This window comes from Phaseolus vulgaris, chromosome 11, assembly GCF_051622355.1.
Source record: "Phaseolus vulgaris cultivar YP4 chromosome 11, ASM5162235v1, whole genome shotgun sequence".
NCBI lineage: Eukaryota > Viridiplantae > Streptophyta > Magnoliopsida > Fabales > Fabaceae > Phaseolus > Phaseolus vulgaris.
In genome coordinates, this window is record NC_143508.1 from 4,945,045 (window position 1) to 5,003,457 (window position 58,413).

Here is a 58,413-nt window from a genome sequence, read left to right on the forward strand (position 1 = left end):
GATTACCTTAAAGTAATAAGATAATTCTGATGCCGGACGAGGCATAAATAATTCTGAATAATTCTGATGCCGAACGAGGCATAAATAATTTCGATTTCTGACCAAGGTTGGTGAATAACGTTTAAGTTATAATTCGGATAACTTTCGTTATGTATTCCGACCGAATGAACGGTGAATTAATTGAATTTCTGACCAAGATTGGTGAATAACGTTTAAGTTATAATTCGGATAACTTTCGTTATGTATTCCGACCGAATGAACGGTGAATTAACTAAATTTCTGACCAAGATTGGTGATTTAAAGTGCCTCGTTAAAACCTTCTCGGTAGAAAACCCTCCTTAGGGATAAAACTACCGAGCGAGGAAAGAGTGCACTAAGTTTATTCATCAACTGTAATAGAATTTGAGATGCGTGGCATTCCACGTTCTCGGTGCAGATTTTCCTGACAAATATTCTAAGTAATAAGCTCCTCCTGTTGCTGTGTCGGAGATGCGGAACGGACCTTCCCAATTGCTTGAAAACTTTCCTCCGTCCTTCCGGGCGTCGCTGCGCATGCGCCAAACTAGATCTCCTTTCTGATAGCTTCGTGGCTTCACTTTGGAGTTGTACCTTCGTGCTGCTCGTATCTTGCATGCTTCTTCCCTTATCTTGCATTTGTCCCTTAATTCATTGATGAGGTCGAGGCCGACTAGTAGACTTTCCTTGTTTAAGTCTAGGTCTAACGTCTGTCGGCGTAGTGAAGGCTCGCCGATTTCGACCGGAATCATGGCTTCTGTGTCGTACGTCAGGCTATAAGGTGTTTCTTGAGTTGTTGACTGGGGAGTACAACGATAAGCCCACAGAACCTCTAACAATTCTTCAGTCCAATTTCCCTTGGACGGGCCAAGTCTCTTCTTTAACTTATTGAGAATAACTTTGTTGGCGGCTTCCGCCTGACCGTTGGTTTGAGGGTGTTCGACCGAACTCGTTATATGTTTGATGTGAAGTTTCTCATAGAATTCAGCTAGCCCACGGTCGGTGAACTGTCGACCGTTGTCTGTGATAATGATCTGAGGTAGGCCGAACCTGCAGACAATGTTTTTCCACACAAAGCTTTGTACGTTCCGGGCGGTGATGGCTGTTAGTGGTTCAGCCTCAATCCATTTGGTGAAGTAATCTATACCCACCAGTAGGAACTTGCATTGCCCTTTTCCGGGTGTGAAAGGTCTGATAATATCCATTCCCCATTTCACGAACGGCCAAGGGGATAGGATGTAGTGCAAATGCTCTGGTTTTTGGTGCAATAGGGTGCCGAACTCTTGACATTTCACGCACTTTTGAACGTATTCAGTGCAGTCTCCTTGTAAGGTCGGCCAGTAGTATCCTGCTCTCAGAATTTTGGCGGACATAGTCCGCGCTCCTGAATGGGTTCCGCATATCCCTTCGTGTAACTCGGTCATTACATAAGTGACTTGTTCTGGACCAAGGCATTTTAGGAGGGGGCGGGAATACCCTCTCCTGTAAAGATCTTCGCCAATCAGTATGTATCGGGCGGCTTGTAACTTCATCGTTTTCTCCAAATGTGGATCGCATACACCATCGGTAAGATATTGTTTTATGGGAGTCATCCAGTTAGGTTGGGTGTCAGTCGCCATGCATTCTTCGGTACCAACACTTGGTTTAGCCAGGGTCACGTGTATGGCCGACCGGTGGGCGCCTTTCTTTTTTAGGGTAGCCAATCTCGATAGAGCGTCCGCCCTAGTATTATTTTCCCTCCGTACGTGTTGGAAGGAGATTTCTTTGAACCTGTTTAGAAGATTTTTTACGAAATGAAAATACTGTTGGAGTAATGTTTCTCTTACCTCATACTCCCCTGTAAGCTGTCCGACGACTAGACGGGAGTCGCTTTTACAAGTTATATTTGTTACCTCCAATTCAATCGCCAGATGCAAACCTGCGATTATAGCTTCGTATTCGGCTTGATTATTGGAAGTTTTAAATTCAAATTTCATGGCTTGTTCGACAACAATCTCCCCTGGTCCTTCAAGTACAACTCCTGCTCCGGACGAACGACTGTTAGATGACCCATCTACGTATAGTGTCCATCGGGGAGTCCGTTCGGTCAGATAGGGAGTGAGTTCTGCTGTGAAGTCGGCGAGGGCTTGGGACTTGATGGCTCCCCTGGGTTGGTATTCGATGTGGAATTCTGACAGTTCGACTGCCCAACCTATCATTCGTCCGGCGAGGTCAGGTTTGGTGAGAATCTTCATAATGGGATAGTTAGTCCTAACAATGACCTTGTGATTTTGGAAATACATCCGCATCCGTCGTGCGGTGATGACCAAAGCGAAGGCAACTTTTTCGACCATTTGGTACCGGGTTTCTGCGTCATGTAAGACTCGACTTACAAAATATACCGGTCGTTCTTCCGCTTTAATTTCTTGTACCAGAGCGGAACTCACCGCTTCATTGGAGACGGCGAGGTAGACCACAATGGGTTCCCGTGCGTTCGGTTTCTGGATGACCGGTGGAGATGCCAGAAATGCTTTTAACTGTTGGAAATTTTGTTCACATTCATCTGTCCATTCAAATTTACTTGTCTTCTTCAGAAGTTTTATGATGGGTCTCGTTCGTTCGGCAAGCTTAGGTACGAATCGAGACAACGAAGTGAGACGGCCGACTAGTCTCTGGATCTCTTTGAGTCCGTTGGGACTTCGCATTTCGGTGATTGCCTTGCATTTTTCTGGATTAGCCTCTATACCCCGATGTGTGAGCATGAAGCCTAAGAACTTCCCCCCTTCTACGCCGAACGCGCACTTCTCCGGGTTTAAACGCATGCGGTATTGACGCAAGGCTTGAAAAACCTCTTTTAAGTCAGAAACATGTTGTTCGCAAGAGTCTGATTTGACGACAATGTCGTCAACGTATACTTCTACATTCCGACCGATCATGTCGTGGAATACGTGATCCATGAGTCGTTGGTATGTGGCTCCTGCATTCTTGAGGCCGAACGGCATGACTTCATAGAAGAAATTATCAGAATCTGTTCTAAACGCGGTTTTTTCTCGATCACGGTGGTACATTTGTATTTGATTGTAACCTGAATAAGCATCAAGGAAACTTAGGATTTGATGACCGGCTGCACCGTCGACCAGCCGGTCGATAGTAGGTAGAGGATACGAGTCCTTTGGGCACGCTTTGTTAAGGTCTGTGTAGTCTACGCACATTCTCCATTTTCCATTCGTCTTTTTTACCATCACTACATTGGCTAGCCATGTCGTATAGTGGGCCTTTTGAATAAAACCAGCTTGAATTAGCTTGTCGGTTTCTTCTCGTGCGGCTTTCCGCCGTTCTTCACCTAGTTTCCTTTTCTTTTGAGCGATCGGCCTGGCCTCTGTATAAACAGACAATCGATGGGTAATCACATCTGATTTTACCCCTGGCATGTCTGCAGCCGTCCAGGCGAAAAGATCAGCGTTCTTTGTTAATGTTTTACCGATCGTCTCTCGGTCGTCTGGTTTGAGGGATGTTCTCATGTATGTTTTCCGGTCTTTGTCCCGAAGGAATATGGGTTGAAGATCTTCTCCTGCTTCCATTCGGGGATCATCCAGTCGAGGATCTAGATCGACTAAAGCGACCAAGTGTCTTCTAGATTCTCTTCCTCTGGAGCGTCTTTCTGTTGACCGACCTCTTCGCTCTGTGGTCCGTTCGGCTGACGTGGTATAAAGCCTTCGGGTCGGCTCCACCTTCAGGCTAGCTACATAACACTCTCGTGCTGTCTTCTGGTCTATATGTACGGTTGCTATGTCTCCATTGACCGAGGGGAACTTCATAGCTAAATGAGGAGTTGAGACAATGGCTTTCAATCTGTTGATAGATGGTCGACCGAGCAAAATATTGTACGATGTATTGGCATTAACGAGTAGATATCGTATGTTGATGGTCTTGCTGAGGTAATCATCCCCGAACGTGGTGTATAGATCGATAAATCCTTTCGTATCCACTCTTTCCCCTGAGAAACCAACTATCTGCTCGTTGTAGGGTTGTATCTCTGCTTCTGGAATCTTCATCTTCTTAAACGTTTCCCAATATAGGATGTCGACCGAGCTACCCTGATCTACCAAAACTTTTGCAATTGCAAATTTATCTATCTCCACAGTTATTACCATGGGGTCATCTTGAGATGGATCGATTGCTGTGAAGTCTTCGTCAGTGAAAGTGATTGGTGGTATATGCGGTCGGCGTTGTGTGGGAGTCGAATGAACGGATTGAATTGCTCTCAAATGTTTTTTCCTTGCCGAATTAGAGCATCCTCCACCCGCAAAGCCGCCTGCAATGTAATTAATTTCTTGAGGGGGCTGACCGAGCGATACCGGTCCAGCGATTGTATTGATGACTGTGCGAACTTTTTGTTTAGTTCGACTTCTACGTTCAGGGCTTTCGCTTTTAGGCCTCGTTCGTCTGATCGGACTTTCGCTTCTTTTTCTTCTGCTTGAACGATAGTGGTTGTCACGGGTCCGGTCGTCTCTTCGTCCCGAACGTTCGCGGGGATCATGATCACGCTGGGGTGACCTGGGTGCAGTGATGGTGGTTTTCACGAACTTGCGCAGATGACCGGCCTGGACGAGCTCTTCAATTTTATCTTTCAGTGCTTGGCATCCTTCGGTCGTGTGGCCATAGTTACGATGGTATTGGCAACGTTTACTGGTGTCGGCATTGGGAGGGGTTTGTGATGGCCTCAATGTCGGAATCAATTCAATCTGCAGTGCTTCGTCGAGAACCTTACCCCTTGGTACAATCAAGGGAGTGTAGTTGTGGAAACGGGGTCCCCTATTGGGGCGATGTCGTTCTCGGTCGGTCGGTATTGTGGGGGGACGAATTCCTTTGCTATTGTCCGTGTTCTCAGCATAAGTTTTTCGATGGTAGTCAATATGTTCTTCTATCTGCATGAACTTTGTTGCTCTTGTTCTTAATTCATCCATATTGCACGGAGGTCGTTTGATAAGGCTTTCAGTGAACCTTCCTGGTAGTATGGCCGAGACCAAATGATGCATGGCTATTTCTGGATTAAGATTACGAATGTTCATACACACTTTGCTAAATCTGTTCATGAATGTTCTCAATGATTCTCCCCTTTCTTGTTTGACATTTAGAAGAGACATGGAGGATGTCCGATGAGGTCTACTTGTGGCGTATTGCGTGGTGAACTTCAATTCCAAAGCGTCGAAGCTTGCAATGGAATTGGGTGGAAGGTCCGAAAACCATCCAAGGGGGCCTTCCCTGAGAGAGGTGGGGAAGACTTTACACCATACCGTTCGGTCGGTTGTGTAAAGGGTCATTTGAGTTCTAAATATATTCAGATGTTCGTCTGGATCTGTGGAACCGTCATAAAGGTTTATCGTTAGGCCCCTCCACTTGTCAGGGAGAGGAGTGGCTATGATGTCATCAGTGAACGGATGGCCTTTCGGGTTTGCTACCTCGTTTGGGGTTACTGGCTTTGCACTCTGACGGGTGTGTTGAACGAGTGACGTGTGAGGTATAGCCTGGGCTATTGTTCTTGTTCCTGATTGGAACGGTGATGGAGAAGGTGCACGTGAATGCCCTTCGCGTTCAGATTGCTCAAGTCTATCCAACAATCTCTTGTTCTGTTCTTTCAATTGTGCTATCTCCTCTGCGTGTTGTTGACGCTCTTCTTCTCGTCTTTTCCTTTCTTCATCCTGGCGAAGTTGATCGATGACTCCTTTTTGGAGTAACTCCTGCATCTGAATCTGGAGGGTTTGGAGTATGGTCCTATGCTCTTCGGAGATATCATTGTTGTTGTTTGCCGTTGAGTCCATCTTCAACTGTTGGGATCCTTGGGTCTGGGAATAATGATTACTCGGGCCCCACGGTGGGCGCCAATTGTACCTGTATGGATATTGGGGACTGAGTAATGTTGATCCACGTCGATACAAGGTGTCTTCTTCACTCTTGGTTGTCCTATTCTTCAAGTCTTCTTTCTCTTCGCGTGCTTCGGTCGGCCGGCGGGGGTACCTGCGATTGCACTCCGACGCTCAAGTCAGCGATGGTGCTCAAGTGAGAATTCTCTGATAGTATGGAAAACGTACCTTTCCCCCCTTTTCAGAAGTCCCTTTAGTAGGTTGACCTGGGCCTTGGCCATGTGGGCCAATCAGTTGATGGTTAGAGACATGCTTAGTGGTCTTTGGGTCGTGCCTGGTGGTTTCCTGAAAACCAGGGGAGTGGTCTAGAGGACGTGTTTTTACTTCGTCAATGGTTGTTATAACTGCTCTTTTCTACACGTGTAACCACGTTCTGGATTAAATTCGATTTATTCGACATAAACCACTCGTTCGTCCGGCTAGAGGTCATGGAAGGACGAAGAGTCGTATAAGACGCAGGGTTTTGTGATGATTTTACCATGAGTATCCTGCGGTCGTCCGATGCGGACCGGTACACATTACTTATCCGTTATGAATTGCAATTTATAAGTATAATCTTAACCCCACAACCGTCCCCCTTAATCTGGATTCAAAAACTTGTTTTAGTTCGTTGATAAACTCTCAAATTATTTATTACTTTGAACAAGTACATATTTATAGTCTTTGATTCATTTTAACATTATTTTTCAATTACTTAGATATATGTCACAAGTTGATAACTATAGCAATACTAGATCATGTAATGTTTTTCTTTTCAATCTCACTGCTGACTCAGGATTAGGATAACATATACACTGTGCAGATATGCAATTTTATTTAACACCATTAATTTTAATTTAAGATATTAATAAATTTATAATAAAAAAACTTGATAATTATTAATGAGAATATTATATCTTACCGTTATATTTTAACTAAAAATGACAAATAAACTTGTTTCGTAGACATTATTTCAAGTTGTCTCAATTTTAATAATTTTTTTTTATTGATTGTATATGGATAGAGAATATGTATATACATTTATGTCACATCTCCATCTTTATTAACTTCCCTATATCGTTTGTCCCTATATAGATTCATATTAGTTATTAAAACATTTATAATTTAATTTTTTTTTTATATTGTTCTCTTTGGAATCATTTAAAAAAGTACAAATTATTATCTCTCAATTATTTGACTAGTTTAATATCAACAAACTTAGAAATCCAAGACACTTTTCTCTTTACAAGTTTTTTTTTCATTCAAATGATATTATAAGAAACACAAATATTAATTTTATTAAATCAAACAAATATTAATTTTATTAAATCAAATAGTTTATAAGACACACATTTAATTATTTGTATTTATTTTTAATATTTTTTATCTTTTCACATGAAGATATCTTATTCTCAATTTCCAGTATTTAATATTGTAAACTCTTACTTTCTTAATATAAAAGAAATTATGTTTTCTAATTTTTTTACCAACGTAAATTTAAGTTAAAAATGATGAAAGATGCATTTATAAATTCTAATTATTATTATTATTTTAAATTTTCTCTTCATATATGATTTCGTTTAGATGATATATTATAAACAAAAAATCTCATTTAGAGAAAGGAAACAAGGAAACATTTGAAATATTTTTAAACTTAACTTTGTTTCATTTGTATTTTTTTTTCTCATGTGTTACTAATGTTAATTGGAGAGAAGATGAGTACGAAAATCAATATATACAAGTACTAACCCTACCATCTTCACAATAACCAACTCCCTTTCTAGGTTCCAGTAATGCAGGTCAAGCTCCATTGAATCAATTTGTGAAACCATCTTTAGAAGTAACTGGTGAAATAGATTCAACAACACAAACAGAATTTTTGAAAAAGAAAGGTTGAAAAGTGTTATGGGATAACACTTTGAAAAGATAACAGTTGGTGAAATGTACAAAACTAAATGTATCTATTGCAAGAAATTGGAGGATAAACAAGGAATGAAATAAAACAATTGCACCACCATTTGAACATATGTTAATAATGTTTTGTTTTCTAAGATTGCAAGTGGAAAAAACACTACAAGAAAATTATGAAATATAAACTAATTTTTAGTAAAAAAAATAATTAGTTGTTATAGTGATTAAATTAGAGATCATTTTATAGATTAAAAAAAATTTGATTTTTAAATTAATTTCTATTATTGTTAAATGATTTTTAAATTGGTATCTAATTAACAACCAATGTTTTTGCTACCAAATTTAAAAACTAGATAATTGGTAGTTAAAACCTTTGTTGCTAATTAGATACCAATTTAAAAACCATTTAAAAATAATATAAACTAATTTATAAACATTTTTTTAGTTTCTGATATGACCTCTAATTTAGTTACTATAACAACTTTTTTTTTTGTCTCTAAAATTGATTTTTATTTCATGTTTTTATTTTAGTGAAAAGAGTTGGCTTGTGGAAGTTATAATGAAGAAAATGTTTAAACCCAAGAAATTTCACAAGGAGCACAAGAAAGTATAAAAAGTTAGCAATGACAAAGTGCCATGAGGAAAACCTTGAATATTTGAAGAATAATCACATGTGAACACTTGTGGAGCTACCTAAAAATCAAAATATGGTTGGATGCAATTGTGTATTGAAGAAAACAAGAAGGAATACTAAGTGCGGAGAAGGAAAGATTCAAGGCATGAATAATGTCAAAAGATTTTCTACAAATGAAGATGATTGATTATAATGAGTTTTTCTCACTTGTGGTAAAATATTAATTTGTGTATAGTATTTATCTAGTGTGATGCATACATGATTATACATGAAATATAAATAGGAAAAAGTTTCTTTCTAAGTATGTGTTTACATTATTTGGAACCATTATTTCTTGAAATGCAAAATTACATTATGTGGTTATAAAGAAAATTGTATGTAAGAAGAAAGAATATATTTTTATTTTCTTATGTGTGTTTACTTTACTTCATGTATAGTAAATATATGAAGACTTCATGTATAGTAATTATTATTTCCTTAATAGTGGTGACTTTATCTACTCCTAAGCAAAGTATATTGTACCTATGGGTTTTGAATTTGAGGAAGAGAAAATTGAGTATTGCACAAAATGATTGAAAGAATAATTCTTCATATGTTTATGAAGTTTTTATCAAAATTTAAGTTGAAATGTAGCTTGGAATTTATTTATTTTTCATTTGAGAGCGAATAATAATAATGAAGTAGAACTCTTTCATGCTCGAAATGAAGAAATAAAATTATAAAAATAATTCTAAATCTAAAGGAATAAAGGTTTGATAAAACTATAAAGAACAATTTGGAAATACAATTTACTATACTACTATTGATATGTTCTGAGCTAAATCATCTATTTATACATAAAGAATATATGTGAGACGTCTCAACGATTTTTTATTAAACTTAAAATTTATATATAAAAATCTTATTTAGTTTTTTTATCATAAAAAATAAATTGAATAAAATGGTATCCTTGGGATGCACCATTTCATTACAAAAGAAAATAATATCATAAGGTTAAGACTTGTCCAAAAAAAACCATAGTCATGTATAAGTTAAGAATACACCTAAAAATAGAGATGACAAAACGGGTTAGTTTGCTAGTTCACCATCATTTAAGTTGAGAGTTAACTTTTTTTTGAACTCATCAAACCTTCTTAGTCTGACCTGTCTAATTCTGTCAACCCGACAGGTCAAAGGCAGGGCGAGTTTGACACTTTTAAAGAAGAATTTCATGTTTTTGGAATTAAAATTGGCGGTGGTCAATTTTATATAAAACTTCATTTACATTAATTTCTTTATAATCATTTGATTAATTGAAGTATTGTTTATATTTATTTTATTTTATTAGGTATTAAACCTTCTTTTATTAAAACATTAAAGTTTGATTCAATTTTATTGTTATTCATTGCATTTCTATTGTCCAAAAAGTGATATCAATTACTACAACCAAGTAAATAGATCCAAAATAAAAAATAAAAAAAAATAAAAATTTATTTTTGAAAAATTAATGGACCTGTCGTACCATCAACCCATCTTCTAACATGATGAATTACAAACTTCAGCCCACATCACCTTAACCAACCAATAATCCGTCCTAATTCCATTTTTGATGGACCAGTGATGAATTAGGTCAAAATAAACTTGCTACCAATACCAATACCAAGAAGCTTACACCTTAAAAGCAACAACAAAATAAAGAGAAACACACAAAAAAAATCCTACACATGAAAGTTATAAACCCTGACCTCTGCTGCGAAGTCCGTCTTAAGGGAAGGAAAAGGTTTCACAAGCTGTTTTTTTTTTATCGGTAAGAAAAAATAAATAAATATCAACCACTTTAGGGTTAACTCAATCCTTTTACAAACCATAACACAATATATTCCTACACCCCTTTCAAACAACCTAACTCTCACAAACTTAGAACAACAAACAACTCAACTAAAAGAATAAATCTTACAAAAGCTCACTTAATTGAGAACATACAAGCCACATAAAACCCTTTCACAAGCTCCCTTATAATTTTTTTTTTTACTACGGTATGAATTTGTTTGACTTATTTAATATAACAATATTTTATTCTATTCTCTTTTTTCTTTGATTTCTTTTGGAAACCCAACAAGTAATATTGTGTGAATGTCCATTTTTATTGTTGTTTGTTACGAAACATTCAAATACAATACGTATTGAATTATCTTAACTTTATTTATTAAATATAAAAGGCCAAGATTTTTTCAAATCTATTTTAATTAGAAGGCAAGTTTTAGGGTGAGTATGCAATATGCATGCACAAACTTAGGTTACGGGTTTCTTCCCACCTTCATAATGCTGTATTAATCATATCATATGGCCTGCACTCGACAATGCCTTTTGAAAAACTTATTCAGCGTTGACTAGTCCAACAAAGAAAATACTACAAAATTAGTTTTAATAACAAAAGAATAATGATAAATATAAATCTTTTCATTATTAATATATTATTTTTGACTATTTTTTTTCACTAATATTTATTTATAATAGTAACAAAACTAAAAAAATATCATAATAAATATATTAAAAAAATTCAGAACACATAAACATCACAATAAATATATTAAAAGAGAAACATATATAATACATGTATGCATCCAAAAGCATATACATGCATTATATTGATGGTATATGTATTGAAAATAATGCGATTTCACAATAATTTTATTTCCTTTTATTTTGTTATTTTTCTATTCCATTTTTTTTTACATGTAGAGTCGTCTTGTTCGTGTAATGTAAGTGCTACGAGTGGATGGAGTTGGCAGCGACGGATCAAATGGAGTCAAAAAAACATTTTGAAAGCTTTAGGATGTGTGGTGTCAAGGAAAATGTTAATAAGATCTGGGAAAGTGTGTGAATAGTAGTTATAGGAGAGTTGTGGTTCCATAGGAACAAGAGAATTTTCAGATGTGGCAAGATAGATCACATTGAACTCTTCACTCTGGTACAGATGAAGGCTTGGTCATGGGTACTGTCTAAAGCGCGTGACGTAAATATTTCATATTGAACTTGGTGTCTTGAGCCTTTGATTTGCATGATGTCAGCCAATGTTTCTAGGAAATAGTTAACTCGAGTATAAGGTGTCTGCATTAAGTTTTTCGGTTGTTGTAAAGAGGTTGGAAGATAAGAGTTTTAGGCATATTTTTTGTATAAAGGTTGAGATATCTCTTAAATACCTTTTATTTATGCATTTGTTTTTTACTCATAAAAAAAAGTTAAATACTAATTTAGAAACTATTTTATAAATTTTTATTAATAATAAAAACTACATCAGGTACAAATAATTTATTTAATATATAAAATGTCTCTAATTTAGTTAAATAGTAACTAATTTTTTTAATTTCTAAAATTAGTTTTTATTTAATAATTTTCTTATAATAAAGAGATTAAAAAAGAAACAATACTTTTTATTTTTATTTTTAGTTTATCATATATCTCTGAGATATCATAATACACAGTGAATGGTTGCTATTAACAATTTTTTTTATCATTCAAAAATATACCACATCACTTAACTTATAATCCAAAAAGAATTACAAAGTAACAAAAAAACTTATATAGGCTTTGGCTTCTTTGGCACACCCTCTACTACTTTTTTATGACTGATTTATGCAACAAATTCTGCATAATTTTCCAGCACTAACAATTTTATAACACATGCCTTTACAGCACCAATTACCTTTACATTTCCTTACACTTGCAATCATAATTCCCTTCCCAAAGAGACTCTAGTAATGCTAAGAGATCCAATCAGTGCTGCCGAATCATATCTGCATAGCCTTCAACAGACAATAGATTCGTTCTCTTCCTCTGCATAAATTGCTGCATCAAACCTTTATGGTCTATATACTTAAAAGAATCATCAATGAAGCTGCAAAATCTAAAACAATCAGTAAATAAGATCTTGATAATTGATACTATGTCCAACTTTGCTCATTTATGGATGAGTCAGTATTCAGACTCGATTAACATTGTGTGGAGTACAATTTGGGTGAGGGTGGTAAGTGAAATCTGGAATCAAAGGAACTTTATCATTTTCAAAAGGGATGTGACTGATGTGACCCTAAACCCTAAACCCTAAAAGTTTAGTTTTGGATTTTCGCAAAATCTCGTTCTGCTTCGTTTTCTTATTCTGATTGGTGTTTGGAACCATCAGCGTGCATGAGGATGGTTCCTTGAAGTTTTTACGTGTTAGTTTGGTTAGTGCTTTCGTCAGTTAGGTATACGGTTCTAGTTAGAAGTTGGTTACTGTGAGATATTGTGAAACTTTGTATAAAGGTTCAACCATTCTTGAAGTGGTTCTCATTTATTTATTGTTTATTACTGATAAAAAAAATCTTGATAATTAATCAGTAAAGTTGCAAAATCTAAAACAATTGTTCAAGTAATATTATATCTTTTGAAATTTCTTTAAACTCTTTGAAACCACAGAAGTAGGTAAGATTCAGGGGAATTTGATGAAAATATACTTTGAAGAAATTCAAAGTCAGTGCTCTAAACATGGCTTTTCATAATACTTGTTTAAACACATAATACTGCTTGAATAAGAAAGGTCAAATATAGATAATTGCATGTGGATCAAAGTTTAGTCAAATTTTGGATTAACATTCCATTTAAACCAAAGTTGAATATTGTTAATTGGAGACAAAGTGTAACTAAGCCCTTTGTTTATAAAGTCCTAAGAGTATATATAATATTTGTTGGAACCACAGTGAAAAGTCATGCAGATTTCAAAGGATCACTCAAATATACAACACGTGATAAACATAATTTGTAATATGTGTCAATCACCTTGTTTCTTCTCTATAATAATATTTATATAAGGTTTGTTCAAAGTTCATAATATGCCAAAAGGTTTACGAAAACTAAAATCAAATTCCTTGGCTGACGAATTTCTCAGAAATTACAGAAAGAGATAAACGTGGTAAACAATTTTCTCAGACGAATAATTTTGAAAGTCCATTTGGATTAACATCATTATTATTTTGATTTGGATAAGATTGTCTTCAACATCCATGACATTAGATTAGCCCAGTCAACAAGTTACAGTGGACCTCATCCACAGATAACTTTTGTCGGCATGACGTTTATTTCAAAATTAGCATAGCATCAAGGAGATTACGTACCTTTTTTTATTTATTAAAAAAATATTTTTATATAAAAATAAAAAAATTATTTAACACGCGTAAATATTTGACAAAATATAGTCAACATTCTTAAATACCATCTCTAAAAACTATGCAATTGAGATTATTAAATTTAGTTTAAAATTTTAAGTATTTAAATATTACTTTGAATTCAATTAATTCTTACATCCACCACAATAAGATTATCAAATAAAAAATAATTTTTAAAAAATAATTAAGTACAATTTTAACTAAATTAAATATTATTTTATAAGAAAATTATTGACAGTTTATTTAGAAACTACTTTATATACTAATAATTTTTATAATTTTTTTAATTTGTAAAATAATATCTAATTTAATCATAAATAATTATTTTTCTTGAATAATTTTGTTTTAGTGATATTTCAAATACAAAATCAGGTTTAAAAAAATTCAAAACTAGAAGCTCTGTTAAAGTTTATTTTCTGTGTAAACAAAATTTGATATCACATCTTATTCGAAATCGTGATTTTAATTACATGATTAAATCATTGTAGATTTTATTAATGTATTAAGAGATTATTAGATGATCCACTAGACAGATTTAAATCATGGCTTCGTCAATAACTATTTTTAATTTTATTTTGTCTAATAGTTGCACCAGTAATTAAAATACTAGTCAACTTAAAAATTAAACGCGTATGTCCAATTCATAACCAACCTTACCACCACCTAACCAACATATACCTACCGTAGCTTGTAGGCTTAACGTATTGCTAGGATCGTCAATTATACTAATGACACATGTTAAAAACAAATGATGAAAGAGATTTGGGTGATTTGTCTTTTGATTATAAACACTAAACTATGCATTCTTGGTAATTAGTGATTAATTAGTAGTTCATAAAGACAAAAATAAACAAAGCTGATGAATACTTCCGTTAAGAAAATGTGCTTTCTGCATAACATAAAAAAATGCCGCCATATTTGTTATTCAACTTTGAATTTGTCAAAGAGAGAGCTTAATATTGTTTTTCCAACGTCAACATATGAGACTCTGTGCTCTCGATCTGCACATGCAATCTTATTATTATTATAATCTTGTTCAATAGCTGGCTAGTTTCCCTATATAAAGACACACTTGTGGCAACGTGAAACAATGAATTAAGCAGAATCGTTGACAGCGAAAAAAAGAAAGAACACGTTAAGCAGAATCATTAGAAATGGCATTCAAGGGCTTTTGCATTCTCAGCCTCATTACTCTTGTTCTTGTGATTAGCAAAACAAATGTTATTTGCACAGAAACTGGTGCAGTCGATCCCATTATTGATGTTGCTTCGCTGAATCGGGACAGTTTCCCTCCAGGTTTCATCTTTGGGGCTGGATCCTCATCATATCAGGTATTAAGACTAATGAGATATAAAGACTAATGAGATACAGTACTCAACTACTAATTACTAATGTGTTTTTTAATCAACAATGAATGAAGAAAATTAAAAAGAGTATTTGAGAGATGCTCTATCTCTTGTACTCTTGTACTGATGTATCTATTCATATCAGTTATAAGACATGTTCTTGATTATGTTTTGCTTGTTTATGTGTAATAGTTTGAAGGTGGTGCAAGAGAAGGTGGTAGAGGACCAAGTGTGTGGGATACTTTCACCCATAGATATCCAGGTATATAGATTTTCTTTCCCAGATACATAACATGTTATCCATGGTTTGGTTAATATCTTAGAAGGAACATATAATTTACAATGTATGAATTCACATGCAGAAAAGATACTGGACAAAAGCAATGGAGATGTGGCTATCGATACATATCACCGTTACAAGGTATGATTTCTTCAAAGTAGTATTTATATCCTGTAACTGATCAGAATTATAAGCTTTTTCGATTCTAATTGAAAGTATAATAACACACACATTTTCTATAAATTTCATAGGAAGATGCTAAATTTATGAAGAATATGAACTTGGATTCATACAGATTCTCGATATCTTGGTCCAGAATACTACCAAGTAAGTCAAATGTTGAACGATGATCATTTTAGATTAAATTTGACTTAAGATTAGTTTAACAATGCAAACTTTGATTTATTGCAGATGGAAAGCTAAGTGGAGGTATAAATCAAGAAGGAATTGACTATTACAACAATGTCATCAACGAACTATTGGCTAATGGTAAAGTTCAAACTCAGTTGGCTAAACCTTTATACTGTTACTTTTTCTTTATCCCACATTCTTCGGTTATTAGTGGTCGTATAACAATTAAATATCAACATTTGTAGGTATAAAACCATTCGTAACTCTTTTCCATTGGGATCTTCCCCAATCTTTAGAAGATGAATATGGTGGCTTCCTAAGTCCTCTCATAATGTGAGTTTTGATTCCAAACTGCACTCTTGGAAAATTCAATAGCTAGATATCAGTATAATTTTGTTGACCAAACACCTGTATCAATCTTCAGTAAGGATTTTCGGGATTATGCGGAAGTTTGCTTCAAGGAATTTGGAGATAGAGTTAAGCACTGGGTTACATTGAATGAACCTTGGACTTACAGCATTAATGGCTATGCAAATGGAACAATGGCACCAGGACGTTGTTCTGCTTGGGTAAATCCAAATTGCACTGGAGGGGATTCTGGTAGGGAGCCCTATATAGTTTCACACAACCAACTACTTGCTCATGCAGCAGCTGTTCGTGTTTACAGGACCAAGTACCAGGTTTGTTACTTTGTTAAGAACCATGTAAATGATGTAAGAAAAGGTGTAGTAGAGTAATGAACTAATATTTTTAAATGTGCATGTGCAGGTATCACAAAAAGGTTTGATAGGCATTACCTTAGTAGCTAATTGGATGGTACCATTCTCAGATACCAAATCTGATCAAAAAGCTGCTGAAAGATCAATTGAGTTCATGTATGGATGGTAAGAAATCCCTTTTTGTCCCTCTACAAAATGCACATTCATATATGTTGTTCCAAAACTGGTTTTTGCTTTAATATGAGACTACCATGACTAGTGAAATGAAAAACTAAATCAAAAGCTCATTGATTTCAGGTTTATGGATCCATTAACAACAGGAGAATATCCAAAAAGTATGCGATCACTTGTGAAAACACGGTTACCAAAGTTTACTGCGGAGCAAGCTAGGCTACTGATTGGTTCATTTGATTTCATTGGCTTAAACTACTATTCTTCAACATATGCATCTGATGCACCTCATTTAAGCAATGCTCAACCTTACTATATAACTGATTCTTTAGTCACTTCTGAATGTAAGTAATCAATCTGCAACACTTTTCACCAACTTTCTAAATTGCTTATATCTTGAGTTTGATCATGGTTGACATTTGCTTCTGTTATCTGTTAATAATTGCAGTTGAGCGTGATGGAAAGCCCATTGGCATAAAGGTATGTTTATACTCACCTAAGCTTGTTTATGCACTTTAATTTAATCCCTTTAATGAAGTATGAAACTCACCTTTTCATTTTATATTTATGCAGATTGCTTCTGATTGGTTATATGTTTGCCCAAAAGGAATTCGTGATCTTCTATTGTATACTAAAGAAAAGTATAATAATCCTTTGATTTTCATAACTGAAAATGGTAAGTAAAACGATTTATACATATGTGCTTCATTAAAGTCTTTTAAGAGAAATATATTTGAGAAAGAGAAATAATACATTATATTATTTGCAGGTGTAAACGAATTTAATAACGATGAAACATTATCTCTAGAGGAATCTCTTTTAGATACTTACAGAATTGATTACTACTATCGTCATCTCTTCTATCTTCGTTCTGCAATTAGGTAAGTAGTTGTTGTTTTTTTATCAGCATTTTGCAACCCTAGAAGGTGTTTTTTTGGTTATGCAAGTTAATTTTTTCTTAATCTGTTTTTCATTCATATGATATTACAGGTATGGTGCAAATGTGAAAGGATATTTCGCATGGTCTTTGTTCGACAATTTCGAATGGTCCATGGGTTACACTGTGCGATTTGGAATGACATATGTGGATTACAAAAACAGTTTGAAAAGACACGAAAAACTTTCTGCAATATGGTTCAAGAATTTTCTCAAGAACAAAAGTACACTTTTTAATTCTAGTTAATGATATTGTAATTGAGATTCATTTGTAGTTTATATTCATTTGTTCAATAGTTATATTTGTAAATCATTATTATTATTATTTGTAGTTATTCTAAATAATTCTTATTGTATAGAAAGAAATGGAAGATGAAGATATGAATGAAATTGATTTTACATTGAATTATTGGTATTATTCCTTTTTTTTATTTCAATGTTTTTGTTTGACTGAAATATAGAAAACGAAAATTAAGTTGCTAAAATCACAAGTATAGATTTAAAGGAAGATCGGTAATTAATTGAGAGTGATGGGGTTGAATTAGATGACACATGTTTTTTATGAACCTCTCAATCATTTATACAATTAAATATGATTTTCCAAATGTAATAAGCACTAAATATAAAAATTGAATAGAAAAATAACCCAAACTTGCTTTATCTAAACCAACTTTATTTTAAATATGTATTATAAAATTAAAAACTGAAAAAGTCATAGCCACTTAACGAGAGTGGTGTAATTATTTAAGAACTAGTGCCGAACACATTTCATTATTTTATTTCACTATTTCATGATTGAACGGACCGAATAAGTGCGGATTTTACAACTTTGCTTTTAACTCCTTTTGTGAGAAACTATGTGCTTGTTTTGTCTAACACACCAATGTAAAATTGTATTATTATAATTAATTTAAAGACGCATCTTATTCATATTTAATAGATTTTAAACAAAATTACTGGGAAAATAAATATATCCTACTATCACTATATAATTTGGAATCTTTGTTATAATTAATTAGGACTGAGTTCGATTGAACATCTTCTTTGAACATTTCAAAATCTTAGATGCATCTACTTCAGTTAATCTTATTATAGGTAATGTTTGGATAACATTGATTAGTGAAATTTGAAGACACATGAATAATTGTTTATTTAAAGGTAGTGTGGTTGATCATTCTTAAATTTGTTCTCTAGCACAGCTTAAGGTTTGGTCCTGAATTGTTTCAAAGATACCGTCAGTGAATTTTTCGTTCTCTCACTAGTGTCTAGAATCCTTGGTATGTATGTATTTAATTTAATGTTCTTACTTTTGCTGGTAATGTAGGGAAATAATTCTTTATGATTTAAGTATGTAGGTGGAAAGATACTTTTGTTTATTCTTACTCTGTATAAGGATTAGACCATTTCTTAAGTGGATTGTTTTAATTTAATTGTTTCTTGTTGATAAAAAAAAACTATATATAAAAATACAAAAGATTGGTTTATAGTTACAGAGTTATCCTCCTAATACCCATTAATTTTCCTAATGTTGGAGGCTTTAAATTAAACCTGAGAGAAAAATGTTGTTATGATTTTTTATTTATTTCTTAACTCTGTATAAGATAACAAGGAAAATCCAATGAAGTATAGTGAAGTTAAGAAGTTTTAAATATATTATTATTTACATTGTTTCCCAAGCGGCTTTTATACATTTAATTCTCATATTTTGATTGATTGAGTCAGAATTAAGGCGTCCATAATTAATAATAGAGCAGTATTTTATTTTATTTTTAAATAAGAATAATTGTACTACTAACAAAATAATTAAATTAATAATAGAAAGAGTATTTTATTTTATTTAGTTTTGAATAGGATAAAATGATCATTACCAAATGGTCACCTACCACAGACATAGCTTCCCATGATGAGGTTGCCAAGTCATTGCTCACCAACCCAAAGCATAATTGTCAACATTCTTTATTCACTTGGGCAGATTTTGTCAACATTCGTTACAAATGGAAATATCACTCCTACCATCCACAAAATCTTTAAGATTGTGTTTCATTGGGTAAAAGATGTTAAGGAGGGGATTTGAAGGAAAAAAAATTGAGTTGTTTGGATAAGATATGTTTGAGTAGATTTGTGAAGAAAATTTATTGAAATTTGTGAGTGATAATTTTTTTAAAATATGTAAAATGTAAGTTTATAAATTTATTTTTAATATTTAAATGATAAAATATGAGATTTGTTTTTATAGATTTAAATTAATTAAAATATTTGATGTAAAAATATTTTCATAAAAAGAAATTAAAATTAATTTTTTGTTATTATTAATATCATTATTTAATAAATTAATTTTAATTATTATTAAATATGTAATTTATGTTTATATTTATTATTATTGTTTATAATTTATTATTATTATTGTATATATATAAATCTATTTTAAAATATTATTGATCAAATATTTCATTTAAAAAAATATAAAATTATTTCTGTATTATATAATATTATTCTTTTTTATATTTAATACTATTATTATATAAATTATTTTTTGTTATAAATAATTATATTTATTATTATTATTTTATTATTATAATTAATTATTATTAATAATTTTATTACATCAAGGATAATATATTTATGTGAGTTTGGGCACAAGTGAAAATGGAAAACAACTATTTCAGCACCTTTCTCACTCACAAATACACGGGAATCAATGAAAACAAACAAGGAGAATCAAATCTATGCCATTCTTTCTGTGTAAAGTGAATAATCAACAAAACCAAAATAATAATTAAATATAAAGATAAAAATAATTAATTACTAAGAAGTTAGATATTAATTTAAAAATTTATTAATATTTAATATAGTTTTTATTATTAATAAAGTATTATAAAATAATTTTTAAATTAATTATTAAAGTTTTAATTATTATAATTTTAAATTTTAAATTAGTCTCTAAAATATGAGTAAAAATTAATTTAAAATATAAATAATTACTAACTAAAAATTTAATAATTAATAATTAGATACTAATTTAAAAATTATTTTATAAATTTTTATTAATAATAAAAATTATTTTAAATATTAATAATTTTTTAATTTATAAAAAAATTCTAATTTAATTAATTAATTATTTTGGTCATTAAAATTAGTTTTTGCTAAATGTTTAGAAGTAGAATTAGCTTATACAAACTATTAATATTCACTATTGAATTTTGGATTAATTCCAAAAGATTTTCCTTGCTGGATCTGATGGTTGTGTTGGAGTTTTTGACAGAACAACAGTTTCTTCTTTACATGCCTCTAAACAGTTTTGAGGTTGGAATTAAATCTTCAAGTTCATGTGCTTATGCTAAAAAGGTTCGTTGTCCTGCTAAAAAGGCACAGAAAATATTTGTTGTCCTTCTAACTCTGTAAACCCAACATCTCTGTCCAGCAACTGGTTGTATCTCCTGCAAAAAGAAAAGAAACCATCATGGCAGCAGACTAAGATCAAGTCAATGTTTTCCAGCAACAAGATAAAGGAAAGCTTAGATGTAAAGTGTTTTGCAGGTTTTATAGATTTCATTGCAAGATATTGGGACAATGAAGTTCTGCAGCATTAAAGATTTCAGCCTGCCTAACACAAGGAAAAAAAAAGCAGAATCTAAGCTATGCAATTTAGTAAGTAAGAATACACGAATCAAATTAATTTGAGGAGGTCACTGACAAGTTATGAAATAAAAACCAATTTTTAGAGACAAAAATAATTAGTTACAATAGTAACTAAATTATAGACCATTTTACAGACTAAAAAAATAATTTCTAAATTAGTTTCTATTAGTATTAAGTAGTTTTTAAATTAGTATCTAATTAGTAATCAAGATTTTCGCTACCAATTTTAGAAACTAAATAATTGATAGTTAAAACTTTGGTTGCTAATTAGATATCAATTTAAAAACTATTTAACAATAATAGAAACTAATTTAAAAATCAATTTTCTTTTTAGTTTCTAAAATGATATCTAATTTAGTTACTATTGTAACTAATTATTTTGATTTTTAAAAAATTGATTTCTATTTTATGATTTTCTTGTAATGTTCAACACCAATGAATAAATAAAACTTTGATGATGTTGAACCATAATGAATTTTTTTTTCATGATTAAAGTTACACACTACAAGAAAATCATGAAATAGAAATCAATTTTTAGATACCAAAATAATTAGTTGCAATAGTAACTAAATTAGAGACCGTTTTAGAAACTAAAAAGAAATTTGGTTTTTAAATTAGTTTATAGTATTGTTAAATAATTTTTAAATTGGTATTTAATTAGCAACCAAGGTTTTAACTACCAATTATTTAGTTTTTAAATTTGGTCTCTAAAACCTTGTTACTAATTAGATACCAATTTAAAAACTATTTAACAATAATAGGAACTAATTTATAAATCATTTTTTTTAGTTTCTAAAATGATCTCTAATTTAGTTACTATTGTAACTAATTATTTTGGTTTCTAAAAATTGGTTAGTTTCTATTTCATGATTAGTGTACATCATTTCTCAGATACACCAAATAATAGCAATCCAAACAATTTTCAAAATCTGGTTGCCCTTTATACTCAAACCTACCATCTCATAAGATGCAACGCTTGAGTTATTTTAATTCTTTTAATATTTACATAGAAAGAAAAAGCAATACTTCAAAAATCATATATTCAAGTTCTCTCCTACAAATATCATTATAACTTCTTAAGTAAGGTTTAAAATAATTGATGTCAAAATTTGGTTTGTATAACTGTTTCTTACTTTACACTTGTTAAATTTTTAGAGTTTCCTATTTTCTGCTTTACTCATGCGTCTAGGTAGATAATCCCACAACTTCAAAAATTGTTTATGAAAGTTTACCTCAAACCTTTTCCAAAATAAGTCTGAGAAGTACAGATGTAGCCAAATTATTGAAACTAAATAGATATTTTTACAGTTTAAGTAATATTAATAAAATTAATTTCAATTTTCAACTAATTAATTTAATATAGAAATTATAATTTACATATATGTATATATTAATAAAATAATATTATATTTATTTTCTAAAATATAACTAAATTCATTTAAGTTACACACTAAATAGACTGGTCATAAAATCATATAAGTTTTCACCATAATTTTGTTTTAGCATAATCGTATTCATTCTACATCCTTTCAATATTAAATAAAAATGAATTTTTATTTAATAATTTCTTTTTAATGTTCTCAGGATGGGGTGTCTGTAACAAAAATGATGATTCAAAATTTTCACCCATTTTTGTCTTTTTCATGTAACTTCCTGTGGAAATCATTAAAGACATTCCCTTGTGGATAAAAAAAAAAACTAAAGAGCTTCCCTTTTTCAAAACATGCTTGCCCCTTTGACCCTACAAATTAAGATAATAGGACTACCATACAAGGTACAAAGTTTTGTCGTGCTTTTGCTTTTTCTTCCGTGATAGAAGATCTGCACATGTCCAATCATAGATTTCATCATAGATTAGGATGATTAGGTGGCATATTATGTGCTGAATCTCTCATGGTGTCTTTCAATGGTAGTTTTTGCTCATGGTGGTACACTTGTTCTTTTATTAGGGTTTGTACATTTTGTTTATAAAAAAATAAATTAATATGAAATATTGTAAGAATATTATAATTTGTTAAAATAAATTAGTTATGTATTCCGAAAGCTTCAATGAACAATAAAATCAATTGGTACATATAATGCAAAAATCTCCTTTTGTCCAATGTAAAATTTTTGTTGACTACTCTTATCATCACTAAAAAAAATCATGAAATAGAAATTAATTTTAAAAATTAAAATAATTAATTGCTATAGTGACTAAATTAAAAATCATTTTAGAAACTAAAAAAACTTTTGAATTCTAAATTAGTTTATATTATTGTTAAATAATTTTTAAATTGGTATTTAATTAGCTACCAAGGTTTTTTTTACCAAATTTAGAATCTAAATAGTTAGTAGTTAAAATCTTGGTAGCTAATTAAATATTAATTTAAAAATTATTTAACGATAATAGAAACTAATTTAAAAACAAAAAATATTTTTAGTTTCTAAAATTGTTTCTAATTTAGTCATTAACTAATTATTTTTTATCTCTAAAATTGGTTTCTATTTTATGATTTTCTTGTAGGAGTTAAATAAAAACAGAGAAAACGGAAAATATTTAACTAACAAGGTTAGTAATACTACTCATCCTCTCACTTAATAAAAAAAAATCCTAATCCACCAATTTGAATGGCACCGAGCATTGGACATCCTTAAATATCTAAATTAATTGATTTATTAATTTTTAATAAAAAAACACTAAAACTTTTGTTTTCTAGTTAAAAACATTTTTTACATGTTAAAGAATCCCACCACTTGTTCAAATTCACTAGGAAAAGGCTCAAAATCTTAAAACGTGGGAAAAGCTAACAATAATCTACTAATTAATTAAACTTGTCATTTCAATGTTTAGTCACTCATTTAAGTCACTTAGTATATTATATATTATTATTATTGTTATTATTATTATATCAAGTGTCAGAATATGGTATTGGTAACAGGCATACCTTTCCTATATAAAGAGGCAAGCATTTTGTGAGAGAGCATCAAATTAACATTCAAACGACGAAGCAAAAAAAACATCACACGACATGGCATTCAGTGGTTATTTCTTTCTTGGCTTTCTTGCTCTTGTTCTTATTATAAGATGTTCCAAAGTTACATGCGAAGAAGCAGTTTCAGTGTCACCTATTGACACTTCTCTAAATCGAAACAGTTTCCCTGAAGGGTTCATCTTTGGGGCGGGATCTTCTTCCTATCAGGTATATAAACATTTCTGTTCTTACAAGGGAGACATAAACATATAGGGAATGTTCACTTACATAATTTACTGCATGATTTTGACTGTGTTTATGTTTATGTTTATGCACGTGAACATGTATATGCAGTTCGAAGGTGCAGCAAGAGAAGGTGGTAAAGGAGCAAGTGTGTGGGATACTTTCACACATAAACATCCAGGTGATTAATCACTCTATACAAACAGATGATCAATGCATGGGAAAGGAACGGAATTAGACCTTTTCCTGAGTGATCTTAGTTTTTCTAGGTTAAAAAATGAACAGAAATATATGCTTGTTTTCAATTATTCAAATGCAGATAAGATCAAGGATAGAAGCAATGGGGACGTTGCCATTGACTCGTATCACCACTACAAAGTATATTTTCCTATCACTTTTTTTTATCTTTTATTAGTATTTTGTAATAAGATTTATATACTTAAAAATAGATATAAATGGTGCAATAGATTCAAAATCTATAATTTTTCCTTTCTGTGTGTAGGAAGATGTAGGGATGATGAAGGATATGAATTTGGATTCATATAGATTTTCCATATCTTGGTCAAGGATTCTGCCAAGTAAGATATATGATTTAATTAGTGACCAATTTTAATTTTAATTTTTTTTAATATTATATGATAATGAAGGTTTTGTTTTTCGAAATTAATGTAATTTTAATTTAAATTTTCATAGATGGATAATTTTTTTTTTTAATTTTAGAATTGGTTAAATGAAATGCGATTCGATTTTAAAAAATGGCCAACCAAGTATATAATTTTGCAAAATTTTTAAAAAATTTAATGTGCTAAATAGGAGTTTATCTAAACTGACTAAAAATAATTTATGAAGTCTAATTTGGTAAATACGATTCCAACCGATGACAATGAAAGAGATACTAGTGTAGAAAAGTACTTTAATGATGGTTTAAAAGGTTATATAAAGACGGTTTGAGAATTGTCGTTATTTTGAATGACGTTATAAATTACGCATTGTCATTCAGAAAAATAAACAACAACAAAAAACCATCCTATCAAACTCGTATAAAAAAACCATCGCCATTCAGAAAAATAAACAACAAACTGTCGTGAGTGGGCAGCTGCGTAGGACACTAAGGCGCACGAGAGGAGCTAGCCGTTGGTGCCGCAAGGGAGGAAGGAGCCCACGAGAGGAACAGGGAGGCTGGGGAGAGGTGTACGGAAGGAGCAGCAGCGCGGGACGAGCAACATCACGAGAGGAGCAACGACGCAAGGACGACAACAAAGGCGCAAGTTCGTGGGTGTAAGAGGTTGTGGGTGCAGTAGCGCAATGGCACGACGAATAGCAGCGGAACCGAGAGTGAAGAGTGAGTTGGAGTGAACAAGTGAAGAGAAAAGTGAAAATGAATAAGTGAGGACGAAAAAGCGTTGCGAAATTTTAAAAAATACATAATTAACAACAGTTTTAAACATAACTGTCGTTAATTACCAGTCTGTTTGCTTATTAATGACGGTTCCAGACACAACCGTCATTAATTACCCATTTATTTGCTTATTAACATTTTTCAATTAAGTTTCTGATTTATTGTTAACGTCTTGAATTTAGAATTTTCCGATTTAATTTTCATACATCCTTTTCAATTAAAATAACACAACTAAATCTTTCTTAAATTATTTCAAAATTTTAAAAAAAATCTTTAAAAAAAATATTAAATTGAAGTTGCACACTATAAATACGATTTTAGTATAATTTCAATATAACTGAAGTTGCACATTATATATGAGTTCAACACAATTTATTTTTTAAAAATTGTCTTTTAGATGTACGAGTTTCTTATTAAAATCGTATTTCCAAAAATATATTTTCTTCATAAATTATTTTTTAACAAGTTTACATTAAATTCATATTTAGCACATACGAATTCTTTGAAATTTCGCAAAATCATATATCTGGTTGGTGATTTCTTTGAAATCAAATTGTACTCCATATATATGATTTACCAATTTTAAAATTAAAAAAAAAAAATTCATTTGTAGAAATTTGAATTTAAAGTACACGAGTTTTAGACAAAACCTGATAATAAACTATTTACTTATTTATTTGTTACTGAATTAAACTTTTCAGGAGGAAAGCTAAGTGGAGGTATAAATCAAGAAGGAATCAATTATTACAACAATTTTATCAATGATTTAGTGGCTAATGGTTAGAATTTAAATTCAATTTATTCAAATTTCATTATACGCCAACTCTATTTTATTATATTTCCTTCACTACTGATATCATTATTAATTAAATATTAATAACTACAGACATAAAACCATTTGTGACTCTTTTCCATTGGGATCTTCCCCAAGTACTGGAAGATGAGTATGATGGTTTTTTGAGTCCCCTGATAATGTAAGTTTCAATTCTAAAATATAGCTTTTGTATGTGCTTAGCACATTTAATATCTGGATATGAATATATTTTCTAATCAAACATATATCAATAATCTACAGGAAAGATTTTCAAGACTATGCAGAACTTTGTTTCAAGGAATTTGGTGATAGGGTGAAGTATTGGGTTACATTGAACGAACCATGGAGTTACAGTCTATTTGGCTATGCAAATGGACGAATGGCACCAGGTCGTTGTTCTGCTTGGATGAATTCAAATTGCACTGGTGGTGATTCTGCAACAGAGCCATATTTGGTTAGTCATCACCAACTTCTTGCTCATGCAGCAGTTGTTGGTGTCTACAAGACCAAGTATCAGGTTTGTTGATTTATTCATAACATATTACATATGTTATAGTTAAGTAGACTCTGCCATACTAAATTTAAATTGAACTAAAAGTTGGAAACATGAAATTATTCATAGAGATTGTTTTATATTTTTGTTTTAAGAACTAAATATATGAATTTTGTATATGTAGGCCTCTCAGAAAGGTGTGATAGGCATAACTGTAGTAGCTAACTGGTTTTTGCCATTAAGAGATAGTATACTTGATCATAAGGCTAGTGAGAGAGCAATTGACTTCATGTATGGATGGTAAGATTTTCTCCCACCTTTATTTATATCTGGTTTAAGGTTTAGTGTTTAGCTTTTAAGGTTTCAACATATTTCTTAAACCTTAAATTTTGGGTCTTCAAAGGTGTATAATAAAGAAAAATGAATGGTAAGTAACTGATTTCAGGTTTATGGATCCACTAACATTTGGAGATTATCCAAAAAGCATGCACTCCCTTGTGGGAGCAAGATTGCCAAAGTTTACTCCTCAACAAGCCAAACTACTTGTTGGTTCATTTGATTTTATTGGTCTAAATTATTACTCTACCACGTATGTCTCTGATGCACCTCATCTAAGCAATGTCAAACCTAGCTACATAACAGATTCTCATCTCATTCTTGCTTGTAAGTACTTCAATCATATCAGTACCTAATTTCCTTGTATACATGATTAAATATGATCATTGTTAACAATAGTTTGTGTTTTCTGAATTTTATTGATTGCAGATGAACGTGATGGGAAACCTATTGGAATAAAGGTACGTGTATACCCACCAAAACATGCAAATGTTGTACAAGTTCATTTAATCCTAATAAAGTATAGAATTATCTTTTTTAATTATATGCAGATTGCTTCTGATTGGTTATATGTTTATCCAAGAGGAATTCGTGATCTTTTACTATATACAAAGGAAAAATACAACAATCCTTTAATTTACATTACTGAGAATGGTAAGTAACACTTGTCTATATATATTTAAATTCCTTTAATTATATATATTTTTCTACATAATTTTCAATTTTCCTAAGCTATTGAATTTTCCTCCTGACATATATTTTACAATTTATAGGTATAAATGAGTACAATGATCCAACATTATCAGTTGAAGAATCCCTTATGGATATCTTTAGAATTGATTATCATTATCGTCATCTCTTTTATATTAAATCTGCAATAAGGTAAATGATTTATTATTTATATAAAATGTTGATGTTATTTTACTCATTCAACTGAATAGTTTTTAACTCATTTTTTTTTCTTATGCGTAGGAATGGCGCAAATGTAAAAGGATATTATGTGTGGTCTTTGTTTGACAATTTTGAGTGGTTTTTAGGCTATACATCACGATTTGGAATGATCTTCGTGGATTATGAAAATAGTTTAAAGAGATACCAAAAAATCTCTGCATTATGGTTCAAAAAATTTCTCAAGAAGGAAATTGAGCATTAATTTTATCAAGATGATCATATTTGTAAATAATTATTGATTTTTATTTAATATTAAGAGGTCCTAATGGACATAAATAAGATATAATGATTTATTTTACTATTTTTTTTCATGTCCTATTGAACTATACATAAAAAAACGTATATTAATGTCAATAAAAACAACGACTATGCGGCAGCTCAGGAGTGTACGTTAAAAAGCCTAGAAGCAACATTAGTTTTTGGGCTTGAAAATGGGATGTTATTTGCGTTGTCGAAACCCACGATTAGATGACGCAAATAACTTAAGCTATACCGACTCCAATGGAATGAAATAGCGTCTGCTAAGATAACACAATAGGAAAATTAAAAAATTAAAAAAAATATTGCATGAGTTAAGCCCACACAAAAGGTTCTAATAAATTAATTAGTAACACTTAAGTAGACGAAATGAAGAAAAGAAAAGGCCACACAAAAACAAAACAAGAAGTTAAGAATACAATTAAAAATTAATTAAAGGTGCGTGTGGGCTTTGGCTGACGCTTAAGTACGCTAAAAAAATAGTTTCGAGTAGTTTCAGGGATTCCTTAACCTGTATTCTAAATTTCATTCAAATTACAAATTCATTCCAATTCCAAATTCATCTAAAAACTCAGTAAATTGAAAAAAAAACATCAAACTCAACTTTAAGCTAATTTCACTTATCAGTAATGCACCCCACCACCACACAAGGCACAACGACACCACATACGCAACACCATCATGACACCAAACCCTTCGACTCCACTGCAATGACACAAAAATGCATTCAACGAACTTAGAAACAACTCAAAAAAATAACCACAACACACGTGTATTGGGATTTCCTTACCAAATGAAGTTGTGAAGGAACTCATATGGACCTATGGAGGTACGGCGGGATTTATTGGGGGAAGAAGATGAACAACTACGTTGAAATGAAAACGGTGAGAAGTTGAAAAATAACAAAGGTTGAGTTGCGGACGAGGAGGAATGATAACTATAAGCTGAAAAAAAGGAACTCAGTAAGGAGGACCAGATGGGAGGAGCTGCTACTATCGTGGAAAACCCTTCCACTTAGGTTTTCAAGTTTGGAGAAATATGAGCGCGCGCAGAGGGAGAAAGTGGGTGAATTCTAAATATATCACTAAGTAAAATTTCAACACACGTTGTCGGTCAAGTCCACACAAAGTTCAACATGCGTTTAGTGTCGGCCAAGCTGATGCAAAGTTCAACACACGTTTAGCGTCTGCCAAGCCCACACACAGTTCAACACACGTTTAACGTCGATCAAATCCACACAACCCATTTTTCTTATATGAAATACAAATAACATGAATCATGTTAATTATTTATTATCCTCTACCATAACATCACATCTTCATGAACTATTCAATTATGTTTATCTTTCTAAATTAAAATAAAAAATATTTAATTTTACTTTGTAAAGATGTTCTCTTAAATACATATCAAAGTATATGCATTGAAATACAATTTAAGTCAAATATTTCAATTTTTTACCATTATTACCAACTTATTCCATTAATAAACATATATAAAATACTAAGTATATTATAATTTTTAAACACTTTATTTCATCATAAAATCCATATCTAACATTTTTATTCACAACATATGAATACTAACTCAAAACTTAAGGCTTTATATTTATATACCATGTTTGTGTGTCAAACATAATTTCTAACAATTTTAATTAACACTACAAGAAAATTATTAAATAACAACCAAATTTAGAGACCAAGAATAATTGGTCACTATATTGATTAAATTAGATATTGTTTTAGAGACTAAAATATTATTGGTAGCTAAAGTGGTTTCTATTATTAATAAAAAATTATAAAATATTTTTTAAATTGGTATATAAATTAGCTATCAAGATTTTAGCTACTAATATTTTATATTCTAACTTAGTCTCTAAAAGACTAATAAAAACTAATTTAGAATATAAAATAGTAAGTAGCTAAAATCTTAGTAATTAATTAGATACCAATTTAGCCAAGGGTAAGATCTTTAGATTCTAGAACTTCGCGAATAAGTCTCCATACCCTGCAGACTCTTCCCCCAAAAGAATATAATAGGTTGCCTTCACAGAGAAGTTTGTAGATTCTACATCCCTCCAAAGCCATTTATCGGCCGTACCTTCACTCTTTCTTAATAACCTCTTGTTATCTAACACCTGCGATAGAAGTTCAGTCTAACTAGATTCCCACACAAAAAAAGTCATTCTCGAACTCAACTTCCACAACCATATATTATTATTCCAAATCCCAACTTATGACAAAGTGCGATATTGAGATCGAAAATAGTCTAGGAAATTTTTGCATTAAAGGAACATTGTCCACCAACTTATCCTCCCATAACCTAATTTCTTCTTCATCTCCTACTTCCCACTTACATCTATCATCAAAGTCATTACCACACTCCTCTAGATTCCAAACTTTTCTTATGTCTCTCCACCACATCGACTCCATACAATCTGAACTTGAGACCTTAAGCCCCTCCACCCACCATACTTAGAATTTAAGATATCCTTCCATAAACTTCTTCTATTCTATTGTAGTGAATATTCACTTAACCGACATGTTCATTTTATATAATATAAAATTAAATTTAAAAGTAACTATAATATTTAGTTTTAAAAAACAATAATCTTTTTATCATGTTATATTCGGCTTAGACCACTTTAACATAATGTCACATTTTATAAAGTTAATTTGATGTTATGTTGTCTTAAAAAATTTCTTTAGTTAAGAAAGAAGATGTCATTTACAACTTATTATATATTTGTCAATTTATTGCATCTTATGGGAAATTTTTAAAAGTTAATGGCATTATTTAATTTATGTATGTATCATTAGTTAGTTTAATTAGCATTCAAACGACAGACTCACACGTGGTCATATAAAAAATAAAATAAACTATTATTTCTGTTATTAGACAGAGATTCCATGCAACTTCGTGTTAGAAACATCATGGGCATGCCCTTTTAAAAACAAAAAAAAACCTGTTTTAAAAGTTCTGTTTTACTGCAGCCGCCTATTTGGATATTCAACTATATAGGAAAACAAACGTGGGAAAAGTTCTTTAATAATAGTTTTATGAAAAAAGTAAGTAAAAGTTGAGTCAGAGTTCTAAGTCAAAAATATTATGCAAATGAAATCAAGTGGTCAAAGTATGAGGTATCGATTCCTTCCTATTTAAAGAGATGAAGCATTCACAGAAACAGCATCAAACGTCTAAGCAGAATAACATGGCCTTCTACAGCTCTCTCTCTCTGTGCCTCTTTGCTCTTCTTCTTCTTAGATCTTCTAAAGTTACATGCGAAGAAGCAGTTTCAGTTTCACCAACTATTGACATTTCACTCAATCGGAACTCTTTCCCTCAAGGCTTCATCTTTGGAGCTGGATCTTCCTCCTACCAGGTATATATAACTTCTTACAGACAAACACATAAAGAGAATGCTCAGTATATATCTACCAATTCAATTACTTTCTTCCATGATTTTGATTTCTTTTATGTTTGTCATATAGTTCGAAGGTGCAGCAATGGAAGGTGGTAGAGGAGCAAGTGTATGGGATACTTTCACTCATAAATATCCAGGTAACTCACTGCATATAAGAAGATATCAAAGAATGGGAATGGAACAAAATTCATAAACAAATAATATTTCTTCTGAGTCATCTTCAATAATAAACAAATATATTATGCAGGTAAGATCCAGGATAGAAGCAACGGAGACGTGGCCATCGACTCATATCATCTTTACAAGGTTTGATCTCATCACTTTTATTTTATTTTTGTATCCTATTATATACCAATTGTTTATTTCGAAAAACATATATAGTTATTGGTGTTCATAAATTTTGTATAACATATTTTTCTGTGTCTGTAGGATGATGTTGGAATGATGAAGGATGTGAATTTGGATTCATACAGATTTTCCATATCTTGGTCAAGGATTCTACCCAGTAAGTTATTTTCTTGTAATTAATTAATGATTAATTTTTACTAAGTTTTCCATTTTTGGATCTTAATTTTATATTAACTATTTTTTTTTTATTGAACTATTTACAGAAGGAAAGCTAAGTGGAGGTATAAATCAAGAAGGAATAAATTATTACAACAACCTTATCAATGAGTTACTTGCTAATGGTTAGAATTTAAACTCTGATTTAAATTTTATTCTACTTCAACTTTAATTTTATCATATTTCATATATGATTATTATTAATTAAATATTAACAATCATAGGTATAAAACCATTTGTGACTATTTTTCACTGGGATCTTCCCCAAGCACTAGAAGACGAGTATGGTGGTTTTTTAAGTCCACTAATAGTGTAAGTTTCAATTCTGAAATTAATATAGCTTATATTAGTGCTTAGCACATTTAACATCTTGGATAGGAATATAATTTGACAATCAAACATATATTGTTCTTCAGGAAGGATTTTCGAGATTATGCAGAACTTTGCTTTAAGGAATTTGGTGATAGGGTGAAGCATTGGGTTACATTGAATGAGCCATGGAGTTATAGTCAAAATGGCTATGCAAATGGAGAAATGGCACCAGGTCGTTGTTCTGCATGGATGAATTCAAATTGCACTGGTGGTGATTCTGGAACGGAACCCTATTTGGTTACACATCACCAACTTCTTGCTCATGCAGCAGCTGTTCGTGTCTACAAGACTAAGTATCAGGTTAGTTATTAATTTTTTAGTCATGTTAAAATTGAGTAGACTTTGCCATATTCCTAAAGGTTGTCTTATATTTTTGTTTTTAAAACTTAATATCTGAATATGATATATGCAGACATCTCAGAAGGGTGTGATAGGCATAACCTTGGTAGTTAATTGGTATTTGCCACTCAGAGATACCAAATCTGATCAAAAGGCTGCTGAAAGAGCAATAGACTTCATGTATGGATGGTAAGAGTTTCTCTCACACTCTATCTAGCTTTGGTTTATACAAATAATTAAATACAAAGTACAATTACTATCTATTTTGAATTGGATTCATAATTCTTAGCTTTAGAAGGCTATTTGATATAGGAACTTGACAAATTTTCTATTTGGTTTGATGAATAAAAAACTGATTTGAATGCTAAATGATTTCAGGTTTATGGATCCATTAACTTCTGGAGACTATCCAAAAAGTATGAGATCACTTGTGAGAACAAGATTGCCAAAGTTCACCACAGAGCAAGCTAGATTACTTGTTGGTTCATTCGATTTTATTGGTCTAAACTATTACTCTACAGCATATGCCTCTGATGCACCTCAACTAAGCAATGTCAACCCTAGCTACATAACCGATTCTCTTGTCACTGCTGCATGTAAGGACTTCAATTTTCTAAGATTCTATCAATACCTTAAATTGGATGCATACATATTTGAATATGATCATGACTAACAATATATTCTGTTTTATGTTTTTGATTGATTATAGTTGAACGCGATGGAAAACCTATTGGAATAAAGGTACTTTTATACTCACTAACACATAAAAATTCTCTACAAGTTCAATCATTTAATTCTGATAAAATATATAATTAACATTTTTTTTTGTAATTATTTGCAGATTGCTTCTGATTGGTTATATGTTTATCCAAGAGGAATTCGTGATCTTTTATTATATACCAAAGAAAAGTACAATAATCCTTTGATTTTCATCACAGAAAATGGTAAATCACATTGTTCATATCTATATTCAATTTAACATATTTCTACATCATTTTCAATATTCCTATCTTGTTAATAAGTGTGTATTCTAATTTTTACTATATTCTTCTTCACTTTTATAGGTGTAAATGAGTATAATGAACCCTCCTTATCACTTGAAGAATCTCTTATGGATACTTTCAGAATTGATTATCATTATCGTCATCTCTATTATATTCTATCGGCAATTAGGTAATTAATTATTATTTGTACAAAAATTCTATCTTAGGTTGTTATTTAACTTAATAATTTTTAATTTATTTTCATTTCATTTATTCATTATAGGAATGGCGCAAATGTAAAGGGATATTATGTATGGTCTTTCTTCGACAATTTTGAGTGGTCTTCAGGCTATACATCACGATTCGGAATGGTCTTCATAGATTATAAAAATGGTTTGAAAAGATATCAAAAGCTCTCAGCAATGTGGTACAAGAACTTCCTCAAGAAAGAAACAAGACTTTATGGCTCTAGTAAATGATATTATAATTTTTTTATTAAATTATTATATTGGTAACTATTTAATATTTTTATTTGATATTCTTTTATTCTAAATAGGCCTTAAAAATAGAGATTTATTTTGTTCTTTGATTGTAAAGTCCTATTGGACCTAGATGAAAAAATACATGTATATGCTGATATATGTTATAGATCTTTTGTAATCGATACAATTGTTACCATGATAATGAAAAACATTGTTATAATAAATTTTTTATTTACCATCTCCATCATCTATACAATATATGCAACCTACAATGTTTAACATTAATTGATTGCTTGTATTTAAGTTAAAATTTCAATTTATTAATTCGGTTAAATTATTTTCACAGAAGAATAAATAATTTATATGAGGGAAATGTACATAATAAACACAATATTTACTTTAAAAAATAATAATACTATAAAACAAATCATAATCAATGGCGCTTCAAGAAGTGACAAATACAAAGAAAACAATTATTGTTTAATGTGGTTCAAAAGAAATTTTGGTCTTGGATTACGGTTAAGGAAAGCTTGGCGAATTTCTCATATTCAGATTGTTGCTTGGATCCCATGTGTTGTTTGTAGTATTTGAAAAAATGATGTTATGCAAAATGTTTAATTTTTATATGTCCAGGATAGGTGGATTTTTGTGTAGGTTCTCGTGGTAGATAGTTGTTGAGGCTTGAAGCACGAAGATAAGATTTTTAGGCTTGAAGAAAGTGGATTTAAGTGTGAGTGAGTTTTTGTGGGTGGGGTTTTTTTATGTGTATTGTGGGCTTTTGATGGTTTTATGAGATATTTTGGTTGTATTGTGTTTTGCCCTTTTTTGTTTAAAGATTACTTATAAGGACCTCGATAGGGTAGTTGATGTTTTCTTTTTATGTGACCTACCATTCTTTTTTAGTATTGAGGATTGGTTAGGCGTGGTTTGTAGAGCCTCAAGATTGTATATAGGTCAAGTGTTAAGGAGGTTGACCTCGACCATTTTTATATAAGTGTTAGAATACCCCTGAAGTGTTTATATAATAGATGGTGGAACACTTCTTAAAATGTTTCATTTTATTTTCTTTATTCTTTGCTGATAGGAAAAAAAAACAACTTTCAATTAATACATACATTTCGATAAAGGAAAGAAAAAAACTTCCACACAAATTTTCAACAAGGAAGCAACATATCAAGGAAAAAAAAATATTTTGCCTTTTTTTTATTAAAAAAATATCACAAAGTCATGTACCATCCCTTTTACACTATATTACAAAGTATTAAGTTACATAAGTTATAACAAGTTATCTCTTCCAACACAAAACATCTCCATTGTTACAAAATTTCATCTACCTTCTATTCATATATTTAATACACTAACATGATTATACATCATCCATTTGCATTTTCGTGTATCCCTACATTACTTCAAATTGCTTAACTTCAGAGAAGAAACTTAGATGCGTACTATCAAATTCATATCTTTATTCAACTAAAGAAACTTATGCATCTACTATAAATTCATCATTTCCTTGCTCAATATTCTTCCCTTTAGTTTTGATCTCTATAATCTGTCTTCCCACAACTGTCCTTTCTACTACTATACTAGCTTTAACATTTCCTCACCTCTGCTACAGAGTGAGAAGAAACAAAATTAATAGATATATTTAAAGAGATTATTACTATTATTATTATTATTAATAATATTACTATTACTATTGTTAGTACTAATACACAGTTAGTATTTATTTAATTATTATTATTATTATTACTACTGTTATTACATATAAGTATGTTTTAATAATTTTATCAGTAATGTATCGTTTGAATAATAATTTATAAGTGTATTATTATATTTGGATTGAAAAATTTAATAATTGATTAAAATAACTAACTAAAATAAAAATGGGGCATGTTCGCATGGTAATATTTTAACATCTTCAAATGTTTCTGAAACGGATTAGCATCAACTCCTTGTTTTATGAAAGTTTGATTGCTTCAAAATTTTGGACAAACTATTATACAGTACATGAACCTACCCACCAAACTATATATGTATTAGAAAAACTTTGAACATGTAAAATATTATTTATTATTGAGATTAGTCTTTTACTGTTGGTTCTAATAGCTGGTTTGGATAGGGATTAAAAACTCTGTTCTTGGTCATCCTTTTTGTTTTTCATGCAACTTGGTGGTCAAAATTAATGTTGTTTTGTCTTTGACCAAACAAGTTAAGATATTAATATTATGTTTATTTTGATGTTAAAAAATGTGGTATAAAAGACAGCCGTCTTTTTTGATAATGGAAAATGAAATTCAGAAATTCAGATAAAAGGTGGAAGGAGTCAACAACATGATTTGTATCAAACAAATCAGTGAGCTAGTGCTTATAGTTTGAATTCAAAATCAAATGATTCAATGTAAATGCACTTTCAGTTTAGTACGAATTGGATTTTAAGTCTAATTCAACTCCATAAAATTAGCTCATGGGGTGAGGTTAACATATTATGGGTGGTCCAATAATGACCTGATAGCGAGGGACCTGATAAGCTCAACAAACACTCGCTACGATAGACTCGAAATGACTATGATACCACATTACGGAGTGGACTTTAAGCCTAACTCAACCCCATAAAACCGACTCATGAGATGAGGTTTGCACCCACTTTATACAATGAAATATCTTGATCTCTAATCGATGTGGGATCTCCAACAATTTTAGAAGATGAGAATGGCGGCTTTTAAGTCCACGCGTGGTGTGAGTTTCTTTTCTAAAACAATGCTTCTTTATGGGTTTAGTTCAGCACATTTAACATCTATGTATGAATGTAATTTTCTGAACAAACTTAGAAATTTGGTGATACGCGTGGTGTAATGAGACGCACTTACATGAAATGTTGCTTATCCTTAAGAAGACTGTCGTGGATTTATACTATTTGTAAAGGTTGCTTCACACTTTCTTTTGAAAATTTGAACTTTTAAACCAATGTATGCAGATGTCTCAAAAGGGTATAATAGGCATAACCTTAATACCTAATTGGTTTTTGTCTCTTAGAGACACAAATCTTATAAAAAACACTTGAAACAGAAGTTTATTTCATGTATGGGTGGTAAGAGTTACTCTCGGAAGAGTGATAAATCGTGTAAAGATTCACAGTCATATACTAAGCAAGCATGCACATATGGTGTTTGTGTTATTGTTATCAAATTAGATTGTTTTTAAGAATGTATGGAAGCATCACTTTGGCTTATAATAATTTTTTTTATCATCCTCAATACAACTTTATTGTGAAGAAATTATGTGATTATAACACGATTTTTGTCATGTTAAGTTAAGTTTGTGTCATTATCATATAAGTAAATAGAAATGGAAGAGAGCATTGGTAGGAAAGTGTGGGAACAATAAAGAAAGAGTGCTTCTTGAGAGAGAGATAGAGTGGGGTTTATAAATTATGTGAGGGTGTATGGTCAAGTGAGTCTATCTACTCTTTTTTTTTTTCTGTATTTCAAAGTTATAGTGCAAAATTTGAGTAGATCATCTCTTTTTCTTTGTTAAAGTGATTTGTCTTTAAGGTTTGAGTCTCTAAAGTAATTATTGTTCATATATTTTATTTATTGTTCATCGATAAAAAAGAGATTCTCATATTTGATTTAACTTCTTTTCTTCATATCACTAATATATAATTAAAGACTAATTTAGAATATAAAGTATAAAATAATTAGTAGTTAAAATTTTTTACTTGCTTTCTTCAAATTACTAATTTATAATTAAAGTTTAATTTTGAATTTAAGATAATTAACTAAAATTTTGTAATTATAATATTAAATATCAATTTAAAAACTACTTTATAAACTTATATTAATAATAGTATAAAGTATTTTAAATATCAATAATTTTTAATTTATAAAAAATAATATCTAATTTAATTAATATAATAACTAATTATTTTTATCATTAAATTAATTGATATTTAATTACTTTTTACTACTTATTTCACTTATAGTCTACTAAACCGACATTAATCAAACAAACATAAATATTTTTACTTATAAAAAATAAAAATAAAAAAGTTAAAGTTGACGAAATCATCTCTATTACTATTTAACATTAAATGACTATTAGTAAAACTAATCTAATACCAATACAAATACTTTATCTTTTAAAAAGTTAAAGTATTTGTTAAAAGGTCAGTGTTCCACTTAAAATTAGTTAAGTTGAATATATATTAGAGTAGATGTGAACTTACATTTTACATAATTTAAAAGTAAATTTAAAAATAATTTTATATTTTTTAAAAGTTTACAAAAATTAACATTTTGTATCGCATAATAATACTTATTTTGGTTTATAATATTATTGCTAGTTTGAGGTTTTATTGTAACATTTATTATGCATCAAAGTACATGAAATTATGAAGATTTCTAACATTTTTATATCATGCCGTAACAAGTATATCAAATTGCCATGATTTATTAGCTTTTATTATATTTTTTCTTCACTATGTTTTAATTTCATTTTTATTTTTTTGTTACATTTGTTTATGTGTTTATGGTAATTTTTAAAAATTATTAAAGGTGAAATAAAAATACAATTTCTGTAAACCACATTGAGGAATCATTGTTTGAGATAAAATTATTTTTTTATAAATAATATATTTTAAAAATCATATTAACTAACATCTATTAATATTTTATTACCATCTTTATCAAAATTATATTAATTAGTTAATTAAATACAATAAATGCATTACATCAAAATATAATCTTTATTCCTACTTTGAATGGAAAAGTAAATCATGTGATAAAGAAGGAGAGCAGAAACACTTACCCGAGTCACGATGATGGCATTGCGTTTGGACTTGTTTCCGTTGCTCTGCGTTTTCTCACTTTTTGTTACCTCCTTCGTCAACATCACTCATTCCAAGGCCATTGCACCCATTCTTGGCGCTTCATTTCTCAACCGGAGCAGTTTTCCCCAAGACTTTGTTTTTGGGGCAGCATCCTCAGCATACCAGGTAAGTCTATCATATTATGTTTTGTTATTGTAATTAATTTTAATCGTCTTATCTTCCAATTTGGTAATTGCTCTCCTTTACTAAGAGACATGGTTTTGCTGTGTAGTATGAAGGTGCTGCAAGGGAAGGTGGAAGAGGACCCAGTATATGGGATACTTTCACTCACAAATACCCACGTGTGTATCTCCTTCACCACTGTTTCATAGTATTATTCATTTTGTTTTTCAGATAAGAGTAAATGCAGTTGTTGCCACTCACTTGGAAAAATGTTTGGAAGTTAGAGAGAACATAATGTTAGCATTAAACTCAAATCGTTATCAGTTTGTTTAGAAATTTGAATAGGTAAATAATTATTACCTTTAATTCTAGTTTTGAATTTTATTTATATTTTGATTGTAAATATAATTTATAGTATAGGTTTTATGAAAAAAAATGTAAAATTTTATAATTCTATTATAAGACTATTTAGAAAGATCGTATTCTTATTGGAAGTAGCATGAAATAAAAGTTATATCCTCTATTCACACTTAATAATACAATTGTTAAGGAATGAAGAAAGTAGGTGTTTTTTAATTGCTCCAGCCTTTTAGAATTTTGGGTTTGTGGGAGTTTGGGAGCAATTTTGGACCCTGTTACACCAACCATGTTATTGCTTGCAATCAAATTCAGAGAAGGTTGATTGGATGTGGCCAGATATCATAGAGATGAAAGTAAAGGAGAGGATTCGTGGAGAATTCTATTGCTGATAACTACTAACTAACTGAATGAGTAGTTTTCCAGCTGTATGTGTTGAGTGTGGTTTCTTGTAGTACTTGATATAACTATAAATTGCACAATTACATGTATAATTTCAACTTATTTATCAATGAAATGCCGTGCAGAAAAAATAAAAGATGGAAGTAATGGAGATGTAGCAGACGACTCATATCATCGGTACAAGGTATATATGGTTTCAAATAGTAGTACTAGATAAGTGGTTTTCATATGAATGAAATATATAACTAATATATATAGTCATGATACATTGGGGCACATGTTTTAGGAGGATATTGGAATCATGAAGTACATGAATTTGGATGCTTATAGATTTTCCATTTCTTGGTCTAGGATTCTACCGAGTAAGTTAAGTTCTATTTATATTCTACCCAAATAATTTATTTCTCTAGTTTGTGTTTCGTGACATACTATTAACATATAACTTATCTGCAGAAGGAAAGCTTAGTGCAGGTGTAAACCAAGAAGGAATAAACTACTACAACAACCTTATCAATAAGCTAATGGCTAATGGTCATAATTGATTAAAATTTATTTCCTTATTTAACTCTTTACATTGCTTTAGTATCATGTCCATAGGGTTGTCACTCAAATGATCATCGTGAATCATGCAGGTCTGCAACCATATGTCACCCTTTTTCATTGGGACGTTCCCCAAGCGTTAGAGGATGAGTATGGGGGTTTCTTAAACCGTCACATTGTGTGAGTGACTCCAATTTCCACCTAGAGCTATAATTGATTGATAAACATTGAAGAGATAATGATTTGATAAACATATATAATTCATATGAGCATGCAGAGATGATTTTAGGGACTATGCTGAAGTTTGCTTCAAGGAATTTGGAGATAGGGTGAAACATTGGATTACTTTGAATGAACCAAGGAGTGTGAGCAAGAATGGCTATGCAAATGGTAGGTTTGCACCTGGTCGGTGTTCTGATTGGTTAAAACTGAACTGCACTGGTGGTGATTCCGGAACTGAGCCCTATTTGACTTCACACTACCAACTTCTTGCTCATGCTGCTGCTGCCAAACTGTATAAGACCAAGTATCAGGTCCTCTGTATTCTTGAGTGTTTTAATTTTAAATCTCCAAATATGTCCTGAAATTTAGATAACATGAGACTTGAACTTTTCTAATAGAGGGTCAATGAGTATAAAACCCAAACGTAATTTCTTTTTTGCTGACGGACCATGCTAATTTTCATGTAAAGTTATTGGATGCTGTTAGTAACTAAATTGCCAAAATATTTGAAAATATGTATGCAGGCATCTCAAAAGGGTTTAATAGGGATTACCTTGAATTCTGACTGGTACGTTCCGGTTTCAATAGAGAAATCTGATCGAGATGCTGCACGTCGAGGCCTTGACTTCATGTTTGGATGGTAAGGTTATACTCAACTTTTTGAAGGAAACGAAAATGGACAGAGACGATATTTATCATTGAAAATATGATCATGGCATGAATGCTGGTATACTACTCCATCATGTAAGAAAAATGTGGACCAACAAGATTATTTGGCTATGCAATTATGAAATGTTACTGTAAAGGCATTGATCGCCATTAGTGGATGATATCACTTAGATTGATGTGTGGTACTCATCTTAATGTGGTGTGATATGTGCTGTTTAGACAAATTATATCTCTTCTCCGAAACCTGTATAAAAATAATTTGATTGTATATTACTTAGGAATTCAAATTAACTACACTTGAGTTTAAAAGAAACACTCTTAAGTCTAACCAGCTAGATTCGAAAGTAGTGATGTAGCATTTGTGCTGTTTCGGTACTACTTGTTGATTGCATCTACATTTTGCATTTTGTGTTATTAGGTTTATGGAACCACTCACTAAAGGTGAGTATCCAAAGAGCATGCGATCTATGTTGGGAAACCGGCTACCAGAGTTCACCAGAGAAGAGTCCTGGCAACTCAAAGGGTCATTTGATTTTCTGGGCCTAAACTACTACTCATCCTTTTATGCTGCCTATGCACCTCACCAACATGGTGTCAGACCAGCCTTACAAACTGATTCTCTTGTTAATGTTACAAGTAATAATCAAGTTGTTTATATGCCTGAACTAGTTGCTTCTCCTCTAATGAATGGCCATACAGAACTCAAATAAAATTTATTGAAAACGTGGTTTTTTTATTTTTCAATTACAGATCAGCATGATGGCAGGCTCCTTGGTCCAATGGTATGTATTTCATTGGCACCAATGTTACATATCAATGCTTTACATTTTTTACTTTTGTTCACTCTAAAAGACCGTATACAAAATTGTAATTAAACTCTTATTTATAATAATTTCCAGGCTGCTTCTAACTGGTTGTGCATTTATCCACGAGGATTCCGACGACTGTTGCTTTTCATCAAGAAGCACTACAACAACCCTGTAATTTACATTACTGAAAACGGTATGAGACATTTCTTCTCAAACAATAATGTGCATAGTGATGCAATTCTAGTCCTCCATCACATAGTGTAATATTGAAAAAGCTAATGATTCATAAAAAATTAATGAAATTTATGCAAAATTAATTGATAGGTTATGACGAGGTGAACGATCCAACACTTTCACTTGAAGAAAGCCTTAGAGATACATACAGAGTTGATTACTTATACTGGCATCTTTATTATCTTCAAACTGCAATCAAGTAAGTAAGGTTTTGTCATAGTTTTATGCATATAGATTCACAGATTGATGCTATATTTTTTTTTTCATACTTGCTTTTTACATTTACCATTTATAGGAAAAAGGGGGAAAATAATTTTTCTCACATTTTATTTTACTGTAAGAAGTGGGTGTAAAAGAGTAGAAAACTAGTACAGGAGTGAGTGACCGTTTTGGATAATTACTTTGTTTTTGTTGATTTTTATGCATACAAGGGATGGTGTGAATGTAAAGGGATATTTTGTGTGGTCATTGCTGGATAACTTGGAGTGGGACTCTGGCTATAGTGTGCGATTTGGACTCGTCTTTGTGGATTTCAAAGATGGCTTGAAAAGATACCCCAAATTCTCGGCACATTGGTTCAAGAATTTCCTCAGTAAATCTTAGTATGACATATATATATATATATATAGATAGATAGAGCATGGTTCAAATTATCAACACAATTTCTACCCTATGCCTCTTCTTTCTTATTATACCATGCTCAGTTGTTTCATTTATAAACTCAGACTTACATTCCTAACAAAGTTTGTATTTTTACACTGATTAAATTCATAGTAGATCTAAACACACTTTAATTATCACTGATGGATCACTTTAAAATCCGTAGTATATAGAAAAAAGCTTGATTTTAAAATTTAATGTATAACTTGTCAGTTTTCATTTTGTATGGACTTCAGAATCATTCATCAATGTTTTATAACATTCACTGTCAATATACAACTCAAGATAAATTAATCTTAATACTATATGGAATTAAATAGTAAAATTAAAAATGTATATATAGAACTACAATTAAGGTATTAATACAATATAATATCATTTTGTATAAAACATTTTTTATACAATTGGTGAAGATATAAGATATGTGTTCCAAGAACTAATAGAACTACTTGATTCGGGAAAAACTTCACTGTCAGAATAAGGAGGTATAAAAAGAATATTATAAGTAAAGGGAAAAAAAGAAAATGATAGAGCATGAAGGCAAAACAAGACAAACTAAAACTACTCACAAAAGTTATTGTGAGCTATAAAAAGAAAATGAAAATGAAAACAATTTAGCTCAAATTAGGGTCAAAATCGGTAAAAAAAACAGAAATTAAGGAAATACAGAAAAATTATTCGCAAAAGCTAATTCCCCCTAAACATAACAAATCTTCAATTGTAAATAAAGAATAATAAATATAGGAAAATGGAAAAGAAATGGCATAGCATCGAATGGGTGAAGTAAGACGAACAAAAGCTATTCATCATATACTATTATGAGTTAAAAGGAAATGAAAATCACCAAAGAGAAAAACAAAACCTTACCCAGTTCAAGATCATATGAAAATGAAATAGAATAAGCCAAATTTACAATCCCTTTATGCATTATACTCAAACACAATTCATTAAAGAAATTAACCCAAACAACTTACCCATAAAACTCGAAAGAACTACTCAATTGTCGATTCCAACTCCTGAAATGAAAAAAAAAAAAAAAACATGAGAATATTTCAAATGTAAAAAGGCAATAAGCAAATGAAAAGAAAGGACAAAAGAGAATGACATCTAAAAGAAATTATACTGATAATATAGACAGTTATGAGTTATGTTATGAAGAGAAATGAATATCACAAAAGAAAAAAAAAAATAAACTTTTCTCAAATCAGGGTTGTGAGAAAAAAAAAGTGAAAATGAAAAAAAAAATTGTAATATCAATATACATTATACTCAAACACACTTCATATAGAAAAAATTTGATCCAAAAAAACCTTACTCGAACAAGTTAGTAAAATGAAATAAAAAAAATTGTCATCAAAATACTTCAAATAAAAGAAAACTAATCTATACATAATAGAGATGGGAGAAGACTCTCAAGATAAGTTTAAACACGTGTCCTCTCCACAAAATTTCGGAAAAAAAATAAAAAACATTTAATAATAAAAGTAGAAAATATTTCACCAATCAACACAACACACCTATACAAATCAAAACATGTCACGTAACACTTTCTAAAAGACACTTTTTTCTCTCTCTCATTTTGTTTCGATTTCCTTCTCTCATATTTTGTTTTCTCCATTCTCTTTGAAACTCTCTTTTCTTTGAAACCCTAATGACAACACTTCCGCCCTCGCTTCTCTCCTTTCCTTTACTTATTTTCACCATTTTGGCAACTCTGTCACTCATATGAAACTTCTGAAGGGTTCAGTGCTTCACAGTTGGCCCAAAAGCAATGTCTTCAGAATCGAGGATTAGGGTTTCGTTCTTCTCTCAACAAAGCTTAAATTGGGGTCTTTTCTGCAACTGTGTTTGATAGCGAAGGATTTCCTAAGATCTTTTGCACAATCGTATAATAATAAATAAAACAATAATCAATAAAAGAAACAAATAAATTTTAAATTAAATGAATATTAAATATAAAGATATAAAAAATATATTAAATATCAAGATATAAAAATAAATTTAAATATAAATATTAAATAATTAAATAAATTAAATAATTAAAATCAATTAGATTAAATATTAAATAAGCATGGTATGAATGGATATTTGAATTGGAATTGATCGATTGAAATGAGAGTGATTATTATGTGTATCGGTATGGGCAATGTTTATGTGTATTATGTGTATTGGTATTTAGAAAAAATTTGTTTTTAATTATTTATTTATTTCTTTTATATCTTTATCTTTATATTTTATTCATTTAATTTAAAATTTATTTGTTTTTTTTATTTATTATTCTTTTATTTATTATTATATGATTGTGAAAATTTCTTTTATTTATTATACGTGCTAGAAATTTCCTTTAGATTAATAATTGAAATTCTGAATCGGATTTATAAAACTGTGTTAGAAAAGTAGAATTTCCCTTACACATTACAGGAAAACAGCAGAGTGAAGAAAATTGGAGTACAGAGCCGCTCACGACACAACAAACCACGATGCCACAGTCCTAAATTATTGACTGACGTTACTGTCTAAAGTTCAAAATTCCACCCTACGTGTCCAAACGAAAATGGCCTTGGCTTTATCCCTGCTTTTGAATCAAGAAAAGAGAACCAAAACTGAATGATAAAATTTCCTGAATCAAACAACAAAGTCGCTGGTTTTCTTTTGTTTGTATTACAACAGAAACTGAAATTATGTAAAGGTGCCAACTGTAGAGCACAGTATCACTTACCTTAACTTCACTTTGTGAATTACGTATGGTAATCACAATGAACATGTTTTCGCTGCTCTGCGTTTTTGTTACCTCCTCCATCATCACCCTCACTCACTCCAAGGCCGTTCCACCCATTCTTGACGTTTCTTACCTCAACCGGAGCAGTTTCCCCAAAGGCTTTGTTTTCGGGACAGCATCCGCTTCATACCAGGTACATCATAATATATCATAGTACTTTTAACGCAAGATCTAGAATCTAATACCATTTTATTTTATGATATTTTAACTTAATCTTATAAAACATGTTCCTTTCATGAAAATTGGTACTTTTTTAACTGCATGTTTCGTTGCATGTTTTGTTTAAAGATGCACTTTCTAAATTTCAAAACAAAATTGCGCATTCTGATGCATGAATTGAAAAGTAAAGATGTGTTGTTTTTGGTGTATGCCTATTATGAAACTATAGTACAAGTTTATAAACTTGCTACTTGTTCGTCATTCAATATTCAAAATATCTTCTCGTATCATCGAGATTTTCTAACTAGTATGAAACTAGAGATATTTATGTTTGGTTCAACTTTTATTAAAATAAACTTTAATATTATTTTAAAAAGTTAACTTTAAATTTAACTCAATCTTACCTTAAAAAAACATGATTTATTCTATTTACTAGATACGAATAGTAGTAGGATCTCCAATATAAATATTCCGTGTTATTTACTCTATTTTGTTTCATTATTAGTTTGTCATTTAATTTGTATCATCTTGTTCATCCTCGAGAGCAATTACCATCATTATGTATTCGGAAGGTATGAGAAAGATAATTTTGTCGTGTAGTATGAAGGTGCTGCAAGGGAAGATGGAAAAGGACCGAGTATATGGGATACTTTCACTCACAAATATCCAGGTATATTTCTCCTCCAATAGTTCTGTCAATATTTTTTTTTCAAATAAGTATGTGTTTTTTAAGGTTCATTTTGAAAGTAAAAAAGATTCATTATATCTTAAATATAATTCACAGTGGATTTGGAAGAGGATAAGTCTGTTCTGTATGCATGTCACATCCTTCCTGCAATTTTCATTTACTTTTGTGCAACCTACTAGCATTTCTCCATTGATAATATATGTGCACTTGGTGCTGGATCATGTTTGAGGGTCTCTTTGAGAATAAAGTTGTTGAATTATAATATAGTTTATTGAATAATAGATCCTAGTTATTTAACAAGAGAGCCCATCCATTTATATAGTCTTCTAATTGCTCATCGAACTGCATTATTTGCTATGCAGGGTTTTCTGGAGATTGATTTGAGATTTATGAAAATTATGTGTATTTGGTTTAGATGATTTTTTATGATTTATAGAAGAAATCTTGAAAGAGAGAAAATAAAGAGTGGAATGAGAAGAGAGAGATGGATTTGTTGAAATTATTGAATGAATTACTAATTTACTTCTATATTCAATATTTAATTTTTTTAAATAATTTTTTTTATTAGAATTTCATTTAATTCTTAGCTGAAACTTACCATAACTAATAACCTACAAATTGCCTAATTAAATGTCCAATATCTACTTATTTATGAATGAAATGGCATGCAGAAAAAGTAAAAGATCGGAGTACTGGAGACGTAACGACAGACCAATATCATCGGTATAAGGTACATATGGTTTCAATAATAGAAATACATGTTTTAATAAGAATAAAAACTTATAACTGTTCGAAATCTCAAAATGTAAACATCATCTTATGATGAGTCATGAAAACTAGTTCACATGTTTTAGGAGGATGTTGGAATCATGAAGGGCATGAATTTGGATGCTTATAGATTCTCCATTTCTTGGCCTAGGGTATTACCGAGTAAGTCAAGTTTATAAGCATTTTTTCTTCGTTCGTACTTCATAGTAACTTTTTATTAATGTCTTATGAGTTATTTGCAGAAGGAAAGCTCTCTGCAGGAGTAAACAAGGCAGGAATAAACTACTACAATAACCTCATCAACCAGCTATTGAAGAATGGTCATAATTCATTAATATTTTTATTTATCATGTAACTCTTTAATTGTGCTAGTATATCATATCTATATATGGGGTCGTTAGTCATAATAATAATCGTGAATAATGCAGGTATGGAACCATATGTGACCCTTTTTCATTGGGACGTTCCCCAGGCCTTGGACGATGAGTATGGTGGTTTTTTAAGCCCTCACATTGTGTGAGTAGCCCCAGTTTCCACTGTATAATTAACTGAGGAACATTGTATCACTATTGAGGGAAAGGATTTGGTGAATCTAATAAACTGATAAATTTATATGATTCATATGAGTATGCAGAGATGATTTTAGGGACTTCGCTGAACTATGCTTCAAGGAATTTGGTGATAGGGTGAAACATTGGATTACTTTGAATGAACCAAGCACTGTGGCCTTCGATGGTTATACAGTTGGAGATCATGCACCAGGTCGGTGTTCTGATTGGCAAAAACTGAATTGCACAGGTGGTGATTCAGGAACTGAGCCATATTTGGTTTCGCACTATCTACTTCTTTCTCATGCTGCTGCTGCTAACTTGTACAAGACCAAGTATCAGGTTCTCAACACTCTTGAACTGTTTTATATCACCAAATGCTTTTTAAAACCCAGAAATCAATATTTATATCTTGAATTTGAAACATGAGAATTGAATTTTTCTACTAGAAGGGTTCAACCACTTGTCAATTCTTTTTTTGGTGGAGGACCATGCTTTGTTTTCATGTTCCAAATTATTGAATTCTCTAGGAGAGTAAATAGCCAAAATATTGGAAAATTGTGTATGCAGGAATCACAAAAGGGTTTAATAGGGATTACCTTGAACAGTGACTGGTATTTGCCGGCTAGTGATGACATAGCAGATATGGACGCTGCCCGTCGAGCCCTTGACTTCAGGTTTGGGTGGTAAGATTATACTTATACTCGACTATTCATAGCTTGAAAGGAGAGTATATTGAGAGAGACACTATTTATTTTTGAAAATGTGAGAATGGTTTGATTTATAATGGTACACTACTCCATTAAGAATGTAGACCAACAACAGTATGCAATTATGTGATCTAATTTTAACTATCAATCATTCGTCATTACTAATTACAATTAGCAGATGATACCACTTATAAGATTGATGTATTTGTACTTATCTTTATGTCAGATGATTTGGGCTATTTACACAAATTATATGCATGCTCTGACGCCTGTATAAAATTGAAAGTAAAATTTGTATTAACTCAATTGAGTTTAAAAAGAAACATATTGATCTCTAACCAGCTGGATTCAAATGTAATGATATGTCATTTGTGCTATTAGGAAATTAAAAAATTGTGTTGCAGTGTGCTTGTTCTTGATGACTTCTTCATTTTGCATTTCTGGTTAGGTATATGGATCCTCTGACAAAAGGTGAGTATCCAACAAGCATGCGACATTTGGTGGGAAACCGTCTACCAAGGTTCTCCAAAGAAGAAGCTAAACAACTTAAGGGGTCGTTTGATTTTCTGGGTCTAAACCACTATTCAACCTTTTATGCTGCCAATGCACCTGATCTACGTGGTTCCAAACCATCCCTACTGAAGGATTCTCTTGCTAATGTTACAAGTAAGTATCATCTTTTTCATACATCTGCACCAGTTGCTTTATTTCTATTGAATTTTCAAACAAGAAATTATTAGATGATCTGAGATCATGAAGTCATCAATCTCTAGTGCATTTTTTGTAGATTGCAACATATAACTATGTGCCATGTAGACATTAGATTAATCGAGATAACATAATCTGAGACAGCAGAGTCTCAAACTACATAGTATTTATTACTTACGAATTATGTTTGAAAACATCCTTTTTTAATGACAGATCAGCATGACGGCCGGATCCTTTGTCCATTAGTATGTATTTCATCTTTTCATTGGCTTACGTTACATATCAATGCTTTAGTTACCTTTTATACTTCAAAAGATCACATATACAGAAAATGCTAAGAGAACACTACAATAATTTGCAGGCTGCTTCGAACTGGCTATGCGTTTATCCACGAGGATTACGACAGCTATTGGTTTACATCAAGAAGAATTACAACAATCCCGTAATTTACATTACTGAAAATGGTAATAACTCAGTCATACGTTCGTTTGTAGGATAATTTTGTTCATAGGTAACAAATTGATAATTTCATTACAGAAAAACAAGCTAATCAAAATCCAACAAAATTAATTGACAGGTTTTGATGAGTTCAATGATCCAACACTATCACTTGAAGAAAAGCTTTTAGATACCAACAGAGTTGATTACTTATATCGTTATCTTTATTATGTTAAAATGGCAATCAGGTAAGTAATGTTGTATCAGAAGAGCATGGCCTCTTTCCTTTTGTTGATTATTTGCTTTCTGCATTTTACTTCACAGTATTGTTAATGCTATACTTGTTTTTCACATTTCCTTTTACATTTACCTTTAATAGGAAAAGGGTTCTTTCTCCCTTTTTATTATGAAAATGTAAAAGGGAAAGTTTAGAAAACTAGTATAGGAGTAAATATTTTGGTTAATTCTTGTGTTTTATGAGTTTTTTTGTTCACTAGGGATGGTGTGAAGGTGAAAGGATATTTTGTATGGTCATTTCTGGACAACATGGAGTGGAACTCTGGCTATACTGTGCGATTTGGATTCATCTTTGTGGATTTCAAAAACGGTTTGAAAAGATACCCAAAACTCTCAGCACAATGGTTCAAGAACTTTCTCAGCAGATCTTAGTTAAACAAGTATATTCACTAGGTTCTAAATAAAATGAATTATGCAACTAAGGTTTTAAAGTAATGTGAAATTTTGTGATATCAGATTCTAGCTAGCATTGAATTCTGCTGCTTTATAGCCCTTTTCCCTTCCTAATTCTTTCTCTCATGTCTGTTTTAATTCTGAGCCCTCTCATCAAAATGTGTTACATTCTTCATTTACAACCAGAAAATTATTTCCAAATTCTTATTTTAAAAATAAAACAAAAACAAACTTTCCTTCACTGTAAAATGCATTTTCCAAATAATTTTATACAAAAATTAACAATTTTAATTTTATCTAAATAAAAATAATGTTACGTTTTTTAACGAAAAAAATAGCATTTTCAATCTTGCGTTAACTTTGAAAACTCTTTTTGAAACATTTTTTGAAATTTCCTAAAATACAATAAAATCAAATTTGTGTGATTGATAGAACTAAGAAAACAAATGGTCCGACCGGCTTAACCAGTCAACTGGGCAATTGTTTTCTGCACCCTATATTTTTGAACTTGCATCCAACACAATTTCAAAAATAATTCCGAAAACATCCTTTATTTTGGAAATAAAAATCCGAAATTAAAAATAATGCATTTTGGAAAAGTAAATCTGAAAAAGATTATTATGTTCTGAATATAAAATTATGAAAACAAAAATCAAAATCTCATTCCAAATAAAAAAATTTAGAATTTAAAATAATACATTCCAGAACAATTTATCTGTAAGAGATTATTGTGTTTCAGAAAAAAAAATCCAAAATATAATTTTATATGTACTCTATTTTTTAAGGGTATTTTTGTCTTTTTCCTTGTAATTAGGTGCAGCAGTATAGTACAGGAAGCAATTGCCTTGTATCTGTCCACGGCCCATATTTAAATGGGCAAAACAAAAATGGTCCAATCTAATCCTATATTCGGCGAACAGGTCATTTTATTCTGATTTAAAACAAAATAAAAATAAAAAATCTAATTTTAAAATAATTCTAAATTTTAAAAAATGGAAATATAATTCTAAATTTAAAAAAAAATAATCTTTAAAATTTTGGTCACATGAATTAAATCAATAATAATTTTTAGATGTAGTATTTTGATATATAAATTTGAACATATATTTTTTACAGAAATAATACTATTTTTAATATATTTAAAACTATATGGTTATTTTTCAAAATAATTCAGATCCTACAAGTTAATTCATGTTCAATGGGTTGAACTGAACCACTATTTTTAAATTTCACACTACATTTTACTGGATATCCTAATTTGTCCATTGAATCCTCCTATTTCATCATATCCAATGGTTAATAAATCCACACATTTTTAATAAAAAAATTGTAAATAAGTCGACACACTAATAATTAAGTAATTTCTTCCCATCGCTCATACCCTTGAAAAGTAAAAGCTTTTAAATATTTTATTAGATAATTTTAGTACTTTTATTTGAAAAGTTTTTATTTGCAAAAACTTATTACTGAATAAACAACTAATCAGATAATCTAATTGTTTTTATCCTTCTATTACATATTTTTTTTACTGATTAAATGAAGTAACCACTAATTAGTAACCTAGCGCCAACAGTTCATTATTATTAAAATAAATCTTCTTAAGATTGTAAAGTATTTAACAATTAGCTTCATAATAATTTAACTATTAACTAAGCCCCAAGTATAACTAGATAAATAATCTAAAAACAAATAATAATTTTTTAAATATTAAACAAATCAAATTACTTGCAAAAATTAAAATAATAACTAAATAGTAATCCAACACCTTCATCAGAACAACTTTTCACCCATCACCATTTTCTGACCCGCATTCCAAGAGTTAGAGATGCGTGGGTGACCCGCTGAAACAATTTTTTATAATTATAATTAAAATACAATATTTAATTAAAATATTAGAACAAGAGATTGAATTTTTTTTATTGTTTCAACTATATGGTATTATAATTTAAATTTGAATGATTAACTCTTAGGTAATGTTAATTTTAAAAATTATTATATTTTTTTTTAAGTCTTATTATTATGCCATAATATATTAAAAATTATTATGTTAACTGTTGTTTCAATATAAAAGATATGGAATATCTTAAGAGAAAAGTTGTATTTAAGATGAAATAATTTTACAATTTTATAATGACAAATTTTATTTTTAAATCTTATTTTCTATCAACACAGTCTCATAATACTAAGATAATAAGCTTGTAATATAATAATTGCAATAGAGATATCTCTTAAATTAAGTTTCAATTTTTTATTCTAATTGAATAATTTAATATATAAAAGTAGTAATTCTTATAATTTATTTAATTAGAAATTTTGGTGTGTGTGAAAGGTATGATAGATCTTAAAGGTGATATGATAAGGTGGAACTAACAAAAAATAAATTAAAATCGTATACAATACATATGATAAGTATATTATCAAGTATATTCAGTTATGATTAGATTTTTGAGTTTATAGTAGATAGGAATTTCTGACTGTAAATGTTATAGTGATTCTAAGCTTTATTTTTTATACTGAGTTGTAAATTTATTAATTTATTTATTTTAAATTTTATAAAATACGAAGACATGTTTTGAGACGCGCGTGTTTGTTGTAGTTAATAAAAACGACCAAATTTGTTTTATATTGTTTCGTGCAACAAGTGGTGGTCGACATGAATCTTTTAAAAATGTAAAGAAACTGAAAAGCTGCTAATCAGTTTTCTTCTCTGCAACTATTTAATGTTAAGTTGTAACAACTAATCAAATGTTATTAAATCTTATAAAATTGGCTTAATCAACAAAATTAAGCACACACAGAGACACTTCACTGAAGATGAACAAGGATATGGTATTCAATGGCTATCAATGTCTTCTCCTTGTTGGAGTCTTCACTCTCGTTGTAAGCTTCTCCTTTACAATCACACAAGCTGCTGCGCCTGTTCTTGATGTTTCTTCTCTTAATCGAACCAGTTTTCCCCCAGCTTTCATCTTTGGCACTGCCTCCTCAGCCTACCAGGTCAGTATCATTTCATTCATAGACCATTTTCGGTGCTGTTATGATACCTATTATGCTATAATAATGTGAGCAAAATTAGTCTCTAGTAAGAAATCCATGACAGAAAAAAAGTGATTGTGTTAGATTTGTATGCTATAATTAATAGTTGATTTGTGTCTGTGGTGTAGTACGAAGGTGCTGCAAATGAAGGAGGGAGAGGACCAAGTATATGGGATACTTATTCTCATAAATATCCAGGTATCTCTATTTGATAGGTGAATAATTTGGAAGAAAGAGGAAAAGGTGTTTGATTTACCTTATCTGTTTTGGTGGTGTTGGCGTAATTGGTGAAAACTACAGATTTAGTTTAAAGATATCCTTAGTTTGAAAACTCGTTGTCACTGGATCAGATTGCTGGTTGGAAATCCCACATCGATTAGAGATTAGGATATTTCATTATATATAAGTGGGTGCAAACCTCAGAGTCAGTTTTATGAGGTTGAGTTAGACTTAAAGCTCACTTCTTAACATGGTATCAGAGTCATTTCAAGAACCTATCCTAACAGTGTTTTGGGGCTTATCAGACCACTCGCTATCGGGCCACCCATAACATATCTCACAGTATAAAATTTGTATTAGCTGAAGATAAGGAACATACAGACGGGAGTTTCTCACCTTTTGTGTGTAAAAATTTACTGGTTGTATTGCATTGTCATTTTATGATATGAAAAGGTTCTTCTAACCCCGTTCAAAGTGAAGATCACGACGATTGTCAAGAAAAACATTCATAATTGATTATGTATTTAACAGGGAAAAATTGATAACCATTGTTTCACTCCCTCAGGGCAATGGCAGTTTTCATGTGTCTGGTTTTTTTCATGTAGTAATTGTTGTAATTGTAATTGCAAACAGAAAAGATATCAGATAGAAGCAACGGAGATGTAGCTGTTGATCAATATCATCGCTATAAGGTACCATCCAAACGGATATTGAGATTTATATTATTCTAGTTTTTTTACCAGAAATACTAGTATCTCTCTTGTTGCCTAAAAAGTATTAAATGAGTCTAGTTTCTTATATTTAGTGAATTTTGCTCACTATTTTATGTTATCTTGAATCATTGTTTGGTTGTGTTGTTTCTAATAAGCACATACGCATGCAAGAATGGCTCTTGTTCGAACAGCATTGCATTAGTACTAACTGTTTTTGTATATGTTTTTCATGGGACATAGGAAGATGTTGGGATCATGAAGTATATGAACACTGATGCTTACAGATTCTCCATCTCGTGGTCAAGGATACTGCCAAGTAAGCAAATGTTGGAATCAGTTTCGTGTTTAAAGGTTTCAATCAGTCAATAATTCATTTACACCACTCTGACAAATATGCAGAAGGAAGAATTAGCGCGGGTATAAACCAAGAAGGAATCAAATATTACAACAATCTCATCAACGAACTAGTGGCTAAGGGTCATGCATATAATTCATTCTGTATTCATATATGTGTGTATATATATATTCACGATGTTCATAATCATATATTGATGAGAATGTTATCAATCCAGATATTCTGCCATTTGTGACCCTTTTCCATTGGGATCTTCCCCAAGCCTTAGAAGATGAATACGGTGGCTTCTTAAGCCCTCATATTATGTGAGTTACAAAACAAAAAGTTTCATTCGAGCTAGCTAGAATATTAGACATTAACTATAGATCTTTTCCTGCTTATATAAATTTTCATATACACATTTCTATGTGCAGAAATGATTTCCAAGACTACGCAGAGCTATGCTTTAAGGAATTTGGAGATAGAGTGAGACATTGGATTACTTTTAATGAGCCATGGAGTTACAGTATGGGCTCAGAGCCCTACATGAGCTCACACTACCAACTTCTTGCTCATGCAGCAGCTGTCAAAATTTATAAAACCAATTATCAGGTGCACATGCACTACCAGAAAAGCTTATTTCCTCTTTTTTCTTATTTATTCTGTTTAACTCTTTCCTATTTATGATTGAATTTGTTAGTAGCAGATGTCATGTTCTGCTGTTCATTATGAATGTACAAACTATTAACTTGAGAATGTGAGCAGGCATTTCAAAATGGTTTGATAGGCATCACCTTAAATTGTCACTGGTTTATTCCCTTCTCAAATGACACATTAGATCATCAAGCTGCCCAACGAGCTCTTGATTTCATGTTTGGATGGTAAAGGCTAATTAATGTTGTTAAACTATCTCTTTGAGCCTGCATCATTTTGATGCTTCTAAATTGACTTGATTGCAGGTTTATGCAACCACTTACAAGAGGAAAGTATCCAAAAAGCATGCATTCTTTGCTGGGAAACCGATTACCAAACTTCACTGAAGAGCAATCCAAGCTACTTATTGGCTCGTTTGATTTTATTGGACTCAATTACTACACAACTAATTATGCTGCCCACATATCCCATGCAATTAACAGCACAGGAAATACTAGCTATATCCAGGATACTCGTGTCAATTTTACAAGTAAGAACACCTTGGTGGTTGCAAATCTTAATGAGGAATTATACATCATATGCCTTTTTTTTCTTCTTTATTATGCGAAATTTATGGAAAAACAAAACTCATTGGATGTAAAACAACTTCTGCTATGACTTATGACAGCTGAACGTCACGGGTCACCCATTGGACCAAGAGTACGTAACACTCTCCTTCATTTGCTGTTATAGCTAAAAAATTAGCCATCTCAGTGTACCTCATAAGTAAAATCAAGTGCTTCGTTGGTATGATTTATTTATTTGATGAAATAACAAAGAAAAGTCATTTTTATGCAGGCTGGTTCATCTTGGCTATATGTTTATCCAAGGGGACTTAGAGAACTATTGCTCTACATCAAGATGAAGTATAAAAACCCTGTAATTTACATAACAGAAAATGGTAATACTTTAGTATTCTTCTTTTTATTTTCCATTCTTGTTTTCCTCACAATCCAATCAACCTCTAATAAACTAAAATGGCCACATTTTGCTTAAATTGTAGGCATGGACGAGTCCAATGATCCAACACTATCACTTGAAGAGTCACTCATGGATACTTATAGAATTGACTACTTCTATCGCCATCTTTATTATATTTTGATCTCAATCAAGTAAGTGAAACTCTCTTTACTTGTTCCGTAATTCAAAGTTTATGATGTTAACTCGTTTCTTATTTGTTGGCTTTTGATTTGAAGGAATGGGGTGAAAGTACATGGATACTTTGCATGGTCGCTTCTGGACAACTTTGAATGGAATTCTGGCTACACCTTGCGTTTTGGAGTTAACTTCGTCGATTACAAGGATAATTTGAAAAGACACCAGAAGCTCTCTGCTCATTGGTTCAGGAATTTTCTTCAAAAACAATAGATTCGTTGCATGATGATACCCTATGCTTAATAAGACAAGAACTTGGTCATTAATCAAAAAATTTATTTTAAATTATAAGTACCTAGATCCGTGTTATAATTGTTTCATGCTTTTCTCTATCCTGTTCTTGAATGAGATTCTAGTTAAGCAGTAGTGTTGTTTAGTACTAATTCTGTGGATCTTGAGGACTAAAGGAAGCTCTAAGACATATTCTCATTGGTTCAAGAACATCCTGAAGAAATTCTGGTTGAGGCACCAGTTTATGCGACTATATGTATATCTTATGGTTAATTAAAAACCATATCAGCTTAGGATCACACACAATATCAGTTTGTCAACATGAGAAACATTTATTTTGACAAGTACTTTTTATGAATAGTTACTTGAATAATTTCACCAATGTTATAGATGTTTTTTTCTCTTAATTTTTTTATAAAGATGCACACATATAGGTGTAATGTTTAGAATGCAATCTACTACATAATTAAGAAATTATTATCATCTTTCTAGTTTTGTTTTATCATAAGGAAATTTATATGCAAAATTCAAAAAGCATATAATTAGGACTTATTGTTCTTTGATATATTTTGTATCCTAAGAATTTAACATTCGTTTCAAATATTTTAGTTTTTTTTAAGAAATTACTAATCTGTTACATTTTATAATTCTATAAATTTATTTAATTGTATAATATGTTGATTTATCCTTTTGAAATAAATAATACATCGTGTAAGTATTTATAGAAAAAGTCCATGTATTAATAAAAACAATATCATTCATCTTAGAATATTGTTATGTGTGGTTTTGTAAATCTTAAGGCATGTTAAAAAATAGGAATGTTAAATAAACTTGTAGGTATTATTTAAATTTTGATATTGAGAGGAAATATTCATATTGGCTAGACATGATGATGGAATAGGCCCAAGCTCAGGCCCTAGTTCAAGCCCAACAACTAGGTCCATGGAAAAGAGGATTCAAGAAGATTGGGACTCTGCTACTG

The 58,413-nt window shown here is 30.9% G+C and overlaps 7 protein-coding genes across 11 annotated transcripts; 6 read left to right on the top strand and 1 right to left on the bottom strand.

Moving 5' to 3' along the window:
• Window positions 1-386: 386 nt before the first annotated feature.
• On the bottom strand, window positions 387-5,816 carry LOC137822631 (uncharacterized). The gene has a single exon (XM_068627554.2). It carries the CDS (start codon window positions 5,814-5,816, stop codon window positions 387-389), a length of 5,430 nt encoding a protein of 1,809 aa, XP_068483655.2.
• Window positions 5,817-14,714: 8,898 nt separating this feature from the next.
• Window positions 14,715-17,834, top strand: LOC137829811 (beta-glucosidase 24). Its single transcript, XM_068636743.1, has 13 exons — window positions 14,715-14,956; window positions 15,164-15,233; window positions 15,334-15,392; window positions 15,503-15,578; window positions 15,663-15,740; window positions 15,848-15,935; window positions 16,027-16,282; window positions 16,371-16,486; window positions 16,619-16,836; window positions 16,941-16,972; window positions 17,066-17,168; window positions 17,262-17,373; window positions 17,483-17,834. The coding sequence occupies exons 1-13, from the start codon at window positions 14,780-14,782 to the stop codon at window positions 17,673-17,675; spliced, it is 1,578 nt and encodes a 525-aa protein (XP_068492844.1). The 5' UTR covers window positions 14,715-14,779; the 3' UTR covers window positions 17,676-17,834.
• Window positions 17,835-23,976: 6,142 nt separating this feature from the next.
• On the top strand, window positions 23,977-28,554 carry LOC137827147 (beta-glucosidase 24). 4 transcript variants are annotated; one of them, XM_068633367.2, is made up of 13 exons: window positions 23,977-24,249; window positions 24,376-24,445; window positions 24,584-24,642; window positions 24,767-24,842; window positions 26,365-26,442; window positions 26,550-26,637; window positions 26,739-26,994; window positions 27,155-27,270; window positions 27,416-27,633; window positions 27,736-27,767; window positions 27,858-27,960; window positions 28,080-28,188; window positions 28,279-28,554. In XM_068633367.2, exons 1-13 carry the CDS (start codon window positions 24,079-24,081, stop codon window positions 28,457-28,459), a joined length of 1,557 nt encoding a protein of 518 aa, XP_068489468.1. In that variant the 5' UTR covers window positions 23,977-24,078; the 3' UTR covers window positions 28,460-28,554. The 4 variants fall into 4 exon arrangements, with proteins under 4 accessions (XP_068489468.1, XP_068489475.1, XP_090153297.1 ...); XM_068633374.2 differs by having other exon boundaries at window positions 26,365-26,382; XM_090297171.1 differs by having other exon boundaries at window positions 27,736-27,960.
• A 3,147-nt stretch (window positions 28,555-31,701) lies between these two features.
• Window positions 31,702-34,900, top strand: LOC137827137 (cyanogenic beta-glucosidase). The gene is made up of 13 exons (XM_068633359.2): window positions 31,702-31,894; window positions 32,004-32,073; window positions 32,184-32,242; window positions 32,366-32,441; window positions 32,548-32,625; window positions 32,725-32,812; window positions 32,917-33,172; window positions 33,285-33,400; window positions 33,590-33,807; window positions 33,921-33,952; window positions 34,053-34,155; window positions 34,276-34,384; window positions 34,478-34,900. The coding sequence occupies exons 1-13, from the start codon at window positions 31,724-31,726 to the stop codon at window positions 34,671-34,673; spliced, it is 1,572 nt and encodes a 523-aa protein (XP_068489460.1). The 5' UTR covers window positions 31,702-31,723; the 3' UTR covers window positions 34,674-34,900.
• Window positions 34,901-39,427: 4,527 nt separating this feature from the next.
• On the top strand, window positions 39,428-43,702 carry LOC137819661 (cyanogenic beta-glucosidase). Its single transcript, XM_068623566.2, has 13 exons — window positions 39,428-39,672; window positions 39,779-39,848; window positions 40,554-40,612; window positions 40,715-40,790; window positions 40,882-40,959; window positions 41,061-41,148; window positions 41,246-41,501; window positions 41,715-41,830; window positions 42,278-42,495; window positions 42,610-42,641; window positions 42,759-42,861; window positions 42,993-43,101; window positions 43,334-43,702. Exons 1-13 carry the CDS (start codon window positions 39,496-39,498, stop codon window positions 43,503-43,505), a joined length of 1,554 nt encoding a protein of 517 aa, XP_068479667.1. The 5' UTR covers window positions 39,428-39,495; the 3' UTR covers window positions 43,506-43,702.
• A 2,264-nt stretch (window positions 43,703-45,966) lies between these two features.
• LOC137819669 (cyanogenic beta-glucosidase) lies at window positions 45,967-51,123 on the top strand. Of its 2 annotated transcripts, XM_068623574.2 has the most exons (13): window positions 45,967-46,474; window positions 47,101-47,170; window positions 47,860-47,918; window positions 48,043-48,118; window positions 48,199-48,276; window positions 48,385-48,472; window positions 48,591-48,846; window positions 49,075-49,190; window positions 49,663-49,880; window positions 50,136-50,167; window positions 50,284-50,386; window positions 50,500-50,608; window positions 50,858-51,123. In XM_068623574.2, exons 1-13 carry the CDS (start codon window positions 46,307-46,309, stop codon window positions 51,027-51,029), a joined length of 1,545 nt encoding a protein of 514 aa, XP_068479675.1. In that variant the 5' UTR covers window positions 45,967-46,306; the 3' UTR covers window positions 51,030-51,123. The 2 variants fall into 2 exon arrangements, 1 of the variants encoding a protein (XP_068479675.1); XR_016517279.1 differs by lacking the exon at window positions 50,136-50,167 and having other exon boundaries at window positions 46,157-46,474.
• Window positions 51,124-53,700: 2,577 nt separating this feature from the next.
• Window positions 53,701-57,687, top strand: LOC137819673 (beta-glucosidase 12). The gene is made up of 13 exons (XM_068623589.2): window positions 53,701-54,047; window positions 54,215-54,284; window positions 54,939-54,997; window positions 55,259-55,334; window positions 55,418-55,495; window positions 55,591-55,678; window positions 55,787-55,964; window positions 56,118-56,233; window positions 56,312-56,535; window positions 56,674-56,705; window positions 56,844-56,946; window positions 57,049-57,157; window positions 57,242-57,687. Exons 1-13 carry the CDS (start codon window positions 53,865-53,867, stop codon window positions 57,411-57,413), a joined length of 1,488 nt encoding a protein of 495 aa, XP_068479690.1. The 5' UTR covers window positions 53,701-53,864; the 3' UTR covers window positions 57,414-57,687.
• Window positions 57,688-58,413: the final 726 nt, after the last annotated feature.

Excerpts from the sequence above, each read along its gene's own strand:
- LOC137822631 (XM_068627554.2), bottom strand. The coding sequence starts at position 5,816 with ATGGACTCAACGGCAAACAACAACAATGATATCTCCGAAGAGCATAGG.
- LOC137829811 (XM_068636743.1), top strand. The coding sequence starts at position 14,780 with ATGGCATTCAAGGGCTTTTGCATTCTCAGCCTCATTACTCTTGTTCTT. Across the intron at positions 16,837-16,940 it reads TTCTTTAGTCACTTCTGAAT|TTGAGCGTGATGGAAAGCCC; the intron begins GTAAGTAATCAA and ends TAATAATTGCAG. Across the intron at positions 17,374-17,482 it reads TATCTTCGTTCTGCAATTAG|GTATGGTGCAAATGTGAAAG; the intron begins GTAAGTAGTTGT and ends ATGATATTACAG.
- LOC137827147 (XM_090297171.1), top strand. The coding sequence starts at position 24,079 with ATGGCATTCAGTGGTTATTTCTTTCTTGGCTTTCTTGCTCTTGTTCTT. Across the intron at positions 24,250-24,375 it reads CGGGATCTTCTTCCTATCAG|TTCGAAGGTGCAGCAAGAGA; the intron begins GTATATAAACAT and ends ATGTATATGCAG. Across the intron at positions 26,443-26,549 it reads CAATGATTTAGTGGCTAATG|ACATAAAACCATTTGTGACT; the intron begins GTTAGAATTTAA and ends TAATAACTACAG.
- LOC137827137 (XM_068633359.2), top strand. The coding sequence starts at position 31,724 with ATGGCCTTCTACAGCTCTCTCTCTCTGTGCCTCTTTGCTCTTCTTCTT. Across the intron at positions 32,626-32,724 it reads CAATGAGTTACTTGCTAATG|GTATAAAACCATTTGTGACT; the intron begins GTTAGAATTTAA and ends TAACAATCATAG. Across the intron at positions 33,173-33,284 it reads TCTACAAGACTAAGTATCAG|ACATCTCAGAAGGGTGTGAT; the intron begins GTTAGTTATTAA and ends TGATATATGCAG.
- LOC137819661 (XM_068623566.2), top strand. The coding sequence starts at position 39,496 with ATGATGGCATTGCGTTTGGACTTGTTTCCGTTGCTCTGCGTTTTCTCA. Across the intron at positions 41,831-42,277 it reads CTTGACTTCATGTTTGGATG|GTTTATGGAACCACTCACTA; the intron begins GTAAGGTTATAC and ends TTGTGTTATTAG. Across the intron at positions 42,496-42,609 it reads TTCTCTTGTTAATGTTACAA|ATCAGCATGATGGCAGGCTC; the intron begins GTAATAATCAAG and ends TTTCAATTACAG.
- LOC137819669 (XM_068623574.2), top strand. The coding sequence starts at position 46,307 with ATGGTAATCACAATGAACATGTTTTCGCTGCTCTGCGTTTTTGTTACC. Across the intron at positions 48,119-48,198 it reads TTGGCCTAGGGTATTACCGA|AAGGAAAGCTCTCTGCAGGA; the intron begins GTAAGTCAAGTT and ends AGTTATTTGCAG. Across the intron at positions 48,847-49,074 it reads TGTACAAGACCAAGTATCAG|GAATCACAAAAGGGTTTAAT; the intron begins GTTCTCAACACT and ends TTGTGTATGCAG.
- LOC137819673 (XM_068623589.2), top strand. The coding sequence starts at position 53,865 with ATGAACAAGGATATGGTATTCAATGGCTATCAATGTCTTCTCCTTGTT. Across the intron at positions 54,048-54,214 it reads CTGCCTCCTCAGCCTACCAG|TACGAAGGTGCTGCAAATGA; the intron begins GTCAGTATCATT and ends TCTGTGGTGTAG. Across the intron at positions 56,706-56,843 it reads GGTCACCCATTGGACCAAGA|GCTGGTTCATCTTGGCTATA; the intron begins GTACGTAACACT and ends ATTTTTATGCAG.